This window comes from Bufo gargarizans, chromosome 8, assembly GCF_014858855.1.
Source record: "Bufo gargarizans isolate SCDJY-AF-19 chromosome 8, ASM1485885v1, whole genome shotgun sequence".
Classification (NCBI taxonomy): Eukaryota; Metazoa; Chordata; class Amphibia; order Anura; family Bufonidae; genus Bufo; species Bufo gargarizans.
This window is the reverse complement of record NC_058087.1, coordinates 119,242,349-119,314,437: the sequence shown is the minus strand read 5'-3', so window position 1 is coordinate 119,314,437 and position 72,089 is coordinate 119,242,349.

Sequence of the window (72,089 nt, the reverse complement as noted above, 5' to 3'; positions counted from 1 at the left end):
CTCTTTTGCTACGCTGTTGGCTCGGTCTCACCACTGCCTCTTCCTCCGAACTGTGAAAGTCAGTGGCACGACCTTCATTCCATGTGGGGTCTAGGACCTCATCGTCCCCTGCATCGTCTTCCACCCAGTCTTGATCCCTGACCTCCTGTTCAGTCTGCACACTGCAGAAAGACGCAGCAGTTGGCACCTGTGTTTCGTCATCATCAGAGACATGCTGAGGTGGTATTCCCATGTCCTCATCATCAGGAAACATAAGTGGTTGTGCGTCAGTGCATTCTATGTCTTTCACCGCTGGGGAAGGGCTAGGTGGATGCCCTTGGGAAACCCTGCCAGCGGAGTCTTCAAACAGCATAAGAGACTGCTGCATAACTTGAGGCTGAGACAGTTTCCCTGGTATGCATGGGGGTGATGTGACAGACTGATGGGGTTGGTTTTCAGGCGCCATCTGTGCGCTTTCTGCAGAAGACTGGGTGGGAGATAATGTGAACGTGCTGGATCCACTGTCGGCCACCCAATTGACTAATGCCTGTACCTGCTCAGGCCTTACCATCCTTAGAACGGCATTGGGCCCCACCATATATCGCTGTAAATTCTGGCGGCTACTGGGACCTGAGGTAGTTGGTACACTAGGACGTGTGGATGTGGCAGAACGGCCACGTCCTCTCCCAGCACCAGAGGGTCCACTAACACCACCACGACCATGTCCACGTCCGCGTCCCTTACTAGATGTTTTTCTCATTGTTATGGTTCACCACAACAACAAATATATTATTTGGCCCAATGTATTGTATTCAAATTCAGCGGGATATAAATTTGAGGCCTAGTATTTAGGCGCTGGGTGACCGGTATGGATTTAGTGACAGAATTAGACTTGGAAATGCACAGAAGCGTGTGTGTGAAGTTATTCTGAATGACCCAATGTGCACCTTGAATATTATATACCCTTTTTGGGATAGATTTCAAATAGCTCTGATATAGCAGGAACCACTAAATTATGAAATTGCTAAATTGGGAATTGTACTTCAACCCAGAACAAAAAATGTGCTTTGACGGGCACTAAATAACTTTCCCAGCTACAACAGTACAGCGGTAACGAGAGATTTAGAGGGATTTAAATTTGAGGCCTAGTATTTAGGCGCTGGGTGACAGGTATGGGTTTAGTGACAGAATTAGACTTGGAAATACACAGTAGCGGGTGTGTGTGAAGTTATTCTGAATGACCCAATGTGCACCTTCAATATTATATACCCTTTTTGGGATAGATTTCAAATAGCTCTGATATAGCAGGAACCACTAAATTATGAAATTGCTAAATTGGGAATTGTACTTCAACCCAGAACAAAAAATGTGCTTTGACGGACACTAAATATCTTGCCCAGCAACAACAGTACAGTGGTGGGTAACGAGAGATTTAGAGGGATTTAAATTTGAGGCCTAGTATTTAGGCGCTGGGTGACCGGTATGGATTTAGTGACAGAATTAGACTTGGAAATGCACAGAAGCGTGTGTGTGAAGTTATTCTGAATGACCCTATGTGCACCTTCAATATTATATACCCTTTTAGGGATAGATTTCAAATAGCTCTGATATAGCAGAAACCACTAAATTATGAAATTGCTAAATTGGGAATTGTACTTCAACCCAGAACAAAAAATGTGCTTTGACGGACACTAAATATCTTGCCCAGCAACAACAGTACAGCGGTGGGTAACGAGAGATTTAGAGGGATTTAAATTTGAGGCCTAGTATTTAGGCGCTGGGTCACCGGTATGGATTTAGTGACAGAATTAGACTTGGAAATGCACAGAAGCGTGTGTGTGAAGTTATTCTGAATGACCCTATGTGCACCTTCAATATTATATACCCTTTTAGGGATAGATTTCAAATAGCTCTGATATAGCAGAAACCACTAAATTATGAAATTGCTAAATTGGGAATTGTACTTCAACCCAGAACAAAAAATGTGCTTTGACGGACACTAAATATCTTGCCCAGCAACAACAGTACAGCGGTGGGTAACGAGAGATTTAGAGGGATTTAAATTTGAGGCCTAGTATTTAGGCGCTGGGTGACAGGTATGGGTTTAGTGACAGAATTAGACTTGGAAATACACAGTAGCGGGTGTGTGTGAAGTTATTCTGAATGACCCAATGTGCACCTTCAATATTATATACCCTTTTTGGGATAGATTTCAAATAGCTCTGATATAGCAGGAACCACTAAATTATGAAATTGCTAAATTGGGAATTGTACTTCAACCCAGAACAAAAAATGTGCTTTGACGGACACTAAATATCTTGCCCAGCAACAACAGTACAGCGGTGGGTAACGAGAGATTTAGAGGGATTTAAATTTGAGGCCTAGTATTTAGGCGCTGGGTCACCGGTATGGATTTAGTGACAGAATTAGACTTGGAAATGCACAGAAGCGTGTGTGTGAAGTTATTCTGAATGACCCTATGTGCACCTTCAATATTATATACCCTTTTAGGGATAGATTTCAAATAGCTCTGATATAGCAGAAACCACTAAATTATGAAATTGCTAAATTGGGAATTGTACTTCAACCCAGAACAAAAAATGTGCTTTGACGGACACTAAATATCTTGCCCAGCAACAACAGTACAGCGGTGGGTAACGAGAGATTTAGAGGGATTTAAATTTGAGGCCTAGTATTTAGGCGCTGGGTGACAGGTATGGGTTTAGTGACAGAATTAGACTTGGAAATACACAGTAGCGGGTGTGTGTGAAGTTATTCTGAATGACCCAATGTGCACCTTCAATATTATATACCCTTTTTGGGATAGATTTCAAATAGCTCTGATATAGCAGGAACCACTAAATTATGAAATTGCTAAATTGGGAATTGTACTTCAACCCAGAACAAAAAATGTGCTTTGACGGACACTAAATATCTTGCCCAGCAACAACAGTACAGCGGTGGGTAACGAGAGATTTAGAGGGATTTAAATTTGAGGCCTAGTATTTAGGCGCTGGGTCACCGGTATGGATTTAGTGACAGAATTAGACTTGGAAATGCACAGAAGCGTGTGTGTGAAGTTATTCTGAATGACCCTATGTGCACCTTCAATATTATATACCCTTTTAGGGATAGATTTCAAATAGCTCTGATATAGCAGAAACCACTAAATTATGAAATTGCTAAATTGGGAATTGTACTTCAACCCAGAACAAAAAATGTGCTTTGACGGACACTAAATATCTTGCCCAGCAACAACAGTACAGCGGTGGGTAACGAGAGATTTAGAGGGATTTAAATTTGAGGCCTAGTATTTAGGCGCTGGGTCACCGGTATGGATTTAGTGACAGAATTAGACTTGGAAATGCACAGAAGCGTGTGTGTGAAGTTATTCTGAATGACCCTATGTGCACCTTCAATATTATATACCCTTTTAGGGATAGATTTCAAATAGCTCTGATATAGCAGAAACCACTAAATTATGAAATTGCTAAATTGGGAATTGTACTTCAACCCAGAACAAAAAATGTGCTTTGACGGACACTAAATATCTTGCCCAGCAACAACAGTACAGTGGTGGGTAACGAGAGATTTAGAGGGATTTAAATTTGAGGCCTAGTATTTAGGCGCTGGGTCACCGGTATGGATTTAGTGACAGAATTAGACTTGGAAATGCACAGAAGCGTGTGTGTGAAGTTATTCTGAATGACCCTATGTGCACCTTCAATATTATATACCCTTTTAGGGATAGATTTCAAATAGCTCTGATATAGCAGAAACCACTAAATTATGAAATTGCTAAATTGGGAATTGTACTTCAACCCAGAACAAAAAATGTGCTTTGACGGACACTAAATATCTTGCCCAGCAACAACAGTACAGCGGTGGGTAACGAGAGATTTAGAGGGATTTAAATTTGAGGCCTAGTATTTAGGCGCTGGGTGACAGGTATGGGTTTAGTGACAGAATTAGACTTGGAAATACACAGTAGCGGGTGTGTGTGAAGTTATTCTGAATGACCCAATGTGCACCTTCAATATTATATACCCTTTTTGGGATAGATTTCAAATAGCTCTGATATAGCAGGAACCACTAAATTATGAAATTGCTAAATTGGGAATTGTATTTCAACCCAGAACAAGAAATGTGCTTGAACGGACACTAAATAACTCGCCCAGCTACAGCACTAGGGACAGATTTAGCTGGATATAAATTTGAGGCCTAGTATTTAGGCGCTGGGTGACCGGTATGGATTTAGTGACAGAATTAGACTGGGATATGGCCAAAAAATGAACAGACTATTGCTGGTTAAATGCACTTGGTGTGACAGCTTCACCCTGATGTAGGCTTTAGCCAAAAAACAACCACACCATTGAGGGTTAAATGCACTTGGTGACAGGCGCAGCTTGCCCCTGATTTTGTATATGGCCAAAAAATGAACAGACTATTGCTGGTTAAATGCACTTGGTGTGACAGCTTCACCCTGATGTAGGCTTTAGCCAAAAAACAACCACACCATTGAGGGTTAAATGCACTTGGTGACAGGCGCAGCTTGCCCCTGATTTTGTATATGGCCAAAAAATGAACAGACTATTGCTGGTTAAATGCACTTGGTGTGACAGCTTCACCCTGATGTAGGCTTTAGCCAAAAAACAACCACACCATTGAGGGTTAAATGCACTTGGTGACAGGCGCAGCTTGCCCCTGATTTTGTATATGGCCAAAAAATGAACAGACTATTGCTGGTTAAATGCACTTGGTGTGACAGCTTCACCCTGATGTAGGCTTTAGCCAAAAAACAACCACACCATTGAGGGTTAAATGCACTTGGTCGCAGCTTGTGCTGGCGCACCACAAGACACAAAATGGCCGCCGATCACCCCAGAAAAATGAGACTGACAAACGGTCTGTGCAGCCTAAAAACAGTGAGCAATTGAGGATCAGCAGCTCAATGATCCACAGCTGCAGATCGATCAGTTAATCAAGTCCTTTGGAGGAGTTAATCTGCCTAATCTCGCCCTACTGTCGCAGCCGCAACCTCTCCCTACGCTAATCAGAGCAGAGTGACGGGCGGCGCTATGTGACTCCAGCTTAAATAGAGGCTGGGTCACATGGTGCTCTGGCCAATCACAGCCATGCCAATAGTAGGCATGGCTGTGATGGCCTCTTGGGGCAAGTAGTATGACGCTTGTTGATTGGCTGCTTTGCAGCCTTTCAAAAAGCGCCAAGAAAGCGTCACAAAAGCGCGAAGAAAGCGACGAACACCGAACCCGAACCCGGACTTTTACGAAAATGTCCGGGTTCGGGTCCGTGTCACGGACACCCCAAAATTCGGTACGAACCCGAACTATACAGTTCGAGTTCGCTCATCCCTATCTGCAAGCTGTCGTGTGGTTTTGGCAGTGAAACCAAGTCAAATATGCCTGAAGATAGTGTATCAAGAAATGGTGGAGATCAGGAAGAGCTGCAACTGCTAGAGTGTCGAGTGTGCAAGAGAAGCAGCAGAGGTGAGTGCTGCAGTGCTCACCCACTTAGTATACTGCTCAGATATGCAAGGAGGCGCTGGCTCTGGATCTTGTAAGGACTTGCTGGCGCCCTCTTGTTGTCCTACTCTAAATGTTTTACGTCTGTTGCTTATGCAGTCACTCACTGTTTTCTTATGCAGTCACTCAAACACTTGGCGTCCTCAGGGGATTTGGGAAGTCAACTCGTGAAGGAGCGGAACCAGCTTTAAACAGTGAGTGACTGCATAAGCAACAGACATGCAGCCTAAATGAGGAACTAGGGAGCGATAGGAAGGAACTCACAGACTCAGAGGAGCAACGCACTGTGAGACAAACAGTGTGAGCCCACAACAGCATGGCAGATACCATGGGAAAACAGTAGATTCTGTTAGGTAGAAAGAAATGAGAGCCCCATAGGTAGCCCCATTGCAAAGAAACAAGGCATTAACAAGCTCGAATTGCAGACACAGCTGATCATTTTAAGATGTCAGTCATAGGTAGGGATATCTTATTGATAAAGAAATAAACATTATATTTTATATATAGGCATAAAGTAACACATGTAAACCTAGAGACAATCTGTGGTCCTAGTGACCAATTGTAAATAATCACTCTTGTTGTCCTGACTCAGTTGCTGGGAAGAACTTGGTTAGGCAAGGTTCACCTCACCACAGTTATTTTTTCGTTAGAGGAGCAAATCAGCAGAAATATCAGAAGTACCGGATAGGGCACACAATTGACCCTAATGGAGCTGAACAGACTTCACTGACTACAATGGAGCCTGTTTATTTTTTTTAATTTACACATTTATATAGTGCTAGGGGTTAATTGCTGTGGTTCGGCGGATTGCCCTGCCCTGTCATAGAGGCCAGGTATATGATACATTTGTATTTAGGGATAAATTATATTAATTGGTGACGCAGCGCTGCCATGGTAAGCTCCCTGCTGCCGTGTGCAAAAGCACAGGGCAGCAGGGACAATATGAAGTCCTATTCACCATAATAGATCTCTATTAGGGTGAAAAGGACAAGGGTTCCAGCCCCTAAGGCGGCTAAAGGGGAATATTAATCACAAATATTTATGCAAATATCAATAATTAATATTCATAAATAGGAGGAGCCTTCTATTGATGACTCCGCCTATTTATACCTTTATATAAATAACACAATACTTTCACTATACTTTGCCTTACGCTAATCACTAAACTAGCTGCATGCGCCTTACTAAACTATCGCTAATAACCACGCGTTACAGATATTTATTAATACCTACAGTACACTACGCACACAACACACTAACAATACAGTACTATAAATACAGCACTAAACTACACTACACGGTTCCCAAATTCCACCCACAAAGCTAATCTAATACAGTACACACACATATATATTAGCAGCCCACCCCACCTGGTTCTAATCCTATCCCTAAGGGAACAACAAGGGTTAACGGTGGCGCTGCAGGGGGGAATGCAGGCCACAGACACAGAAATACAGTCAGGGGTACAACAGGGCGGAGCAGGGGAACAGGGTTGGCAAGGTAGGGGTATATGCAGGAATGGGGAGGGTGATGCTGCTGGGCAGGGAAGGGGTAAATGTGGTTGGTACTGCAAGGGCAGAGATACAATGCCATGCCAGGGTATACTCAGCCATCTCCAGGGGCATATCAGCCTCTCTTCCTTCATGGAGCTTTTCCCCTGTGTCTCTGTGTGTAGTCCAGTCCCAACCGACCATCTTCCTAGCTTGGGGCTCCTATCTTAGCCTCAGAAACAGCCCACCTTTTCCCTCCTCAGGGATGCGACATCATAGTGTGACGGTGACGTATGCCTGCACTCAGGACAGCCAATTGGCTCCCTGAGGCTAGCAGCACCACACGCCCAGCCATGTCACAAACACAAGGTGGGGCAGAGCATAGTAACTAGGTTGATAAACTCAACAAAAGGCCTCAGATCTATTGATCCCTTAGCCTTTGAAGTCACCAGCCACCTGCAGACATATCCACCCGACTGCAGGAACTGGCATTTAGGAGGGGGTTGGTTAGGAAACAAAAACCGCCCCACCTCCTGGCTCTAAACACTGTCCCTATGGGGGGTATTTAAGTATATATATGTATATAGATACTTGGGGCGCATCTATATACACATATATACTCATTATAAACCTGGGACATACATGGGCAGTTATAGGCCTATATACATTACAGACCAAAAGTTTGGACACGCCTTCTCATTCAAAGAGTTTTCCTTATTTTCATGACTATGAAGGCATCAAAACTATGAATTAACACATGTGGAATTATATACATAACAAACAAGTGTGAAACAACTGAAAATATGTCATATTCTAGGTTCTTCAAAGTAGCCACCTTTTGCTTTGATTACTGCTTTGCACACTCTTGGCATTCTCTTGATGAGCTTCAAGAGGTAGTCACCTGAAATGGTCTTCCAACAGTCTTGAAGGAGTTCCCAGAGATGCTTAGCACTTGTTGGCCCTTTTGCTTTCACTCTGCGGTCCAGCTCACCCCAAACCATCTCGATTGGGTTCAGGTCCGGTGACTGTGGAGGCCAGGTCATCTGGTCAAATAGCCCTTACTTTCAAAGTTTTCCCAATTTTTCGGCTGACTGACTGACCTTCATTTCTTAAAGTAATGATGGCCACTCGTTTTTCTTTACTTAGCTGCTTTTTTCTTGCCATAATACAAATTCTAACAGTCCATTCAGTAGGACTATCAGCTGTGTATCCACCTGACTTCTCCTCAACGCAACTGAATGTCCCAACCCCATTTATAAGGCAAGACATACCACTTATTAAACCTGACAGGGGACACCTGTGAAGTGAAAACCATTTCAGATGACTACCTCTTGAAGCTCATCAAGAGAATGCCAAGAGTGTGTAAAGCAGTAATCAAAGCAAAAGGTGGCTACTTTGAAGAGCCTAGAATATGACATATTTTCAGTTGTTTCACACTTTTTTGTTATGTATATAATTCCACACATAGTAACATAGTACATAAGGCCGAAAAAAGACATTTGTCCATCCAGTTCGGCCTGTCATCCTGCAAGTTGATCCAGAGGAAGGCAAAAAACCCCTGTGAGGTAGAAGCCAATTTTCCTCACTTTAGGGGAATAAAAATTCCTTCCCGACTCCAATCAGGCAATCAGAATAAATCCCTGGATCAACGACCCCTCTCTAGTAGCTATAGCCTGTAATATTATTACGCTCCAGAAATACGTCCAGGCCCCTCTTGAATTCCTTTATTGTACTCACCATCACCACCTCCTCCGGCAGAGAGTTCTATAGTCTCACTGCTCTCACCGTAAAGAATCCTCTTCTATGTTTGTGTACAAACCTTCTTTCCTCCAAACGCAGAGGATGTCCCCTCGTCACATTCACCGTCCTGGGAATGAATAGATGATGGGATAGATCTCTGTACTGAACCCTGATATATTTATACATATTAATTAGATCTCCTCTCAGTCGTCTCTTTCAGGGTACTGTAGTTGCCCCATTCCAGTTATTACTTTAGTTGCCCTCCTCTGGACCCTCTCCAGCTCTGCTATGTCTGCTTTGTTCACTGGAGCCCAGAACTGTACACAGTACTCCATGTGTGGTCTGACTAATGATTTGTAAAGTGGTAGGACTATGTTCTCATCACGGGCATCTATGCCCCTTTTAATGCAACCCATTATGTTATTGGCCTTGGCAGCAGCTGCCTGACACTGGTTTTTGCAGCTTAGTTTGCTGTTTATTAAAATTCCTAGATCTTTTTCCATGTCAGTGTTACCGAGTGTTTTACCATTTAATAAGTACGGGTGACTTGCATTATTCCTTCCCATGTGCATAACTTTACATTTGTCAGTGTTAAACCTCATCTGCCACTTATCTGCCCAAGCCTCCAATCTATCCAGATCACTCTGTAGTAGTATACTGTCCTCTTCAGTGTTAATTACTTTACACAGTTTAGTGTCATCTGCGAAAATTGATATTTTACTATGCAAGCCTTCTACAAGATCATTAATAAATATATTGAAGAGAATAGGGCCTAATACTGATCCCTGAGGTACCCCACTAGTGACAGTGACCCAATCTGAGTATTTACCATTAATAACCACCCTCTGTTTTCTATCATTGAGCCAGTTACTTACCCACTTACAGACGTTTTCTCCCAGTCCGAGCATTCTCATTTTATATACTATTACTAACCTTTTATGTGGTACAGTGTCAAATGCTTTGGAGAAGTCCAGATATACGACATCCATTGATTCGCCGCTGTCAAGTCTAGAACTTACCTCCTCATAGAAACGGATTAAATTTGTTTGACATGATCGATCCCTCACAAAGCCATGCTGATATGGCGTTATTTGCTTATTTCCATTAAGATGCTCTAACATAGCATCTCTCAGAAAACCTTCAAACAGTTTACCCACAACAGATGTTAAACTTACCGGCCTATAGTTTCCAGGCTCTGTTTTTGGACCCTTTTTGAATATTGGCACCACATTTGCCATGCGCCAATCCTGTGGGACATTCCCTGTCAGTATAGAATCTGCAAATATCAGAAATAAGGGTCTGGCTATGACATTACTTAATTCCCTTAGGATACGGGGGTGTATGCCATCCGGTCCTGGCGATTTGTCTATTTTAATATTTTTAAGTCGCATCAAAACTATGAATTAACATGTGTTAATTCATAATTTTGATGCCTTCAGTGTGAATCTACAATTTTCATAGTCATGAAAATAAAGAAAACTCTTTGAATGAGAAGGTGTGTCCAAACTTTTTGTCTGTACTGTGTATATATATATATATATATATATATATATACACACACACCTGGGGGAGAGCCATGGCAGATACACATATACATATGTATGCACTGCATACACACATCCTTTCATATATATATATATATATATATATATATATATATATATATAAACTTTAGCAAAATGAAAATGCAGCACACTATGAAAAGCGGGTGCAGGTCAGGCCAGTGAGGACTGGCACCTGGGTCCAATGTAGTAGAGAAGAAAGAAGGCCAGCAGCACTCCAAAAGTATCAAAAAAGCGTATGGTTTATTCACCCAGTGTCAGCAGAGACATTTCAACAGCTTGTTGCTGTCTTTTTCAAGCCCAGTGCACATGTGTTACAAGCATACATTATAAAGGTACATCAATCAAACATATATTAAAATCAATTATTGCATACAACAGTCAAAATTCATAAATACAATAATCCATGTAAGAAAAAACTCATGTGTGATACCGCAGCAAATTGCCAAGTACAGTACATATAAATCATATATTATTAATTGAATAGCGTTTCAAACATGTGAAAAGTACTGTAACCACTACTAATAAGTGCAGGTGTATCCCCTAATTATTGTGAAATTAAAACTCACGGTCAGCTGGGAAACTGTATGGAGCCGGCATCACGGTCACCGCGGCGTTCCCATTCAGTAACTGCGCATGCGCGAGAGGATCAACGTGGCGCCCACTTATGCTAACATCTACATGGCCCACCTTCAGGAGTCGTCTATTTATGGCAGCCACCACTTGAGACAAGTTTTGGGGTGGTGGCGCTATATTGACGATATCTTCTTGGTGTGGATGGGCGACACGTTGGGCCTCCTCGCGTTCCACGCATTTCTCAATGAAATCGATCCGACAGTGAAATTCACTGTGCTCCATTCCACTGATAGATTGCAATTCCTCGACACGGAGGTCCGGATCGTGGGACGGGGTCTGAGTACTTATCTGTTTGTGAAGCCCACCGATAAAAACACTCTGTTGCGTTATGACAGCCATCATCCCCGCTCCATGATCCGGTCATTGCCCTTCAGCCAGTTCCTCCGTGTCCAGAGGATTGTGAAGGATGGACAAACGAGACATATGAGATTCAATGAAATGGGTCAAAAATTTGCCACTCGGGGGTATCCCAAGAAATTGGTCAGAGAAACCATCTCGCGAGTGGACAATAATTCCACTACTATTAGCCCCAAGGCTGCCCCCAAAAAAACACGTATTTCCTTCATCTCCCAGTTATCTACTGACAGCCCGCAAATAGCAGCTGTCATTAGGAAACACTGGAAGATGATAGGGAACAGTTTCCCTCAGGTTGAGGAATTCAATACACCTCCCTTATTCTCTTACCGTAGAGGGCGCAATTTGGGTGACAGACTGGTGAAATCTGATGTGGGTAGTGCCAAGACCAGCGTGAGGGCATTCTGTGGCTCCACTCGGACCGGCTGCTACTCTTGCTATCACTGTATAAATTGCAAGCTTATGATAAAAGGAGATACATTTCTCAATCCGGCCACTAACAAAATGATAAAAATTACCCAATATTTGACATGTGACTCATCCTACGTGGTCTACCAGCTGACATGTTCCTGTGGGAGGTGGTATGTTGGTGAGACCACGTGGGACGTGACGACACGGTTAAATCACCGTTACTCCATTAGGAAAGAGAAAATGGATTTGCCCGTGTCTAAACACTTCAAAGAGGCAGGACACACACAGAATGATTTGAAATTCCGCATATTGGAACAGATAGAATTAGGAAGGCGGGGGGGAGACAGACAAGCTCTCCTCAAGAAGCGTGATCTATTCTGGATCTATACTTTGAAAACGTTGAGACCCAACGGGTTAAATATTGATTTCAGGGTGGACTAGTGTTGTCTCACCCCAGGTACCGCTCGATCTGTATTCCCTACTGTAGGTTGAATGCACATGTATACACATTAATCAAGTGAATTAACCATTATCTCTGTATGAAAGGTTTTTCTTAAAACTTTTTTCTTTGTTTTTAGATTCACCAATCTGTCGGGGTCACGACTGAGGCGCTGTATGGTGTGAAGTACATCACTGATCCGGCTGGCTACCCATGTTTTTTTTGTACCTTAGCCACATACAGGATGACTCGACTGCTGTTTCAGCGTAGATGTGGAGTGTAATCCATGCTGGTTCAGGAGCCTACCCATACAGTTTTTCTATATATTTATTTTTCACCCTAATGAGTTTTGGTTATCAGTATTATTGCTAGACGTAGCTCTGGCATGGACACGTAGTGCACGGGTGGGAGTGTGAGGTGTTCTTGCGGGGGATGAATGGCGGTTCGCGGGGAGGCCCCGTGCGACGTCACTACCCTCCTAACTTGACATTGATGGGACCGCTAACGCGGCTCATCACTGTTGCGGGACACCTATCCTCCACTTTATGTGCATGTTAGGATGTTCCTTTATGGACAGCATATTGTGTTGATAAGACACTGACTCCAGGGAGCCCACATTTGTACACTGTGGGGATCCCAGGATTGCAGCTATCCAGATCCCTATATTAATATAAGATTCTCTAAAACCTACTTTTTGCATCCAATGTCATTTATTCACATGACAGCGATCATGTGATGACTGATGGGACAGCTTGGACATGCGCATACTAGCTGTTAGGTTGTCTCGGCCATCTTTAATGTGGTTACCAGTCAGTCTCCTGACGCTTGAGGTATCGCGTTACTCGATCCTCTCGTGCATGCGCAGTTACTGAATGGGAACACCGCGGTGACCGTGATGCCGGCTCCATACAGTTTCCCAGCTGAACGTGAGTTTTTATTTCACGATAATTAGGGGATACACCTGCACTTATTAGTAGTGGTTACAGTACTTTTCACATGTTTGAAACGCTATTCAATTAACAATATATGATTTATATGTACTGTACTTGGCAATTTGCTGCGGTATCACACATGAGTTTTTTCTTACATGGATTATTATATTTATGAATTTTGACTGTTGTATGCAATAATTGAAACGTTGCTGCTGACTCTGGGTGAATAAACCACACGCTTTTTTTGATACTTTTGGAGTGCTGCTGGCCTTCTTTCTTCTATATATATATATATATATATATATATACATGAGAGGGAACATAAGGGGGCACATATTAACATATATATATATATATATATATATATATATATAAAAGGGACATATAAGGGGGCACATATTCCCCACAGGGGCCACAATGAGCCCCTGTGGACCACTAGGAGCAGATGTGCGCAGATGCTGGGCACATCTGCGCACATCATCCTATAATCCCACCAAAATATTAAAAGTTTAAATCACCCCCTTTCCCAATTTTACATATAAAAAAATAAACATTATATATCACCACATCCAAAAAAGTCTGAACTATTAAAAAATATCTCCTACGCAGTTAACACTGTAACAGAAAAAAAATAGAAAATAGAAAAATAGATAGATAATAGATAGATAAATAGAAAAAAACACGCGATTTGCCATTTCTATTTACCTTGTCCCCCCCAAAAAATAGAATTGGAGTGTTATAGGCTGGATGTTCTATAAAATGCGGAATGCACGTGGCTTTTTTTTTCTTCGCGTGGTATCGAAATCAAATTGAATAACTTGTTAACACCTCTGTTAATACCTCTAAGGCCCCATGCAGACGAGCATGTCCGGATGCGTTGCGAAAGCGTTCAGTGAAAATGACTTTGCCTGCGATTGCATTCAGTTTTTATCGCGCGGGTGCAATGTGATTTAATGCGTTTTGCATGCACGTAATGCACGTAATAAAAAACTGAAGGTATACAACAACATCTTTTAGCAACCATCCATGAAAAACGTATCACATCCGCACTTCCTTGCAATCCTTGTTGGGTTCTCTTAATTTTGCTAGCAGAGTAATTCCAATAGGACAAGTTTTTTTTCCAAGAGGTTATATTTTTAAACAAGGTGTTTGAGGTCTCCTACCTCTTACATTAGATCGACTAAATGCTTGAAAGATGACATGGCAATATGGTTGGAATTTTTACAGAAATTCAATGGTTCGTCATGTTGTCAGAATGAATTTTTAGAAGCAGATGCCTTGGGTTTGTTTACAGATGCAACCGGCAACTGTGGCTATGGTGCGTTTTGGAACGGAAGATGGTCAGCTGAAAAATGGCTGCATTCTTGGATTAGTAGGGGTTTTACAAAAAATCTTGTTAGAGCTATTTTCGGCAGTGGTGGCAGTCGTTTTGTGGTGTTGTAATTTCCAGAACAAGAGAATATTGTTACATTCTGATAATAAAGGGATGTGTTTTGCAGTTAATACACTTTCATCTAAGTGTGACTCAGTGGTTAAGCTTTTGAGGCATTTAGTCCTTATTTGTATGTGGTTTAATATACGGATTAATGCAAAATACAGTGGGATGCGAAAGTTTGGGCAACCTTGTTAATCATCGTTATTTTCCTGTATAAATCGTTGGTTGTTACGATAAAAAATGTCAGTTAAATATATCATATATGAGACACACACAGTGATATTTGAGAAGTGAAATAAGGTTTATTGGATTTACAGAAAGTGTGCTATAATTGTTTAAACAAAATTAGGCAGGTGCATAAATTTGGGCACTGTTGTCATTTTATTGATTCCAAAACCTTTAGAACTAATTATTGGAACTGAAATTGGCTTGGTAAGCTCAGTGACCCCTGACCTACATACACAGGTGAATCCAATTATGAGAAAGAGTATTTAAGAGGGTGATTTGTAAGTTTCCCCCCTCTTTTAATTTTCTCTGAAGAGTAGCAACATGGAGGTCTTAAAACAACTCTCAAATGACCTGAAGACGCAGATTGTTCACCATCATGGTTTAGGAGAAGTATACAGAAAGCTGTCTCAGAGATTTCAGCTGTCTGTTTCCAAAGTTAGGAACATATTGAGGAAATGGAAGACCACAGGCTCACTTCAAGTTAAGGCTCGACGTGGCAGACCAAGAAAAATCTCGGATAGACAGAAGCGACGAATGGTGAGAACAGTCAGAGTCAACCCACAGACCAGCATCAAAGACCTACAACATCATCTTGCTGCAGATGGAGTCACTGTGCATCGTTCAACCATTCAGCGCACTTTACACAAGGAGATGCTGTATGCGAGAGCGATGGAGAGGAAGCCTTTTCTCCACCCACAGCACAAAAAGTGCCACTTGAGGTGGGCTAAAGCACATTTGGACAAGCCAGCTTCATTTTGGAATAAGGTGCTGTGGACTGATGAAACTAAAATTGAGTTATTTGGCCATAACAAGGGGCGTTATGCATGGAGGAAAAAGAACACAGCATTCCAAGAAAAACACCTGCTACCTACAGTAAAATATGGTGATGGTTCCATCATGCTGTGGGGCTGTGTGGCTAGTGCAGGGACTGGGAATATTGTCAAAGTTGAGGACGCATGGATTCCACTAAGTATCAGCAGATTCTGGAGACCAATGTCCAGGAATCAGTGACAAAGCTGAAGTTGCGCCGGGGCTGGATCTTTCAACAAGACAACGACCCTAAACACTGCTCAAAATCCACTAAGGCATATATGCAGAGGAACAAGTGCAACGTTCTGGAATGGCCATCTCAGTCCCCAGACCTGAATATCATTGAAAATCTGTGGTGTGACTGTCCATGCTCGGAAGCCATCAAACCTGAATGAACTAAAGATGTTTTGTAAAGAGGAATGGTCCAAAATACCTTCAACCAGAATCCAGACTCTCATTGGAATCTACAGGAAGCCTTTAGAGGCTGTAAATTCAGCAAAAGGAGGGTCTACTAAATATTGATTTAATTTCTTTTTTGTGGTGCCCAAATTTATGCACCTGCCTAATTTTGTTTAAACAATTATAGCACACTTTCTGTAAATCCAATAAACTTCATTTCACTTCTTAAATATCACTGTGTGTGTCTCCTATATGATATATTTAACTGACATTTTTTATCGTAACAACCGATTTATACAGGAAAATCACAACGATTAACAAGGTTGCCCAAACTTTTGCATCCCACTGTATGTTGCTGGTCCATCAAATGTTATCGCTGACTCACTGTCTTGTTTTCAGTTTTTTAGATTTCCGGAGCTAGCTCCAGAAGCAGACATGGATAGGATTCCGTGCCCTCGTCACCTTTGGGATCTTTTATGGGACTAATATCCCGTTCTATTAAGCAATCGTTGGCTCCAAGAACATGGGCGCTTATGCTGCTGCATGGCATGACTGGTTAAATTTAGTTAATTAATTTGCAGGGGTTATTAATGTTAATGAGTTAAATTTTGGTTTGCTGTTTGTCGCTAGTCTAATGGATAAGAATTTGTCTGCTTCATCGGTGTCTAGGATAGTGGCAGGCATATAGTTTTTTCAAAAGCTATATGGCAAACAGTCTATTTCTTCTCATTTTCAGTTAAGCAAATGTTGAAGGCTTACAGGAGAGGCCTGTAGAATGTAGATAATAGTAGGCCGATTTCTATTTCCTTGTTATTTGATTCATGCAATATTCTGCCTAAAGTTTGTTTTGATCAGTTTGAAGTGTTACTTTTTAAGACAGTGTTTGTTTTGGCGTTCTTTGCTGCTTTAAGGATCAACGGGTTGGTGGCGTCCAGTCGGGTTGTTTGTTCTGGGCTTGATCTTTCTAAAGGTTTCTCTGAGTGAGCAAGTGATTGAAATTTTTCTGAGAAGATCTAAGAAAGATCAGTATGGGGAGGTTTCATTAGGCTGAAGACTTGGTCAGGTTCTGATTTATGTCCAGTTGTTACAGTTAAACATTGGTCGGAAATTTGTTCAGTTCATAGTGGCCCCCTTTTAGATCATAGAGATTTTTCTACTCTTACCAAATTTCAATTCAACGCAGTGTTGAATAAATGTCTTGGATTGTTGGGTCTTTTAGGATATCATCCCATTCTTTCAGAATTGGTGCCGCCAGTGAGGCTGCAAGATATGGGTTGGATGATTCAGTTATCAGGAGGATAGGGCGATGGGATTTACATAGGGTTAATTTATATATTAGGCCAGATCTAATGTTGTCAGGCTAAATTCAATCTTATTTTTCAGGTAACCAGTTTATTGTTTGGATTATTGGCAACTCCTTTATATTCTGGACTCAGAAGCAAGCTGAAAAGAGAAGTTATTCTGAGAACCTATTTTTTAATACTGATGATCTCCATATCTTCTGGTGGGGAGTTAGAGGGTTAAATTGGAAAAGTTTATTAATTGAAATTTGGAAATTTTTAAGTAAATGGCCAGTGCCTAATCTTTTGGTCAATCATCTGGGAGGTAATGATTTAAGAAAAATGAAGACTTGCGAATTATGGGTCATGAAAAAAGATTTTACCCTCCTTCAGTGTATGTTGCCTCATACTACTTTGTTTTTTTCCGAAATAGTACCTTGTCTGTTATGGGCTGAGAAAGATTTTATGTTTTTGGAAATAATTTGCATACGAATTAATAGAGCAGTGGAAGAATGTATCACTTTATTAGGTGGGTATATTATAGGCCTGTTGATTTGGAGGGCTTTCTTGCTGTGCTCTACAGATCAGACAATGTGCATCTCTCTGAAGTGGGTTAAGACATCTTTAATTTAGGATTACAGAACATGATGGAAAAATGGCTGTGGTGCTTTGGGGGCCACGGCTTCGTAGGCGTAGCTTGTGGGGCTGTATCGCTCAGCTAATGCTGAGTGGATCTTGGTTCATATGGATGGTTTATAATTGGTCTATTTATTAATATGGTTTAACGGTTTAAATTTTTTTATTGATTCATTTGATTTATTTAATACAATGTTTTTATGCTTACCCATAATAAATAACTGCGGCCATTTTATTCGATAAAGTCGTTGTATGTGAGTTTTATTTATTATGAAAAATTTCAGCCCGCACAACCCCTAGCAGGTGCAGATTGCTATGGCGAAATAGAGATATAAATGTAAAAACACAAAATGCAATCGCACACTGCAACCAGCACTCTGCCCTACCTTTATGCTGGATGTTGAATAAGGCATTGGTGTACATTTTGGCCAAAGCGTAATAAGCCACTCACCGCGTCAAGGTTGCCTTCATGAGTGGTCCCTAACACTAGTTCCTACCTTTTATGGGCCATGACGGCCACATAAAGTCCAGGGAGCGCAGGTACAGCATGCATGCCTAGCACACTCTGCTTTTAACCCCGTCTGGTGCCATTACAGCTTTCATCGGATCCAGGGATGCAAGTACTCACATGCATGCTGAGCCCACTTTATACTTCTCCTGGAGCCTAATGGCTACTGGTAGGTGCTGTATAAGCAGACTCAGTTTTATACTGACTTTAAAACCAGCCTCCAGGGGGCAGATCAACTGGACAGGTGTGTACTTGCATCCCTGGATCCGATGAAAGCTGTAATGGCACCGGACGGGGTTAAAAGCAGAGTGTGCTTGGCATGCATGCTGTACCAGCGCTCCCTGGACTTTATGTGGCCGTCATGGCCCATAAAAGGTAGGAACTAGTGTTAGGGACCACTCATGAAGGCAACCTTGACACGGTGAGTGGCTTATTACGCTTTGGCCAAAATGTACACCAATGCCTTATTTATTATGAGTTAAGCTGTGGGTTTAATTAGTGTCATTTGCCTCCATGAATTTTGGAGCATTCCGTTCGGTTCAGTTACTTTTTGTCCCTAATGACAATGAATGGGGACAAAACGAAAACGCTTTTTTCCGGTATTGGGACCCTATGACGGATCTCAATACCGGAAAACATTAACGCTAGTGTGAAAGTAGCCTTACAAGAGGTTTTGTCGCAGATCTCACCCCTCCATTGAAAAGGGGGAAATCCACCGCTAAATCCACAGACATAATTGACATGCCATTAAATTTGAAATCAATTTCTGCCCAGAAAAGATTTATAAGGCCCCTTTCAAATGAGCGAGTATTCCGCGTGGGTGCAATGCGTGATGCGAACACATTGCGCCCGCACGGAATCCGGACCCATTCATTTCAATAGGGCTGTGTACATGTGTGTTAGTTTTCACGCATCATTTGTGCGTTGCGTGAAAATCGCAGCATGTTCTATATTCTGCGATTTTCATGGAACGCTGGCCCTATAGAAGTGAATGTAGCTTCGTGAAAATTGCATCGCATCCGCAAGCAAGTGCGGATGTGATGCGTTTTTCACGGATGGTTGCAAAGAGATGTTGTTTGTATACCTTCAGTTTTTTATTACGATGCGCGTGCAAAACACATTAAATCGCATTGCACCTGCGCGATAAAAACTGAATGCGATCGCAGGCAATACTGAATGACTTTGCCTGCGAAATCACTCATTTTTCACTGAACGCATTTGAGACGCATCCGGACCTAATGTGGACACGCTCGTCTGCAAGGGACCTAAAGTGTACATGATATTTGTGTAATTTCATACACTTTGCTGGTACTGTAATACGCTGCGTTTTTTTCTGTACGGGAATCCATGCTGAAAAATTGCACGTATTCTTGTGCAAGTGGCCTAAGGCTACCTGCACATGGGTGCAGATAAACGCACATAGAATCCACATGAATTTCTGTCTGTGCAACCATGAGCCGCCGCTCTGTGATCCTCAGTGCTGCATCATATCAAGAATTTCGGTGCGGCTCTCTGCACCACAATTCTGCTGTAAAAGCCATCGTATGAATGTCCCTTTAGGGTACGGCCACTCAGTCAGATTTCTACAAGTTGTTTTGGAAGTCAAAATCAGTAGTGAATTCAAAACAGAAAAGTCCTATTAGTCTTTCATACTTTCTTTCCTTTTATGATCCACGCCTGATTTTAGCTTCCACAACTGTATGCAGAAACCTGATATCTATATATGGTATCTCTAACAGGGTTTAGGCTATTTACACATTAGTGACAACCTTTTCCAGCAGGCTGTTCCAGCGGGGGAACAGCCTGCCAGATCCATGTTACCACAAGTCCACCGTGTTGCCAGAAGTCCGCTCCTGCCCCATTCACTATAATGGGGGCGGGCCACAGGTCCCACCACAGCATGGCAAACATGCCGAGAGGTGGCGGACAAAAATTACAGCACGCAGCAGGTTTTGTCCGGCCGCCTCTCGGCTTGTTTACTGTGCTGCAGCTGGACCTCGGGCCCGCCCCCATTATAGTGAATGGGGCAGGAGCAGACTTCCGGCGACACGGTGGACTTCCTCCGCCGGAACAGCCTGCTGGAAAAGGCTGACGCTAGTGTGAAAGTAGCCTTAGCCTTACATACCTCACAACTAGTCATGAGGGAAGAGAGCCTCAGATGCTACATCCAAAGTTGCTTCCTTCAAAACTTTGGATTAATACTGTACAGGGATCCATCTCTGTACAGTATTAAAATGTATTTGCTCAGATGAGTTGAAGTCAGTTATTTGCAAAGTTGCGAGAGACTTTGTTGAATAACTTTGGTAGTCTTGCTCGACTTCGCCTCATCGGAGCCGATACATTTTAATACTGTACAGAGACGGATCTCAATACAGTATTAATCCGAAGTTTTGAACGAAGTGACTTTGAATGTATCATCCAAAGCTCGCTTTGCTCATCTCTACTTTTTGGACAGAGGGACACCTATGGTTCATTGTGTAAAAGTTCATTTTTCCTCTATATTTATAAACTTTAATAGTTTTCTTACTACACAACAGTGCAAAAATTCTCTGAATCTAGATTTTTTTTTTAAACTAATTGCATCAAATAATTAACCTGTGGAGGACCAGATGTCCATGACTTAAGGACCAGCGCTTTACATGTACGGCGCAGTGATCGGGCGGGAGCAGGAGCTGCGCCCAACCGATCCGAGGCAGGGGCCTGGCAGTCATTGACAGCTGGACCCCTGCTGCATGCGCCGGCATCAGTGAAAACACAGATGAAGCCGCATTAACCCTTGATGTGCCGCGGTCCACACTGACCGCGGCACGTGTGCTGTCCATGCGGGGATCGGAGCTGCCATTGGGCCCACGCGCTGCTGTGACAGAGAGCAGGCTGTAAGTGTATTACACTGGTAATACACTTACAGCCAATGCTTTACAATACAGAAGTATTGTAAAGGGGATCAGACCCCCAAAAATTGAAGTCCCAGAGTGGGACAAAAAAAAGTTAAAAAATTTAAAGTTTCAAGTTAAAAAAAAGCGTCCTTTTCCCAAAATAAAGTAAAAAAAATTGTAAAAAATAGGGAAAAAAAGAAAAGTAGACATATTAGGTATCACCGCGTCCATATCGACAGGCTCTATAAAAATATCACTGACCTAATATCACAGTAAGTAAGATAAGGGAAGGAAACAGGATACGGCAAAGCAAACAAAACAACTGACTAGGCCCCAGAAGCTAGGAAACAAAGGGGTCACCTCCTAGCAATCCCTAAAAGACTTTCCCTACGCTGCTATGCCCATGTGCATATCTCGATGGTAGATATGCATATGCCCACGTACCTAAAGCTGTAACACACTGGACCAAACCCTCAGCGGTAGGGAAAAGAGGAAAGAGACTGTAACGGTCACATCCACACACACATAGGGGGAAGGATAGTGACCACTGCGCTCCACCCTCACCCCTGGCCCTGCCTACTTGCCTCACAAGTCCTGATGACAGGGGACAACTGGACGACAGTCCCTTACTTAGGATATGTGCAGGGAAGACAGACAAGACAAAATACGGAACGTGAACGGACCAGGTCAGAACCAAGAGAGCTACGCAGTACAAAGGGTTAAGCAAAGAATGGTCAGGAGAAGCCGGGGTCAAATACCAAGAGAGTAGAGAAGTACCAGAGGAGTCCGCAAAGAGTAGTCAGGTGGTAGCCGAGGTCACAATACTAGGACGGATGCGCAGTACAGGAGGAGCAGGCAAAGGATCATCAGTGAACAGGATCAGGTGAGTATTCAGTAGTCCAACAAATAGCCAGGAACCTAGAATTAACAGGCAACCTGTGGGCAGCAGGCTGCCTGTATTTATAGTGGGGAGTGGGGGTCATGTGACGTGACCAGTGTCACATGACCGACAGACCGACCAGTCGAGCACCGAGTGATCAGCTCTGCGGTCAAGGCAGACCTAGGAGCAGGGAGCCTCCCAGCTAGCAAAGCCGCCCTGGGAACAAGGTCAAACACAGATCCTCGCTCCCAAAGCTAAGCCGCAGGTCTGTGGCTGATGGGAGACCGAGTGCGCCTTCGGCACGCCGTTACAGAGACTACCAGCTCCTTCAACCACCAAATGAGCTAGTGCCACTCTAGGGGCCTAGTAAAAACAGACACAAAAGGAAAAAGGGAAAAGGACTTATGTATAGATGAGTAGAAGCAGACGATCCACCAAAACTTCCAGCGCTCAAACAAGGAAGAACTATAACCCCTAAAGGCTATAGGGAGAGGGAGGAATAAATAGCCTCCCCAATGACCAAACGAACCACACCTGTTAGGAGGTGGGATTCTGTTAAAACCCAAAACAAAACAAACTGTCAGATCGAGTCACGTGCAGCAACTCTGACAGATCATCTCAGAACACCCACAGGGCAGGGCGTGACAGTATGTCATGGTCTTACCTTCTTGCTGTTCTCCTTCGTTTGACATGTGCTGGCGGCCATCTTGGTTTCTGGGTTTCTTGTAGCCTCCCACCCTGCGGCTTCTCCTTCCCACTGGGAGGAGCTGGATGCCTAGCTCATATATATAGGAGGTCTGTGGCTTCAGTTCCTTGCTTGGTCCTCCTGTGTTCACATGCTTCTAAGACTGCTGCTGCTTCTGGTTCCTGATCCTGGCCTCGTCTGACTACCCCGCTGGTTCCTGATCCTGGCTTCGTCTGACTACCCCGCTGGTTCCTGATCCTGGCTTCGTCTGACTACCCTTCTGGTTCCTGACCTCTGGCTACGCAAGACCCTGCTTCGGTTAAGCCATCCGTTTGGACTTTTGCTTACAGCTTGATTTTCAATAAAGCCTTCTTATTCCCACTTATCTCTTGTTGTACGTCTGGTTCATGGTTCCATGACATTAGGACCAAGCCATGAATTCCGACGGTACAGGGCCATCCTCGCTACCTACGCTGATTGCCAGACTTGATCAGCAGGATCACCTGTTGGGTCGGTTCGCTGTGGTGTTGCAAACCCTGCTTGAACGCACGGCTCATTTCGCTTCCGTTGCCGATGGGTCGGTTGTCGCTCCTGGGCCCGCTCCTACTGCCGCTCCGGTTGTTGCGCCAGAGTCTACCCCGACACCTGTTGCTGCGCCTGCGGTGTCTCGGGGTATGACCGGTTCTGCCCCCCTTCCACAGCGCTTTGGGGGAGAGCCAACTCAGTGCCAAGGTTTCCTTAACCAGGTGGGCATTTATTTCGAGTTGCTGCCACATGCCTTTCCTACTGAGAGATCAAAGGTGGGCTTCTTGATCTCGCTGCTCTCGGACAAGGCCTTGGCCTGGGCCAGCCCTTTATGGGAGAACAACAATCCGGTGGTTGCCGAGTTTTCCGGTTTTGTTGCTTCTCTTCGGAAGGTATTCGATGTGCCGGCTCGTGCTGCCTCTGCTGCGAAGCTCCTTATGTCCATCAGACAGGGTTCACGATCCGTAGCTGAATACGCCATTGAGTTTCGTACCCTGGCAGCAGAGGTGGGCTGGAATAATGAGGCTCTGGTCGCTGCTTTCTCTCATGGTCTCTCGGATGCCTTGAAGGATGAGGTTGCAGCTAAGGACCTACCAGTGGAGCTCGAGTCTCTTATTTCTTTCCTGATTTTGATTGACACCAGACTCAGGGAGAGACCTTCCTTTAAGGAGAGCCTGCGGAGGCCTTCTAACAGATTGGCGCCTACGTTTGCTGTCCCACCCGTGCCTCCCTCTCCTCCCATGCCTCCTGGGGATGACTTGTCTGGGGGTGAACCCATGCAGCTGGGGTTTGCTCGCCTGTCCGAGGGGGAGAGGGTACTCCGGAGACGCGAGGGCCGATGCATGTACTGTGGTCTCGGTGGGCATTTTCAGTTGGCATGTCCGAACCGTCCGGGAAACGCTCGCACCTGAGATCCTGTCGGGGGCAGATCTTGGGTGGAGTCTCCTCGTCCCCGGTTTCCCGTGTTGACAAACCACTGATCACTGTTGTCCTCTCCTGGGTCGGGGGCTCGGTGACGACCCAGGCGTTGGTGGACTCTGGTGCTGGTGGTTTGTTCATTGATAGTGTGTTCGCTGCCGCCAATTCCATTCCTCTGCAGCCTCGAGGTTCCCCACTGGCTCTTGAGGCGATAGACGGCAGACCCCTTCTGCCGCCACACGTGACTCATGAGACCCTTCCAGTGGGGATAGCCATTGGTGCCGTTCACAGAGAGTCGGTCTGTCTCCAGGTGATTTCGTCTCCACACTACTCGGTGGTCTTGGGGTACCCCTGGCTCCAGAAGCATAATCCGACTTTCGATTGGAGATCGGCCGAGATCCTCTCGTGGTCACCGCAGTGTGGGGCTAGTTGCATCCATGGGCCTGTCAAGTTGCTGTGTACTTCCTCGGACTCTCTGTTGCCTCCTGAATACGAAGAGTACCGGGATGTATTCGATAAGGTGCGCGCGGTTGCCCTACCTCCGCACCGCCCATACGATTGTGCCATAGAGTTACAATCTGGTGCCGTTCCTCCTCGTGGCAAAGTCTATCCACTGTCGGTAGCGGAGAATGAGGCCATGGAGGAGTACGTGAGGGAGGCGCTTTCACGCGGACACATTCGCAAATCCTCGTCCCCGGCAGGGGCTGGATTTTTCTTTGTGAAAAAGAAGGGCGGTGAGTTGAGGCCTTGCATCGATTACAGGGGCCTCAATCGCATCACGATCAAGAACGCTTACCCGATACCCTTGATTTCCGAGCTGTTCGATCGCCTCAAAGGGGCCACGGTCTTTACCAAACTCGACCTGAGGGCGGCATATAACCTGGTAAGGATCAAGGCGGGCGATGAGTGGAAGACCGCGTTTAACACCAGGACCGGTCATTATGAATCCTTGGTTATGCCCTTTGGGTTGTGCAATGCGCCCGCAGTCTTCCAGGAATTCATCAACGATGTTTTCCGTGACCTGTTGCAGCAGTGTGTGGTGGTCTATTTGGATGACATCTTGGTATATTCTGAATCCATGGAGGCCCACATTATGGATGTCAGACGAGTGTTGCAACGGTTACGAGAGAACAGGCTGTTCGGTAAGCTTGAGAAATGCGAATTTCACCGATCCCAGGTAACCTTCTTAGGTTACATCATTTCCGCTGAGGGGTTCTCCATGGATCCTGAGGAGGTTTCGGCTGTCTTACAGTGGCCCCAGCCCAGTGGTCTCCGTGCCCTGCAGCGCTTTTTGGGCTTCGCCAATTATTATCGGAAGTTCATCAGGGACTTTTCTATGCTAGCCAAGCCTCTCACGGATCTGACCAGGAAGGGCAGTAATTTCCAGGTCTGGCCGCTCGAGGCCATCCGAGCTTTTGAGGCTCTAAAGTCCGCCTTTGTGTCGGCTCCGATTCTGTCGCATCCCAACCCTGGGTTGCCCTTTGTCCTCGAGGTGGACGCGTCTGAGACGGGAGTAGGCGCCCTTCTGTCTCAGCGTAGAACACCAGAGGGTCCTCTGCTTCCTTGTGGGTTTTACTCCCGGAAACTGTCTTCCGCGGAGTGCAACTATCAGATTGGTGACAGGGAGTTATTGGCCATCGTGCAGGCCCTTAAAGAATAGAGGCACTTGCTCGAGGGTTCGGTGGTTCCGGTTCTCATCCTGACGGACCACAAGAATCTGACCTACCTTTCTGAGGCCAAGAGATTGACACCACGTCAGGCCAGATGGGCTCTGTTCTTGTTACGTTTTAATTACGTGGTCTCCTACCTACCCGGTTCCAAGAACATCAGAGCGATGCCTTATCACAGCAGTACTCCGAGCTGTCCAGGGAGGAGTCGATTCCGACTTCGGTCATACCTCCGAATCAGATCCTGGCCGCCATTCGCACCAGTCTGACCTCTCCCCTGGGTGAGCAGATTTTGGCGGCTCAATCTGGTGCTCCCTCTGGGAGACCCAACGGCAGATGTTTTGTGCCTGAGGAGTTGCGCACTCGGTTGTTGCGAACCTACCATAACTCCAAGGCCGCGGGGCATCCCGGAAAGAATCAGCTGTCCTGGGCTGTTTCACGTCTGTTCTGGTGGCCTTCTCTACGTTCCGACATCGCCGCATATGTAGCGGCATGCTCCGTTTGTGCCCAGAGTAAGTCCCCTCGGCACCTTCCGTTGGGCCTTTTGCAACCCATAGCCACCGGGGAGCGCCCATGGTCACACCTGGGGATGGATTTCATTGTGGACCTCCCTGCATCCCGAGGCCATACGGTCATTCTCATGATTGTGGATCGGTTTTCCAAAATGTGCCACTGTGTTCCTCTCAAGAAGTTACCCTCTGCACAAGAGTTGGCCACGATTTTCGCCAGGGAGGTCTTCCGGTTGCACGGTTTGCCCAAGGAGATTGTGTCGGATCGGGGGAGTCAGTTTGTGTCCAGGTTCTGGCGCGCCTTTTGCTCCCAGTTGGGGATTCATCTCTCCTTCTCCTTGGCCTACCACCCTCAGTTCAATGGGGCCGCAGAACGATCCAATCAGGCCTTGGAGCAATTCCTTCGTTGCTATGTCTCCGATCACCAAGACAATTGGGTTGACCTCCTGCCTTGGGCTGAGTTTGCCAGGAACACGGCGGTGAACTCTTCCTCTGGGACGTCTCCCTTCATGGCCAATTATGGGTTCCAACCTGCCGTGTTACCGGAGGTATTCTCTCCCCAGGATATTCCGGCTGTGGAGGATCACCTTTCCGTCCTACGTGCTTCTTGGGTACAGATCCAGAGGTCCCTTGAGGTCTCTGCGCAGCGCCAGAGACTCCAGGCTGATCGCAGACGAGCGCCCGCTCCTTCCTACCAGGTCGGAGACCGTGTATGGTTGTCCACCCGCAACCTCAACCTTCGAGTGCCCACTCCCAAGCTGGCGCCTCGCTTTGTTGGTCCCTTCCGAGTGCTTCGCAGGGTAAACCCGGTAGCCTATGCCCTTGCGCTTCCTCCTGGCATGCGGATCTCCAACGTGTTTCATGTCTCCCTGTTGAAGCCACTGGTGTGTCGGTTCCTCGGCCCCGTCCGGTCCAAGTGGGCAATCGTGAGGAATATGAGGTGAGCAATATCCTGGACTCACGCCTGGTCCGCGGTCGGTTGCAGTTTTTGGTCCATTGGCGTGGTTATGGTCCAGAGGAGCGTTCCTGGGTTCCCTCCGCAGATGTCCATGCTCCTGCTTTGCTCCGAGCCTTCCACACACGCTTCCCTCAGAAACCGTTCCTTACTCCGCGGAGGAGGGGCCCTTGAGGGGGAGGTACTGTCATGGTCTTACCTTCTTGCTGTTCTCCTTCGTTTGACATGTGCTGGCGGCCATCTTGGTTTCTGGGTTTCTTGTAGCCTCCCACCCTGCGGCTTCTCCTTCCCACTGGGAGGAGCTGGATGCCTAGCTCATATATATAGGAGGTCTGTGGCTTCAGTTCCTTGCTTGGTCCTCCTGTGTTCACATGCTTCTAAGACTGCTGCTGCTTCTGGTTCCTGATCCTGGCCTCGTCTGACTACCCCGCTGGTTCCTGATCCTGGCTTCGTCTGACTACCCCGCTGGTTCCTGATCCTGGCTTCGTCTGACTACCCTTCTGGTTCCTGACCTCTGGCTACGCAAGACCCTGCTTCGGTTTAGCCATCCGTTTGGACTTTTGCTTACAGCTTGATTTTCAATAAAGCCTTCTTATTCCCACTTATCTCTTGTTGTACGTCTGGTTCATGGTTCCATGACACAGTACCCCCCTCCCCCCCTCTACGGGTGGCCTCTGGACACCTAGGCCCAACTTTATCCGGGTGTGCCCTGTGAAATACATTAACAAGGCGGCTAGCATTAACATCAGTAGCCGAACCCACATTCTTTCCTCGTAATCTTATCCCCTCTAATGCACCAGGTACTGAAGGGAACCCCGAAGAACACGTGAATTGAGAATTCTAGAGATCTGAAACTCCAGATTACCATCAAGCAAAACAGGAGGAGGAGGCAAAAGAGATGGTTCTGCAGGTTCCACATATTTCTTCAACAAGGACCTGTGAAACACATTATGGATCTTCCAGGCCTGCGGAAGTTCCAGACGAAACGCCACCGGCTTGACAATGGCCGAGATTTTGTAAGGGCCAATAAATCTTGGACCCAATTTCCAAGAGGGTAGCTTCTGCTTAATGTTTTTAGTGGACAACCACACCAAATCACCCACACACAGGTCCAGACCAGTCATACGTCTCTTGTCATCTTGCCATCCGTTTTTTATCTTTCATTCATTTTTTTTCAAATTAACTTGAATCTTCCAGCAGATAGCTGACAAAAAAGAAGAGAATCTCTCCTCTTCTGGTATTCCAGAAGATTCGGTTTCAGAAAAAGTACCAAACTGAGGGTGAAAACCATATGCGCCCAAAAATGGTGACGTATCAGTTGACTCCTGCCTACGTTTGTTCAAGGCAAACTGAGCTAAAGAAAAGAACGAGGACCACTCATCCTGATTCTCAGTGACAAAACACCTCAAATAGGTCTTCATGTTTTGGTTAGTGCGCTCAGTATGACCATTCGACTGAGGATGGAAAGCCGAAGAGAAAGACAACTGAATACCCAGACGAGAACAAAACGCCCTCCAAAACCTGGAAACAAATTGCGTCCCCCTGTCAGACACCACATCAGAGGGAATGCCATGTAATTTCACAATGTTGTCAATAAAAACCTGAGCAAAAGTTTTCACATTGGACAAACCTGATAATGGTACAAAGTGAGCCATCTTGCTGAAGCGGTCCACTACCACCAAAATCACAGTTTTCCCAGAGGAACTCGGTAAATCAGTAATAAAGTCCATGGACAAATGCGTCCAAGGACGAGATGGGATGGACAAAGGAAGATCTCTATCCTGATGGCCGAGAGTGCGACACCTTTGCGCGTGCACAGGTCTCACAAGCTGCTACATAACGCTCAATACTTTTAAGCAACCCAGGCCACCAGAATCTCCAGGAAATAAGATCTACAGTGGATCTACTTCCAGGATGTCCCGCAAGGACAGTATCATGATGTTCCTTGAACACTTTGTATCACAGTTCAGAAGGAACAAACAACTTGTCTGGAGGACAAGAATCAGGTGCCTCCTCTTGAGCACCCAACACTTCCATCTCCAGCTCTGGGTAAAAAGCGGAAACCACCACCCTATCAGCCAAAATTGGAGCAGGATCCTCTGAATCCCCCCCTCCCGGAAAGTTACGTGACAACGCATCCGCTTTGATAGGTGACCACAAAATTGAACCTGGTAAAAAAAAGCAACGACCATCTAGCCTGCCTCGGATTTAAACGCTTTGCAGATTGCAGGTCAGTAAATGCCATAATCGGATGGGTAGCCCCTTCCAACCAATGGCGCCACTCTTCAAAGGCCAATTTGATGGCCAACAACTCTCTATTCCCAACATCATAATTTCTCTCGACGGCCGAGAGTTTCTTGGAGAAAAAAAGCACGCGGACGCCATTTGCTAGGGGAGGGACCCTGCAACAAGACTGCTCCGACTCTCACTTCTGATCCGTCAACCTCCACAATAAAGGGTTGAGACACATCAGGTTGCATCAGAATGGGCGCAGAAGCAAAACATTTCTTAATAGCAGAAAAGCCTGTAATGCCTCATTCGACCAGACAGAGAAGTCAGTGCCCTTCCTAGTCATATCTGTCAAAGTGTCACCACCAGACATCTGAGAAGCTCTGACAGATGCCTTTCAGAACCTCCTCCTTGAGCTTCCTTTGTTTTGCTTTCCGTTCCTCATCTCGTTAGCCTCTCTCAGCTGTCATGTAGTTGTACTGATTGCATCCCTTTAAATTCCTCCCCATAGTGCATCAGTTTGCGGTTTATATTACTTCCTGGAGTGTGTGTGCATGCTGATCCTACTTCCCAGTCTTCTACAAGATAAGTGTTGTGCATTCATTTGTGTTTTTCTGTTTGCTGGATCCCAGGTGACCCTGACTCCCTCCGTATCTAGTGTAGGGAGCCGGTGGTCGTGTCCCCTTACTATTATAGGGTATTCGGGTGTTATACAGTCGAGGTACGAGGATATGCGATCATCTACCATTGATCGCATAGGCTGAGCAGTCAGGGAGAGTGCCAGGTCTGATGCAGGGGTCTCCCTTTTTGTTCCTTAGTTTTGGATCCAGTGAGTTGTATATTCATTTTGTGTTGTCTTGTTTCCTGTACACCATCCGTGACATTATAAACCGCCAAAACCGTCTCAAGCATGGATCCGGTTTCACTTTTGACTGAACGCTTCCAGGGTCTTTCATTGGAGGTAGCAGATCTCCGTAAGACTCTTTCTCAGTTTCAAGTGACCGGTTCAGCTTGCATTAATGGAGTTTGTTCTGAGCCTATGATCTCGCTCCCGGATACGTTCTCCGGGGGTAGTGAGAATTTTGTGCGTTTTAGAGAGGCTTGCAAACTCCATTTTCGCCTTCTTCCCCATTCCTCTGGTGATGAGGAACGGAGGGTGGGGATCATTATATCGCTGCTCAGGGGTAAAGCTCAGTCGTGGGCCTATTCGCTGCCGGTGGGGGCACGGCCCCTCAGTTCAGTGGATTAATTCTTTTTAGCCCATGGTCAGATATATGATGATCCGGATCATATTGCTTTGTTATGCCAGGGTAAACAATCCGCAGAGATATACTGCTCAGAATTTCGGAGATGGGCAGCTGATACTGGTTGGAATGATGCTGCACTCCGAAGTCAATTTTGCCATGGTCTTTCAGAGGGATTGAAAGATGCATTTGCCTTTCATGAGAGGCCTACCTCCTTGAACTCTGCCATGTCTCGGGCCGTTCGTATTGACAGTCGTCTTAGAGAGAGAGGAGAGATCACTCCTTCCTGTCATACTCAATCCCAGGACAGTGCAGTGGTCTCATTCAGTGCGCAGGGGTCTCAGTCGCTGTCAACCCCTTCTGAGCAGGAGCCCATGCAGCTGGGGTTGATTGCCTCTGACAATAGAAGATTCAGCCCGCATGGGAAGGTTTGTTTTTGTTGTGGAGGTATAAATCATTTGGCAAATGTTTGTCCCTCTAGGAGATTCAGACAGTCTTTTGGGAATAATAAAGAAACAAAAAGGAAAAAATCCTTTAAAGATGTTCCATCTGTTAACATTGGCAGGGTTGAGGCGGAAATTGAAGGTTTTCCGTTTGCTCATAGTTCCCGTTTTGTCCTGCCTGCTAGGGTGGCGCTAGAGAGCAAGAACATTTTTTGTGAGATTTTTGTAGATAGTGGAGCAGCTGTCTATCTCATTGATAATCAATTTGCGATAACTCATGGTTTCCAGGTATGCACTTTGGGAAAGGATATTCCTATTTTTGCTATTGATTCCGCTCCACTTTCTCAGAAATCATTAAAGGGCATAGTTCACAATATCCGTTTAATTGTCAGTGATGCTCATGTTGAGGATGTCTCATGTTTCGTCCTTAGCGGATTGCCTACTCCTCTAGTGTTGGGGCTACCCTGGCTCACTAAACATAACCCCACCATTGATTGGCAAGCGAGGCAAATAAATGGTTGGAGGGATTTTTGCCAAGAGAATTGCCTCACGACATCTGTTTCTGAGGTTTCTACTAAGACTGTACCATCTTTTCTCTCTGAATTTTCGAATGTCTTCTCTGAGAGCGGAGTTCAGGATTTGCCCCCGCACAGGGAGTACGATTGCCCTATTAATCTCATCCCAGGCGCCAAGCTGCCTAAATCTCGTTTAAACAATCTCTCCCAACCTGAAAGCATCGCTATGCATGCTTATATCTCTGAGAGTCTGAGAAAAGGACACATACGACCCTCGAAGTCACCTGTTGCCGCTGGTTTTTATTTTGTTAACAAAAAAAGATGGTTCTCTAAAACCTTGTCTGGATTTCAGGGAGCTGAACAGTATCACAATTTGTGACCCTTATCTGCTTCCTCTGATCCCGGACCTGTTTAACCAGATTGTTGGGGCTAAATATTTTCCAAATTAGATCTAAGAGGGGCATACAACCTGGTCAGGGTCAGAGAAGGAGATGAATGGAAGACGGCCTTCAATACCCCTGAGGGCCATTTTGAGAATTTGGTTATGCCTTTTGGTTTGATGAATGCTCCAGCCGTTTTTCAGCTTTTTGTGAACAGCATTTTTTATCATTTAATGGGGAAATTTGTATTAGTGTATTTGGATGACATTTAGATTTTTTTCTCCTGAATTCAAAACTCATAAGGAACACTTACGTCAGGTCTTGCTCATCCTGCGGGAGAATAAATTGTACGCAAAACTGGAAAAATGTATGTTTGCGGTTCCAGAAATTCAATTTCTGGGGTTTCTTCTCTCTGCTTCTGGTTTTCGCATGGACCCTGAGAAGGTCCGCGCTGTGCTTGAGTGGGAGCTTCCTGAAAATCAGAGGGTGCTGATGCATTTTTTGGGCTTTGCCAATTATTACAGGAAGTTTATTTTGAATTATTCCTCTGTTGTTAAACCACTCACTGATATGACTAGAAAGGGGGTAGATTTTTCGTCCTGGTCGGTAGAGGCGCGTAAGGCCTTTTCTGATATCAAGGAGAGTTTTGCTTCCGCTCCCATCTTGGTACAACCTGATATTTCTCTACCCTTCATAGTTGAGGTTGATGCTTCTAAGGTGGGTGTGGGTGCGGTCTTGTCTCAAGGTTCCTCTCCTGCCAAATGGCGACCGTGTGCCTTTTTCTCGAAGAAACTTTCCTCCGCAGAGAGAAATTACGATGTGGGAGATAGGGAGTTGTTGGCCATCAAGTTGGCTTTTGAGGTATGGCGCCATTGGCTAAAGGGAGCCAGACACCCTATTACCGTGTTTACTGACCATAAAAATCTAGCCTACTTGGAGTCAGCCAAGCGTCTGAACCCGAGACAGGCCAGATGGTCTTTGTTCTTTTCAAGGTTTAATTTTGTTGTCATGTTCCGCCCTGGGGTTAAGAATGTGAAGGCAGATGCCCTGTCACGTTGTTTTCCGGGAGGTGGGAATTTTGAAGACCCGGGTCCCATTTTGGCTGAAGGTGTGGTGGTCTCTGCTCTTTTTCCTGAATTGGAGGCAGAGGTGCAGGCAGCCCAGTCAGAGGCCCCTGATCTTTGTCCTGCTGGGAGGTTGTTTGTGCCTCTCGCTTTAAGACACAAGATTTTTAAGGAACACCACGAGACGGTCCTTGCTGGGCACCCGGGGGCAAGAGCCACAGTGGATCTCATCGCTCGGAGATTCTGGTGGCCAGCGCTTCATAAGTCGGTCGAGGGTTTTGTGGCAGCCTGCAAGACCTGCGGTTGTGCCAAAGTCCCTCATTCACGGCCATCAGGTCCTCTCCTTCCCTTACCCATTCCTTCCCGTCCTTGGACCCATCTGTCCATGGACTTCATTACGGACCTGCCTCATTCCTCGGGGAAGACTGTGATTCTGATGGTGGTGGACCGTTTTAGCAAAATGGTGCATTTCATCCCTTTTCCTGGCTTGCCCCATGCTAAGACGCTGGCGCAGGCATTTATTGATCACATTGTCAAATTTCATGGTATTCCTTCAGACATAGTCTCTGATAGGGGCACGCAGTTTGTTTCCAGATTCTGGAAGGCTTTCTGTTCTCGCTTGGGGGTTCGGTTGTCATTCTCTTCTGCTTTCCACCCGCAGTCGAATGGCCAGACAGAGCGCGTCAATCAGAATCTGGAGACATATCTGCACTGTTTTATGGCGGAGAATCAGGAGGAATGGTGTTATTTTTTGTCCCTTGCTGAGTTTGCTTTAAATAACAGTCATCAGGAGTCCTCTGATAAGTCACTATTTTTTTATTCATATGGGTTTCATCCGCAGTTTGGGACATTCTCGGGAGAGGGGTCTTCTGGTTTACCTGATGAGGACAGATTCTCCTCGTCTTTGTCATCTATTTGGCAAAAGATTCAGGATAATCTAAAGAGCATGAGTGAGAGATATAAGCGTGTGGCAGATAAGAGACGTGTGCCTGGTCCGGACCTGAATGTTGGTGATCTGGTGTGGTTGTCTACCAAGAATATCAAATTGAAGGTTCCCTCCTGGAAGTTGGGTCCTAAGTTTATTGGGCCTTACAAAATCTTGTCTGTCATCAATCCTGTTGCCTACCGTCTTGATCTTCCTCAGACTTGGAAGATCCATAATGTTTTTCATAAGTCCTTATTAAAACCTTATGTCCAACCCATTGTACCCTCGTCTTTGCCTCCTCCTCTGATTATGGTTGATGGTAATCTTGAATTTCAGGTCTCTAGGATTGTGGATTCTCGTGTTGTCCGCGGTTCTCTCCAGTACCTCGTTCATTGGGAGGGTTATGGTCCTGAGGATAGGATGTGGGTCCCAGTGACGGACATTAAGGCCACTCGTCTCATCAGGGCTTTCCATAGGTCCCATCCTGAGAAGGTGGGCTCTGAGTGTCCGGAGTCCACTCGTAGAGGGAGGGGTACTGTCACCACCAGACATCTGAGAAGTTCTGACAGATGCCTTTCAGAACCTCCTCCTTGAGCTTCCTTTGTTTTTCTTTCCGTTCCTCATCTTGTTAGCCTCTCTCAGCTGTCATGTAGTTGTACTGATTGCATCCCTTTAAATTCCTCCCCATAGTGCATCAGTTTGCAGTTTATATTACTTCCTGGAGTGTGTGTGCATGCTGATCCTACTTCCCAGTCTTCTACAAGATAAGTGTTGTGCATTCATTTGTGTTTTTCTGTTTGCTGGATCCCAGGTCACCCTGACTCCCTCCGTATCTAGTGTAGGGAGCCGGTGGTCGTGTCCCCTCACTATTATAGGGTGTTCAGGTGTTATACGGTCGAGGTACGAGGATATACGATCATCTACCATTGGGATTTTCGCATAGGCTGAGCAGTCAGGGAGAGTACCAGGTCTCCCTTTTTGTTCCTTAGTTTTGGATCCAGTGAGTCGTATATTCATTTTGTGTTGTCTTGTTTCCTGTACACCATCCATGACACAAAGGTTTGACAATGGTGGAATAATTCAGGATGAATTTTCTGTAGTAATTAGTAAATCCTAAAAACCACATCAGAGCTTTCTGATTCTCTGGCCGATTCCATTCCAGTACCGCACGGACCTTTTCGGAATCCATACAAAAACCGTAGGCAGAAAGCAAGTACCCAGAAACGGCGGCTCCTGAACAGCAAACACACATTTTTCCAACTTAGCATACTATTTATTCTCCCGAAGGACCAATAACACTTGTCTCAAATGATCCTGATGAGTCTTCATATCGGGAGAGTAAATTAGTATGTCATCGAGGTAAATAATCACGAACCTCCCCACCAAATGATGAAAAATGTTGTTGATAAAGCGCTGAAAGACTGCTGGAGCATTAGTTAAACCAAAGGGCATGACTAGGTTCTCAAAGTGACCTTTGGAGGTTTTGAAGGTCGTTTTCCACTCATCTCCTTCCCTGATTCTGATCAGATTATAAGCTTTTCTTAAATACAACTTAAAAAACACCTTAGCACCAACAATCTGATAAAAAAGATCCAGAATCAAGGGAAGGGGATAAGGATCACGGACTGTAATGAGATTCAGTTCCCGGAAATCTAGGCACGGTCTAAGGGATCCGTCCATCTTTACGAAAAAGAAGCCAGCTGCCATAGGAGACTTAGATGGTCTAATATGTCCCTTTGCCAAACGCTCGGCAATGTACTCCCACATATCTACTCTTTAGGGTTGAGAAAGATTATATATTTGTCCGGGGATAAGATTGACCGGACAATCATACTCCCGGTGAGGGGGCAACTCCTGAGAATACGTCCGAAAAATCGGAAAGAAACTGAGGCAACGACTTAGTGACCACCCCCGAAATAGAAGCACTAAGACAGTTATCCAGACACAATTCACTCCAATTCCTGATTTGTCTTGTTTGCCAGTCAATTGTAGGGTTATGTTTTATCAACCATGGTAAACCCAGAACCATTGGAGCAGGCAAACCTTTCATAACAAAACAAAAAATGAACTCAACATGAGAATCGCCCACCCTTAAATGAATATACTGAAGAACATGAGCTAGACATCTTAGCGACAGGGGGGCGGAATCTATAGCAAACAGAGGTATCTCTTTGCTTAATGCGGTAGTTTTAAAGCCATGACTCTGAACAAACTGAAAATCAATAAGATTAACCCCCTGCGCCACTGTCAACAAATACCCTCAACTCAAAATTTCCAGAGTCTAGCGCCACCATGGCTGGCAGGAGGAATCGGGCACTGTAGGTAGGATACAAATATGCCTGCTCTGACTCCCCATTCACAAGAGTAAGGGAGCATTTTTTTTCCTTTGAAGGGATCCCCTATTTGTTTTTCATTACCACTTCGAGGTTTAATAAAAGGGCACACATTAACGAAATCACCTTCTTTACTACAGAAGTAACACAGTCTATTCAGCTTCCTAAAAGTCCTATTACCAGAGCAAGAAGTAACCTGACCCAATTGCATAGGCTCCTCTCCAGCCCGTAATTTAGGTATCAGAGTACCCCGAGGGACAGGAGGGACTGATTCCCCACCTGATAGTACCCCCTGCACGAAGGGAACCTTACATCTCTCCCTAAGACATCTATCAATCCGTACGGCCAAAGACATGGCCGCCTCCAAGGAATCAGGTTTTTCATGAAATGCAAGGTCATCTTTTAATCTCTCAGATAGCCCCTGACAGAACTGACTACAGAGTGCTGGATTATTCCACTCCGAGTCAGTCGCCCATCTTCTAAATTCAGCACAATATGACTCAGCAGTACGTTCTCCATGGCACAAGCTGCGCATCAGGGAGAGCGACCTTAGGTTCCAGGCAGACCTGGTTTCCCCCAGCAGCACTAGATGCCAAAGTACCCTGACACTGTGCAACCGAATTACGGAGGTCAGCTACCTCCAAAGACAATCGCTGCAGGCGATCAACCAAAGCATTAATTGTCTCCATTTTGCAAAAAATGACAGTACGGCGGGTTATAATGTCACGGTGAAAAGATAAGGAAAGGAAACAGGATACGGCAAAGCAAACAAAACAACTGACTAGACCCCAAAAGCTAGGGAACAAAGGGGTCACCTCCTAGCAATCCCTAAAAGACTCACCCTATGCTGCTATGCCCATGTGCATATCTCGATGGTAGATATGCACATGCCCATGTACCTAAAGATGTAACATACTGGACCAAATCCTCAGCAGTAGAAAAAAGGGAAAGAGACTACCAGCTCCTTCAACCACCGAAGGAGCTTGCATCACTGTAGGGGCCTAGTAAAAACAGACAGAAAAGGAAAAAGGGAAAAGGACTCATCTATAGATGAGTACCAGCAGACGATCCACCAAAACTTCCAGCGCTCAAACAAGGAAGAACTATAGCCCACAAAGGCTATAGGGTAGAGGGAGGAATAAATAGCCTCCCTAATTTACGGACCGTAGACTGTCAATCTGTTCCGAACAGCTTGAATGAAAGTGGCGTCTTCATCGATTTCTATATTGGTTTTGGTCATCACTGCTGCATGATCCATTTCGATCAGCTTGGCTATCAGTTACCGTCATGGGCGATTGCTAGCTGACCTTCCCTGGCTCTCGAGTAGATCCTTCAGTGTCAGCCTTTTCAACTTGTCATACTGACTCTCCATCAGGGTAGCACTCTCTCTGGGTAGAAAGGACCATCCCATTGCTTGACACCAATTGTAGCGATACCCCTTTATAGCTGAAGGGTTTCACCGCCAGAGACGTCTTTTTCCCAATGGTGAGAGGTGCTTCAGGAACTCCAGGGTCATCTGTGAGGGAAGCAGGAACAGCTCTTACAAGAGCTAATGAACTGTGATATAGCGTTTTCCCCAATAAGAGACAGAACTGCCTTTATTGGTGCCACACTTGGCCTTATATGCAAGTCCCCATGCAAGAGGACCTCCCATCTGGACCTGATGGGCAACTGTTTGACAAACACACAGACCAATGGAAACAGGACACAGAATCCCTCCCCTCTGCCTGGGAGATAATTAGGTCAGGGAGATAATTAGGTCAGATACAATTACCAAACACAATTAACAAAACACAATAGGCTCTGCCTGTGATACAATTACCAAACATAATGGGCTAACTTAATCACTCACAGGCAGAAAAAAAGGTTTTAAAGCCAAATACATTACAGGGGCCCTATAGAAAAGGGAACAGTGGGCATCCAATGAATAACCAGGTGGGCAAATGAATAGTGGTGAAATCCAAAAAGGAGAGAGTCTGTCACAATAAAGCCAAATATATTACAGGGGCCATATAGAAAAGGGAACAGTCGGCATCCAATGAATAACCAGGTGGGCAAATGAATAGTGGTGAAATCCACGTAACCTTTGCTTTGTAACAGGAAAAAATGGATTAAAGTAAAAACTCTGCCAAAAAAGTGAAATTTCATCTCCATTTTCCATTAATTCTTGTTGAACACCTAAAGGGTTAACAAAGTTTGTAAAAACAGTTTTGAATACCTTAAGGGGTGTAGTTTGTAAAAATGGGGTAATTTTGGGGTGGTTTCTATTATGTAAGTGCCACAAACTGATTTCATACGTGAACCGATCCTTAGAAAGTGGGTTTTGGAAATTTTCAGAAAAATTTCAAGATTTGCTTTTATACTTCTAAGCCTTCTAACGTCCCAAAAAAATAAAATGGCATTCACAAAATGATCCAAACATGAAGTAGACATATGGGAAATGTAAAATAATAACTATTTTGGGAGGTATTACTATCTATTATAAAAGTAGAGAAATTGGAATTTTGAAATTTGCTAATTTTTAGAAATTTTGGTAAATTTGGTATTTTTTTATAAATAAAAATGATATTTTTTTTACTCAATTTTACCACTGTCATGAAATACAATATGTGACGAGAAAACATTCTCAGAATGGCCTGGATAAGCAAAAGCGTTTTAAAGTTATTACCACAAAAAATGGCCTGGTCCTTAAAGGGAACCTGTCACCGGGATTTTGGGTATAGAGCTGAGGACATAGGTTTCTAGATGGCCGCTAGCACATCCGCAATACCCAGTCCCCATAGCTCTGTGTGCCTTTATTGTGTCAAAAAAGCAATTTGATACATATGCAAATTAACCTGAGATGAGTCCTGTTCCTGACTCATCTCATGGACAGGACTCATCTCAGGTTAATTTGCATATGTATCAAATCGCTTTTTTGACACAATAAAAGCACAGAGAGCTATAGGGACTGGGTATTGCGGATGTGCTAGCGGCCATCTAGCAACCCATGTCCACAGCTCTGTACACAAAATCCTGGTGACAGGTTCCCTTTAAGGTGAAATATGGCAGGGTCCTGAATAGAGATGGCCTTGCGGTTCGCTCGGCGGTCGTTTTGCGGCAAACTTTGTTTGTTCACGATTTGCCAAACATGCGAACATATGGCGATATTCGCACGCATCATATTTCTTTGCATGGGAAACACAAAAGGGGTTGGTCAGCACATCCCAATGCACAGGTGCACACTATCACTGAAAACACAAAACAACACAACATATAATGCAACAGCTCTCTGCGAACCAAATAAAGTACAAAAATATATTGTAATGCTAATGTTATGCTAATAAATTAGAGATGCTTGGCAAATACATTTTTTACTAAATAATTTGAGCCCATCTGGCGCACGCCAAGGCGATCTCTATAAGACGGGAACCTAACACTAAGTTCTACCTGTTAAGTACCATGACAGCGACCATGAAAATCAGGGGGTGTAGGTTCCAATTTCATGGTCGCTGTCATGGAACTTAACAGGTAGAACGTGTGGCAGATGGGCTCAAATAATTTTCTACAAAATGTATTTGCCAAGCAACTCTACTTTATTAGCATAGCATTAGCATTACAATATGTTTTTGTACTTTATTTGGTTCGCAGAGAGCTGTTGAATTATATCTTGTGTTGTTTTGGGTTTTCAGTCATAGCAGCATGCATCTGCGCATTGGGATGTGCTGACCAACCGCTTTTGTGTTTCCCTTATATTTTGCACTGGAGGTGTGACTGACTCCAGTCGGTCGTGCACTCCTGACCAGCCTGTCTGCCGCATAGGCTGATTTTAATTAGCATGAGTATAAAGCTTAGCCTGCTCCTCCCCACTCACTGGAAGCCACTTACACTAGGAGAGGTATGGAGTGGGTAGTGGACTTGGCATGCATGTTGGTACTTGCATCCCATGTATTCAATGGAGGCCATTTTGGCACCAAAAATGATAAAAACCAAAGGGGACCCAGCATGCATGTGGAACCTACACCCCCTGAATTTCAAGGTCGCTGTCATGGCACTTAACAGGTAGAACTTAGTGTTAGGTTCCCGTCTTACAGAGATCGCCTTGCCGTTCTGCAGACGGGCTCAAATAATTTTGTACAAAATGTATTTGCCAAGCATCGCTACTTTATTAGCATAGCATTAACATTACAATATGTTTTTGTACTTTTTTGGTTTGCAGAGAGCTGTTGCCTTATATGTTGTCATATTTTTTCGCATAGTGTCGAACTTTGACCCATGAAACATTTATCAGTTGGGACAGGACATCCAATTAGAACGTTTCAGTACATGGACACACCCCCAACCCTATAACAGAACCCTATCTGGCAGCCATTTTACATTATGTGTTTTGCAGGGAGAGGTTGCATTTTTGAGCAGGGACAGTTAGGGAAACCAAATGCTAGCTAATAGGGCCACAAAAGTCATTTTAAGGACTGGTATAGGTATGCTATCGATAGGTGTGATATAGAGGGGTGTGATATACTTACAATAAACTTTCTAACATAGAGATTATATTATAGTGTATTTGTATTGTGCAGCAGTTGTGTGCGGTTCTGCTGTTATACTGCAGCTAGATAGAGGGACAAACGCTATTGGAGTAACTAATTGGAGGCCATTTTGACACCAAAAATGATAAAAGCCAAAGGGGCCCAGAATGCATGCGGAACCTACACCCCCTGAACTTCATGGTCGCTGTCATGGCACATAACAGGTTGAACTGAGTGTTAGATTCCTGTCTTATAGAGATCGCCTGTCACGCCAGATCTCTGAGAAGCTCTGATAGACGTTCTTCAGTATCTCCTGCATGATCTTCTTTTGTTTTGCTTTCGCTTTGACATCTCTCCTCCCTCTCCCAGGTGTTATCTATTAGCAGTGATTGCCTCCCTATATATCTCCTTCCATACTGCCTCACTTTGCGGTTTATATTACTTCCTGGATTGTGTTCTCTGCTTGAAGTTGCTACAGCTGGTTCTTCAGTTAAGTCTATTTCTGTATTTGTTGTTTTCCTGTTGGCTTGATTCTAGGTGACCCTGACTCCCTCCGTATTAAGTGCAGGGAGCAGGTGGTCGTGTCCCCTCACTATTCTAGGGTTTGCAGGTGTCACTCAGTCTAGGTAGGTGGACATGCAACTTTCTATCACTGAGATCTTTGCATGGGCTGAGAAGACAGGGAGAGCTTCAGGGCTTTAATAGGGCTCACCCTTTTGGTCCTTAGTTTTGGATCAAGCCAGTCGGATCCTTATTTGTAACTTCTTGTTTTCTGCTACACCATCCGTGACATCGCCTTGATGTGTGGAGACGGGCTCAAATAATTTTGTACAAAATGCCAAGCATCTCTAATTTAAGCATAGCATTAGCAATATAATACATTTTTGTACTTTATTTGGTTTGCAGAGTGCTGTTGCATTGTATGTTTTGTTCTATATTGGAGTAACAAATTGCAATGGGTGGGATATACCTGTTGCCCCAAAAATAACAGCTTGAAGGCTGCAATATACCTTCTTCCACAAAATACTGATTGAGGGGTGCTATATACCCGTTTCCACCAAATACTGATTGGGGGTGCCATATATCTTCTTCCACTAAATACTGATTGAGGGGTGCTATTGCTACATACCTTCTTACACCAAATACTGATTAGGGGTGCCATATACCTTCTTCCACAAAATACTGATTGAGGGGTGCCATATACCTGTTTATGCCAGGGGAGTGGCCTGGCTATGGAGGAGTAAGGACGCATCTCACCTCGGCTCCTGCCTCTGGTTCATTGGAGAGACCTTTACGTGTATTCTTGACATCGCTACACTCCTCAAAATGGTGGTATGAAAGAAGAAAAATACACAGGCGACCCTTAATCAGCCGGAGCTCACTCAACCACACGGCATTGAAAGAGTTCTCAGCATGGGATCGCAACACTCATCTCCTGCACCATCTTCCTGTGAGTCCCTTTCAGTTGAACTTGCAGAAACCATCAGGCCTGATGCTCACACAGAAACAAAAGTGGACAGTCAGGAATCTGATGATCAAAACAGGGAGGTAGAGGTATCATGCTCCGCAGAGCTGACAGAGAAGGTAACAGGGAGGAAGCCGGTACACATGTAGTATCGCCAGGTAGTTCGTCACAGGAAGCGTGGGAAACCGCCATTATGTCATCAGCGCCAGACAAGCAGAGTGGGGAGGAGTGGGAGAACTCTCCACTATATGAGCCTCATATTTACAACTCTGACAAATAGGGCTTCCCCTGCATCTCTGGAGAACGGAACAAAAGATATCTCCCATATTACTCCTCAACATTGTGCAAATTTTATTAGGATGTGTATTTAATATATTGTGTATTGTCATCATGTCTCTCAGTGTCAGGGTAAACCATTGGAGTGGATATCTTCCCGTGTATGTCCTGTCACAGCTGCGTGGCGCAGAGGTTCCGTCGGCGAATGGTCCATGTGCTAAGCACTGGGCTGTGGGCCGGGGGAGACTGATGTGTTCAGCAGAGCAGTGTTTTGTTGGCTGATGTATGGACGCCGGCTAGGGCCTCCGCGCAAGATGCAGATTTATTGGCTTGGCGTGAATGCATTTGTTAAGAGAACAATATATGAAAGGAACGTGCGTTTGTTGTCTCTAGTGCGCCTGATCAGCCGCTGGAGATAATGACGTTGTCCTGTAAATAAACATGCATGAGGATCATAGTAATTTTATCTGGCATTGATCACTGACAAAGGCTGGATAAAATTAGCTCCAGTGGTAATAATAGGTTATAGTATACATGCGTTTGTTAGCTGGCTAGGTTATTCTTGTCTTCCTATGTCATCCGTTCCTGTATGTCATCACTTCCTGTATCCTTGTCTTGGGCCAGCCCCTTTTACACCTTTTGTGAGTAAATAAAAGAGACAGACTGGGCAGGGAGGGGAGGAGTTGCTCAGCAAGAATTCAATATGGTAACACGTGGGTCTGGCTCTGACTGCGGCTAAGGGAAAGGGGGCTTACATTTCTTTACACAAAGATATTGGAGAGCAGATTACAACTATTAATATTTCTACAACAACATGAAGAGGGGAAATTTACACCCATAGAATTAAAGGGCTTCTGTCACCCCACTAAAGTGATTTTTTTTTTTTGGGCTAGTGAAATTAGTTATATTGCGATATATGACAATATAATTGTGTTACTTACTTTGATCCAGCAGTTTCTGCAAAAAACGAAGTTTTAATATATGTAAATTCGGTCTCTATCAGCAAGTAGGGCGGCTACTTGCTGGTAGCTGCTGCAGAAATCCGCCCCCTCGTCGTGTTGATTGACAGGGCCAGCCGGGATCTCCTCCTCCGGCCAGCCCTGTCGGCATTTCAAAAATCGCGCGCCTGTGTTGATTCGGCGCAGGCGCTCTGAGATGAGGAGGCTCGTCTCCTCAGAACTCCCTCAGTGCGCCTGCGCCGATGACATCACTGAAATAGAAGACGTCATCGTCGCAGGCGCACTGAGGGAGTGCTGAGGAGACGAGCCTCCTCATCTCAGAGCGCCTGCGCCGAATCAACACAGGCGCGCGATTTTTGAAATGCCGACAGGGCTGGCCGGAGGAGGAGATCCCGGCTGGCCCTGTCAATCAACACGACGAGGGGGCGGATTTCTGCAGCAGCTACCAGCAAGTAGCCTCCCTACTTGCTGGTAGAGACCGAATTTACATATATTAAAACTTCGTTTTTTGCAGAAACTGCTGGACCAAAGTAAGTAACACAATTATATTGTCATATATCGCAATATAACTAATTTCACTAGCCCAAAAAAAAAATATCACTTTAGTGGGGTGACAGAAGCCCTTTAAGGGCTGTTTATGCTCAGATCTCTTCTATACCTACTAAAGAAGATATAGAATCGTATATATCCAGATTGGAGAAAGTATACCGGGCAGAAGTTAATAACATTAAATCAGAAATGCTTTCTCTGGGAGGAAAGTGTCAGAGATAAAGCAATCAGTCGAGGCTATGGCTGCTACACAAAAACACAAGACTCTGTTTCAGAATCTCATACATTTCAGATTCAATATCTCGCTGACAAGATAGACGATATGGAAAATAGAGGAAGGCGGAATAATATTGGTGAAAGAGGTCTTCCTGAAAATGTGGCACTCTGCATTCCATCTTTAATACTCTCCTGGGAGTCCCCCAAGATACACCTTTAGAGATAGATAAGGCACATCACAGATTGGGCCTAAAGCCTACCGGCCTGGATAAAGCAAGGGATGTCATATGCCGGTTGCACCACTACAAAAAGAAAGCAACCATTATGCAAAAGGCTAGGGTGGCTGGCCAAGGGCACTTTGAAGGCACTCCTATATAAATCCTATCAGACCGATCACGCTTAACATTACTAAAAAGAAAAGCCTTATGCCCTCTCCTGTGGGTGCTGCAACAGCACAAAATTGATTATACATGAGGATTTTCCTTTTACCTACAAGTACGCCTAAATAGTCGAACAGCAACGCTGTGTCATCCTAGAGAATTACCAACCTTCTCGGCAGCTATAGGTATCCCATCAGTGAAAATATCAGCGTGGCTGCCTCTTCCAGATGGCACCAAGATGGATACTATCCCGTTACCACAAAGGGGGCCAGAACACCTTGCCATAAGATCCAGTGTATCACCAGAGGTCAAGGTCCAGTGGGAGAAACAGCTGAAATTCCTTCGGAGTAGAGTGATCAGGTCCCAGACGTGGACTTTCTCCAAAACCTACCCAACAAACTCCATTCTGAAGCTGTCTTAGGACTCTAAGCATGATTGTTTTCTCTTTCAGCCAATTCAGACGGTTTGGGATGTAGAGGAAGTGGCTTAGAGCTGGCGGTCAAATGTTGATAGTCTGCACCAAATATATAGCTATACAACTTAGAAATATTAGTTCTTAGGTTAAATGTAGCTATTAGTTCTTTAACTAGTGATGTTGTTAAGATTGTTTATCTGAATATCTTATATGGTCTCTCTTTGTCCAGGGGGGGTAGCTCCTTCCGTAAAGGGACCCACATCTCCCTTGATGTGGGATAAGTTTTTTCCCTCTTCTAATTGTGCCTCTTAATGCTGATATTGATTGTGTAGTGCATTTCCATAAGTGTACAGTATTATCTGATGATATTATAGTCAAAATGATTGCCCATTGCCTTTAAGAGTGAAATCAGCTTGAACCAAAGTTCTGTTAAGTGGCTGAAGAGGCCAAGATAAGTTTATGGCAAGTTCAGTTTATATAAGAGTTATAGTGAATATAAAGGACATTGTATTTTAAAAGTTATTGCTAAAAGATGTGGGTTTAGCTATAGGGAGTATACTGGCTTCTCTAGACATGTCTGTCTGTAGGGAACAATGTTTGTTTCATGGCTAAGCCATGACAAGATAACAATTTATATCCTTAAGACACATCTGGTGTGTGATGTCTATTCATATATTCATAAGTATTATATATATTCATAAGTATTATATCTATTCATGTGTGCATTTATTTAGCTTTTTAGTATGAACATATCAATAATGCTGTGTGTATCTCACTGGGTAGATATAGTCTTAGAAGGTATAGAAAGCACTAAGGTTTTCTGCTAATGTAAGTTTTTCAGAAAAGCTAAGGCGTCGCTACTCAATAGCTTTAGATAGTTAAATATACAAACCCACGGTGCAAGTGTAAGACCCATTGTATTTCTTATCAAACCCATAAATTGAAGAGTCTGGGAAAATCATAATGGTACCAGTAACTCTGGAAAAATTACTTCAGAGTGTCAGAGAAGTAGCCCTCCTCTTTGAAAGGTTAATAGGTACACATATAAAATAAAGCCATATTACTTAAAAGTCTGATGTTACAACATTGCCATCTGGAGGCAGATAGACAATATTATATTATTTTACAAGTTTTTTTATAACATGTCAAGGGTCAATATGACATCATTGTGTTATTAGCATATGAATACACCCACCTTACCTGATTGGAAATCCCTAATCCAGAAGGGGATGATTCTTAGATAAGGTGGGGAATAAGTACGTGTGTGCAGAGCATCAGAGGGCTATCTGACCTAAAGAAAAATATTTCTCTCGGTATATAGCCAAAACTCCCCATACTGTGGGAATATATAGTGTTAGGCGCCTCCATAATGCTGATTATTCTCTTAGCAAAGATGCATATTGCTAATGGAAGATCTGGCATTATTTGAAAAGAGGACTAAACCCTTGGGAAGTTATATTCCGTAGTCTGATTGCAAAGCTGGATATTTTGTCATATTAATATCATATATTTTTGATTGGTCATAGGGAAACAGAGTCAAGGGATAACGTTTATTTTTCTTGTGTTTATTTTTATGTGTTTTGTTATAGCCTGTTTGGTAAACAGAAGATCCTAAGTTTCTCCTGGTATATAAATTATTGGTCTGTTTGTTAAAAGTATAGCATTTTGTCATAAGTAACTTTAAGTTGTACTGTGCTGGTGAGATAGGGGTGTGTTAGCACCACCGTGTGGCATATTTTGAGTATTATTTTACAGCTTCATTGTTTGTGTTTGCAATTATATTGATTTTATATTCCTGGTTTGTATTGTGTATTATAAATTACATATATATTTTTACATAGACAATTGTCCCTTTGTTTCACTGCTTGCACAAATCAAATTAAGATACTCGATAAAAGAACTTAGAGGCGATTATGTCTGCTTGAAGGATCATATATATCATTTTTTATCCTCTCTTTTATATGAAGATTCTTTTTTATATAGTGTAGGGATTTGCTCTGGTAGTCAGGGTAAGTGGTCGCAGTACAGAGGCAAGAACACGGTAGTAAAGCAAAAAGTTCAGTGTTTATTCACACCAAAGGAAAAAAGTTACACAAACGCTCAAAGTCCACAGAACACAGATTTGTCCACGGCAGTCACCAGCCGTCCACAGCAGGCTTTACGCTGGGTTAACACCTGAGCGTTCGCGATGGAGCGTTCTGTATGTGCGATTGTACGGGCGTTTGCAATCGCGCATACAGAGACAAGCAAACGCCCATTGTCGCGCGTTCCCGAAAGTCTATGTATGGGAACGCGCGACAAGACGCCCCGAAGAAGCTCATGTACTTCTTGGGGCGTCGGGCGTTTTACAGCGCGATCATAAAACGCCCAGGTGAGAACCATGCCGATAGGGAAGCATTGGTTTCTCCTTGTTGAGCGTTTTACAGCGCGTAGGAACGCGTTGTAAAACGCTCAGGTGTGAACCCAGCCTTAGGGCGCCTGATTCCCAGCAGTGTCACTCCAGCATGGTACCAAATGTTTAGGTCCCAAAGCATAGCCTGACAGAACTCCACTGTCAGATGGAGGATCAATTTCACCCAGCTGAGACTGTTGGCTGGGTTTTTAAACCCAGCCCAAAACCTGGCCTGGACAAGGGGAAAAGCCACCCACCCTGCTCTTTGGCTGCTCCCAATAAGAACCGGCCCGGATTGGCTTTACAGCCACACACAAGTAAAACAGTGTCAGCAAGCACTAGCTGCCGCTGACACACAAAATTACCGATTCTTATCTTACCGAGGCCAGGAACCTTGGTGGCACATACCTTTCGTCAATGACGGACCATTGCGCCTTCCTACAATAGAAGATATTCGACAATTTTAGAACAGACACGGAGGCGAGTATTGCTTTTCTCTTTCTTTACTAAATATAGCAGCAAGCACACAGGAAGAGAAAAAAGAGCCTCTGTAACCTAGGCAACCAGCCACTCCCCCGGACTAGCCGGTATAAGAGTCAGCCCCAACCCATAGTCCTCCTCTTTCTTGCTGCTCACAGGAAGATAAGTACCTGATATGTGTGCTGTTGTTTTCTGATGTATACATGTAAAGAATTTTTTCCCACAGGAATCGCGGTTTAATTCCCTCACTTGTCGGCGTCCCCCTGTGCGTTGTTTTGCCAGGGGGATCCCTTATTTGCCTTCTTTAGCCACCTTATCGCTGCGGTAATCGCTCTCCTACTGCGGCCGCTTTCCCTGCCCCATCTTGTGCCTCGCGGCGGCTCTGGCAGTTGCGCCGGAAGTCTCGCGAGATTTCGGCCGTACGCGCCTCCCGCTGCCCCGTTCTCTCGCGTGACTTCGGCGGCCATTAGCTTCAGTCTTCAGTCGCCTGCGACCTGCTGTGCCCTGCGGACCCTGCTCCTTGCTGTATTCAGGTTTTGTCTTAGTGAAGTGGCCACATTAGGACCCCCTTAATATGTCTTCCCCGGCGATTAACCCCCCTTCTCCTGGGGACACCGATCCTCCTGCTGCCCAGCTCATTCCACCTTCTGAGGTGCCTACCGCATCTCCCCCCCACATGGATCCGGCCACTGATGCCGCATCTTTGCTCCAGAAAGCAGTAGCGGAGGCCATTGCCTCGGCTATGGGCTCTATGTCGGCCACCATCTCCCACACTTTATCCCAGGCGCTCCGGACCCACTCCGGTGATGCGCACGTCGCACAACTTGTGACGACCCCTGACCCCTCCCCGTCCACCTCCAGGTGCGAAGCCCAACAAGATACTCAGGCCTCCAGAACCCCTTTGACTGGTGACTCGTCTCACCCACAGGATAGCGTGCCACAGACACGCAAAAGAGCCTTACCACGCCAGGTGGAACGGGCGTGGCAGTGGAAATGCGCCAGAGCGCAATTTGAGAGCGACTCCGACTCAGAAATCGGGTCTAGTGAGGAGGCTGAGGATGAGTACGTTCTTGACTCCGGGGACGCCACAGACACTGAGGGCCCGGGTCCGTCGGATCCTTCGCCCCTAACCGCACGACCTTCTGGCGCTTCATCCACCCTTCCGGTTGCTCAGGAAGGTGCGCTTCTAGACCCTTATGGGGACCCGCTTTTTGACCCTGACACTTTACACCACCCCAGGTCGGCGGAATGGCTCCCTGCAGACCACGTTTCCAGTTACCTGGAAAATTGGGTCCGTCGCCCGCTTAGCAAAGCGGCGCGTAATAAACTAAAAGCTGAATGCCCCAGGCCCATCATCCCTAATAAGGTGTGTGACACCCCCACCGTTGACCCCAAGATGACGCAGTTCCTTGCGAAACTTGGCTGGAATTCGCGTAAAGGGCTGGATTCTGCGTTGAAAGCCTGTCAGGACAAGCTGCTTGACGTCTTTGGACCCCTGGCTAAGTTATTTGACTTGGCTGAGTCCGCGCGGGCCGAGAATAGGCAGGTGGACCCGGAAGACCTCCGAGGTTGGGTGCAGCGGGCGATATGTATTGCGGGTAGCGTTAATACCTCGCTCTCCATAGAGAGGCGCAAGGCCATACTCTTTAAAATTGAGCCCAAGTTGGCGAATCTCGCCCTTACTGAACCGGGCAAAGACGCCCAGGGCCTCTTATTTGGAGACTCTTTTATAAAAGACCTGGGTCGCTATGTGGGTGCCTTCACAGCCTTGGATAAGGCGCAGTCCTCTATGAGGAAGGTGTTTCAGGGACGGGTCTCTTCCAGGGCCGGCAGTGTCAGGGGCCGCCTGTCCGGCCGTTCGTCCTATCAGGCCCGTACAGGGGGCCGAGGCTCCTTCTCCCAGCCAACGGGTTACCAAGGTCCTTCCTACCAGGACTCGCGCCAACCAACCCCGTTCTTCCCCTCCCGTGGAAGACCTTGGCGATCCAGAAGTTTCAGAGGCACTCCCGGATCAAGACGTCCGTATGGTAAGACTGCCACTTCCTCGTGTTTCTTTCAATCCACCTGTAGGGGGCAGACTCCATCATTTTTTCCCTGCTTGGCAAGCCATTACATCGGACAGCTGGGTCCTGTCAACAGTCTTAGGCTTCCAAATAGAATTGATCTCCTCACCGGACTGCATCCCGCGCCCCCATCCGCCAGTTCTCTCCGCGACGGACCGCGCCTTGGTCCAAGAAGAGCTCTCTACCCTTTCAATGAAAGGAGCCGTGGAACCTGCGCTCGCCTCCTCCCCAGGAATGGTAAGCAATATCTTTCTGGTCGAGAAAAAGGGAGGTCAGATGCGTCCGGTTATCAACCTCCGAACCCTGAACACTCTTGTGCGCTACAGGCACTTCAAAATGGAGGGCATCCACCTCCTGAGGGACCTTCTTTTGCCGGGGGATTGGATGGTCAAGCTGGACCTCCAAGACGCGTATCTTACGGTCCCGGTTGCGCCCCTCTCCCGAGACCTTCTCAGGTTTCTCTGGAACGGGGAGACCTGGCGCTTTACTTGTCTGCCCTTTGGTCTCTCCTCCGCCCCTTGGGGCTTTACCAAACTCCTGCGACCGGTTGTGGCCTGGCTTCGGGCCAGGGGTGTCCGTCTCATTGTGTATTTGGACGACTTCCTGCTAATGGCCCGGAGCAGGAGCCTTCTCCTGTCTCACCTTCGTTGGGCGACAGATCTTCTTTCACAACTGGGGTTTCTGATCAATTGGGAGAAGTCTTGCCTGGTACCGTCCAGACGCATGGAGTTCCTGGGTTTCCTGGTGGATTCGGAGTCCGAATCTCTCAGCCTCCCGGTCCAGAAGGTGCGCGCCATTCGCAGGGAGTTGCAATGTACCTTGCGGCGCCCTCAGGTTTCCCTGCGGCAGTTAGCCCGCATAATCGGTCTCCTTTCTGCATCCATACAGGCGGTTTTTCCTGCACCCCTCCACTATCGGGCTCTTCAACGCTTGAAAATCGCCCACCTCCGGGGGGGTGCCTCCTATGCGGATGTCGTCTCGTTGGATGCCGAGACTCGAGACGAGCTTTCCTGGTGGATCCACAACCTGTCGGCCTGGAACGGCAGGGCCATTTTCGGGTCTCGCCCGGAGTTCACGGTGGACTCCGATGCCAGCCTTCTCGGTTGGGGTGCCCACTGCGAGGGGGTGTCCACGGGGGGTCTTTGGTCCCCGGAGGAATCCAGCCTCCATATCAATGCCCTGGAATTGCTAGCCGGGTCCTTTGCGATCCGGAGTTTCACGTGCAACAAAGTGAATGTTTGCATTCGCCTGCGGATGGACAACGTGTCCGCCGTGAGGTATGTCAATCACCTGGGCGGCACTCGTTCCGCTTTGCTAGCGCGATTGGCGAAAGATTTTTGGAACTACTGTTTCTCCAAGAATCTGGTGGTCCGGGCGGACTACCTTCCGGGCCTCCACAACTCCGAGGCAGATTGGAGCTCTCGTCATTGGGCGGACTCCAGCGATTGGAAGCTCAACGTGGAGGTTTTCTGCGGTATCTGCTCTCTCTGGGGTTCCCCGTCAATCGACCTTTTTGCGTCTCGGCTCAATGCCCAGCTCCCGCGTTTCTTCAGCTGGAGGCCGGATCCCGCGGCGGAGGCCGTAGATCTCCGGTGAACTCCAGGGTCTTCCGGGCTCAACTAGACGCCTACTGGCCAACGCTTGGGCCCCTGGCACTAGACGTGCATATAGTTCCGCCTGGAAGTCTTGGGCTGGTTGGTGCATGGGAAGGGACTTGGATCCCATATCAGCACCTCTGTCAGCCGTCCTTAATTTCTTGACGGCCTTGTTTGAGGAGGGCCGGGCTTATCGGACCATCAACGTTTATCGGTCTGCCATTTCCTCTTCCCACCTGGGGATCGGGGGTCGCCCGGTCGGGCAACATCCTCTTGTGTGCCGGCTTTTGAAGGGCGCTCGACTATCTCGTCCCCCTAAGCCGAAGTATTCTTCTACCTGGGACGTGTCATTGGTTTTGTCACTTTTCTCGTCCTGGCCTTCCAACTCGGAGCTTTCCTTGCGCCACCTTTCGGCCAAACTGGTCTCCCTGCTGTGCTTGGTGTCTTGCAGACGGGTTTCCGACGTTCAGGCTCTGGATTTTTCGGCTAGGTCCTTTACGCCCGAGGGGGTGTCCTTTTCGGTTTCTAGGCGCACAAAATCCTCCTCTCGTACTATCTCTTACCCGGCGTTTGCGGCCCGGCCTGACTTGTGTCCGGTCGCTTGTCTCTGCGAGTATGAGGTTAGAACTCGAGCCCATCGCTCTTCTGCCTATCCGAATCTTTTTCTGGCCTGTCGCGCCCCCTTTGCCCCTGTTTCTTCCACCACTTTGGCTCGTTGGGTCAAATGGGTGCTTTCGCTTGCGGGGGTGGACACTTCCACCTTCTCGGCTCATTCCACGCGCAGCGCTTCGGCCACGGCCATGTTAACCTCTGGGGCTAGGTTGCAGGATATCCTTAGGGCGGCTGATTGGTCGCGGGAATCTACTTTCCGGGACTTCTATTTCCGCCCGTCTCCTCATGCCTTTTCTGCGGTGGTCATGCAGCTTTGAACTTGCAATACGAAGCCTCCGTGTCTGTTCTAAAATTGTGGGATTTTACTAGTTATACGACGTAAAGTCGTGATTTTAGTAAGACACGGAGGCGAGTATTGCCCTCCCTATATATTTTTTCGGCTCCCACCCTTTTTGGGTCTTGGGTATGGTAAGTACGCCTATGTTTGTGATATATGGTTATTGCTGTCATTGTCTGTATGCCGATTACATGCCTGGTGTTTTCTTCCTTCCATAGCTGGACGGTGATGTAATTCTTATGCTCTACCGATTGCATGCCTCAGACATTCCTTCATTGGTAGGATGGTGTCAAGTCACCGTGTTTGTGTCGTTTGCCTTAGGTTGATTCACCCGGAAGTTGCAGTTCCAGACGTACCTCCAGGATTTACAGCTCCAGTTGTTCCTTCGGTTTCGCTGTCTGGCGGTTGGTTCCTTGTTGACAAGACGCTCCAGGACTGTTCGTGTTCTAGTTGAGGCGGTCCAGGATCGGGCACGATGAGTAGAGTTCCGATGTTCCGGATGGTTGGTTCTTCCTGTTCGTTGGGAGAAGTTACAAGAAAGAGGAGGACTATGGGTTGGGGCTGACTCTTATACCGGCTAGTCCGGGGGAGTGGCTGGTTGCCTAGGTTACAGAGGCACTTTTTTCTCTTCTTGTGTGCTTGCTGCTATATTTAGTAAAGAAAGAGAAAAGCAATACTCGCCTCCGTGTCTTACTAAAATCACGACTTTACGTCGTATAACTAGTAAAATCCCACAATTGTAATCTAAAATTACTATTACTCATTTTCTATTTACTTATCCTTATCAGCAATATCTATTTACTGATATTTGCCTTCATTCCTTCTTTCTCTTACTTTATTCACCTTGTACATTTTCTCCCATAATGCCAGATTATCCGATCCTCTCTTCCCCTCCTTATTTGTTTAGTGTCTGGCAGGGATGACTGAAGATCGGATCCCTAAATGTCCGTGGATTTAGCACACCACAAAAGAGGTCACAGATTCTTTATCACATGTATAAACAGAAAGTAAAAATGTTACTCCTACAAGAAACTCGCCAATGTGTGCCAATGTTGCGGGATAGGTATTTCTCGCAATGGTACCATAATCCGAGTCCAGACTCACGTTCTAAGGGATTTTCAGTGGCCCTGCACAGTTCCTAGCAAGGGACGGTGGTGGATGTAAAAATGTATGGGGAGGGGCGCTATATTATTCTGAAGCTGAGGGTTTACTCCAATTTATTCACAGTGGTTATTTGGTACTTACCTAATCAGAGACAGCTTTCTACTTGCAGGTTATATCTAAACCAAATATCAGATTTCAAGGAGGGTCAGGAGATTTCAACTTTACCTTGGATCCAACTTTAGACTCTACTGCGGGCCGGAACGCTGCTCCTCATCGGCAATTAAGACCGCTACTCTCTTATCTTCATTCTCTTCAGCTTGTAGACGTGTGGCAGGTTCTTCATCCACAAGGTAAAGACTATAAAAAAAAATCCTCTCCACACCAATCATTTAGTTGTATAGATCTTTTCTTAGCCATCATACATTGGCGTGGAAACCATAAGCCTCTATTGGGGATATCTTGCTATCAGATCACGCTCCAATTTACTTCGCCATAGGCTGAACGACAATCTCCTCAAGGATTTAGCCTGTTCAGCCGACATCCAGGACACAATCAGAGATTGTGCGTTCTTAGAGGAACCTTTATAAAACATGACTCACGTTTAAAAAAAGAAAGAACACTTAAACTTATCAACCTCCTTTCAGAAGCCCATGATTTAGAAATGTTACATACATAAACAAACACTTTCTCCAGCCACCCATATAGAGTTACTCAAGGTTAGGGACTCCATCTAAGCCTCACTTGACCAACAATTTAAAAGACACCGAGATCGGGGACGTTGTTTTTTCTAAGAATATTCTAATAAATGCGGTAGGCCACTAGGATGCCTAATACATCCCAGATCGTCACAAACATTTATACCCCATATTAAGAAAGGTAACAGGGAAAGCACACACAATCCTATGGAGATTTTGGAAGTCTTTAGGGAATATTACTCTCAGTTATATAATATTAACCTGTCCCGGACATAGGGCGTACCAGTAGGCCCTGATGACCCGGTACTTAAGGACACAGGGCGTACTGGTACGTCCTATATATTTCCGATCACCGCCGCAGGCACCTGGGGACAATTGGCCGGGGGGTCCTGTAACCCCCCGTGTAGGTGATGGGAGCAAACCGCAGGTCAATTCAGACCTGCGGCTTGCTGCGTTTCCAGGTTATTCGGGTCTCTGGGGACCCGATAACCTGAAACAGGATAGTGATCGGTAGTGTGATAATACACCACAAATCACCATCATGCAATCCTGAAAGGTGATGTGACATCACCTCTCAGGATCACTCTTATTGGTCGGCTGGGTGGGCGAGCATTTCAAATTGCATCAGCGCTCCTCTCTCCTCGGCTCCCGGACTGAAAAGGAGGAGGATAGGAGTGCTGATGCAATTTGAAATGCCCGCCCACCCAGCTGACCAATGTCGGATCTCCATCCAGCACCCCCATCTGAAAAAAGCTCAGGATCGTCAGCCAGCACCCCCATCTGTGCCCCAGGACCCCCAGCACCACCAGGTTTTTTAGGGAAAGGCTAGGGACAGGTTAGATTAGGAAGGGATATTTAGGGAAAGATAGTGAAAGAAAAGAAAAAAAAAACTTTACTGATTGCATCACCCTAAATCAGGTGTCTGGGGTCCACAGCACAGCTGTGTGACCCAAGACTCCCAGGGGTGCTGCAGCTTGCCCCCCCCTGTTCCTCCCACCCCCACCACAACTTTTTTTGGGTGCAAGCAGTTTTTACTTTTGTGCGTACGCTGACTGTGGCCGACACTCTTAGTGTCCGGCCACTGTTAGCGCATTGCACACCCCACCGCTGATCAACTTCGGATGGTTGATCAGCGATTTTGAATACATTTTTAGTTATTTTTTTTACTAATAACTACCCCTACACACACACGCACACTGAATAAAGATTTACACGCACTAACACACACACACACTCCCCTATGGCCCGCAGGATGTTCTCGGCCGAGGAGGCATACGCCCAGCTTGCCTCCGACTCTGAGAGTTCCAGTGAGGACGATGATGATCCCACTTTCCTTTGATGATGAGCCCCCAAGGCGGCAGAGACGCCGCCAGGCGGAGCAAGGGGACTGCCATGCTAGGGACCCTGTGGCCCACCCTAGTACGAGCAGCTCTGTGGCTCGTACTAGTTTTCCGGCCCACCAGTTAAGTCCACCGGAGCACCCTGCCGGTGAACTTGTCTGGTATACCCCAGAGCGATTTGAGCCTGTGATTCCTGATTTTGTAGGCCAACCAGGAATCCAGGTTTCCACAGTGGGCTTCACTGAATATGACTATTTTAGTCTTTTTTTCAGTGACCACTTTGTAAATCTGATGGAGACGAACCTGTACGCCCAACAGTTTTTTGCTCAACACCCGGGCTCCTTTTTGGCTAGGCCCGGTGGCTGGGCCCCGGTCAGTGCAGCCGAGATGAAAACATTTTGGGGCCTCGTGCTGCACATGGGCCTAGTCAAGAAACCTAGTGTCAGGCATTACTTGAGTGGGGACGTCCTCTACTAGACCCCACTTTACAGTACGGTGACGACACGCTCCCGGTTTGAGGCCATCCGGAAATGCCTGCATTATTCAGAAAATGCAGCATGTCCCCCAAAAGGTGATCCTGCCTATGACCGCCTGTACAAAATTAGGCCAGTCATCGATCACTTTGGGGCCAAATTTTTACAGGTCTATGTACCTGGAAGGGACGTCACGGTTGATGAGTCTCTCATTGCTTTCAAGGGGAGACTCATTTTCCGCCAGCATGTTCCCTCAAAGCGGGTGAGGTATGGCGTGAAGCTGTACACTTACAAGTTTTGTGTGTACAAGGGGCGAGATTACCGTATTCAACCCCCAGAATGTCCCCCCACTCTGGGTATTAGCGGGAAACTTGTGTGGGACTTTATGTACCCACTTCTAGATAAGGGTTACCACCTGTACGTGGATAACTTTTATACTAATATGCCTTTGTTCCAGTCCCTCGCCGCGGCCTCCCTACCTACCCCCTCCAGGTACCTATCCCCAGGGGTGCGACCCGTGCCCTTACCAGTGGAAACCTGTTGCTGGTCAGATATAAGGACAAGAGGGATATCCTTGTACTGTCCACAATTCATGATAACGGCATCACCCGTGTCCCTGTGCGAGGTACCACGGCAACGGTCCTCAAGCCTGATTGTATAGTCGACTACAATCGGTATATGGGAGGAGTTGATCTCTCTGATCAAGTCCTCAAGCCATATAACGCCATGCGCAAAACCCAGGCATGGTACAAAAAAGTTGCGTTCTACTTGGTACAGGTTGCCTTGAAGGACATTCCTTCAGTTCTATGAGGCAGTCCTCAAGGCCCTGATCTTTTCTAACTGGAGGTGCCCGAATCGTCCCTAGCCAACAATTTTCAGGTGTGGTCCCCCATACTGGAAAGAAGGGACGGACCCCAAAAAAGTGCAGAGTGTGTCACAGGAGGGGGATACGGAAGGACACCACTACTCATTGTGACACGTGCCCCGATCATCTGGGCCTCTGCATTATTGGTTGCTTCAGGGAGTACCACACTTCCATGGAGTACTAAATTTATATCCCAATTTAGCCACTAACAATCGGATAGTAAAACTAAAATAAATAAAAAAAAGTCATATTAGGTATCGCAGCGTCCGTAAGAATCTGCTCTAGAAACATACCCCCCAACCCCTCAGATGAACACTGTAAAAAGATTAAATAAAAAAGTATTTTTTTGTCACCTTACATCACAAAAATTGTAATAGCAAGCAATCAAAAAGGTATATGCCCCCCAAAATAGTGCCAATAAAACCGTCCTCTCATCCCGCAAAAAATGAGCCCCTACCTAAGATGGAGATAGTAAAATGTTTATAAAAAGATAATCTAGTGTAGACATATTAGTTATCGCCGCGTCCGTAAGAATCTGTTCTATAAAAATACCCCCCCAACCCCTCAGATGAACACGGTCAAAAAAATAAAATAAAAACGGTGTCAAAAAAGCAATTTTTTGGCAAATCTATCATTTTAATCCGTTTTTCCCCAGTAACAAAGCAAGGATTAACAGCCTAACAAAACTTAATATTTATTACCCTGATTCTGAAGTTTACAGAAACACCCCATATGTGGTCATAAACTGCTGTATGACCAAAGGCTTGATGGCCTTTTTTTTTTTGGCACCATGTCCCATTTCAAGCGCCGCTGATGCACCCCTAGAGTAGAAACTCCATAAAAGTGACCCGGCTATGAAACTACACCCCTCAAGGTATTCAAAACTGATTTTACAAACTTTATTAACCCTTTAGGTGTTCCTCAACAGTTTATGGCAAATGGAGATGAAATCTCAGAATTACTATTTTTGGTAACCTTGCATCACAAAAATGTAATATAGTGTGGTAAGGTGAACAGAAAAGTGTATGGTAAAGTCCTGGAAGGGGTGTGTATCCCTCCCAGCTTCCTCAACTGGGTGAGGTAAATAAAATCCAGGGCAGGTTTTCCCCTAGCCTGAGAGATCCCAGCTGAAGCCAGCTGGGATCATCAAGAGGAAATAAAGCACAGTCCATGCTGTCAGTCTGAGGAGATGAATGCCTGGGGAAAGCCTGGGAAACTGGCTGCCCTGCTGGCTAGAGAAGCCGAGTTCTCTGTGTGACCTGTGTTTAATAGGTGAGCTAGGATCTTCACTGTATTAGCCAGGGCCCAGACAGGCAGGTGTTTATTTCAGTTTGATTTATGTTTTGTGGTGCTGGACCTTCACCATACCCAGTGAATTATAACTGGGGGTTGCCTGTATTGCCGGAGTGTGATAAATAAAGCAGCATTTGGACTTTAACCCTGGGGTCTGCAAGAGAATCTGTTATCGCCGCCCAGCCTGTGAGTGTAACCCCTTACAATTGGTGTCGGGTGCGGGCAAGCGTTCCTGCTGAAAATGGCAACGGTGTGACAGTAAATGATTTATTGTCCTGAGTGAAAGCTGCTGCAGCTTTGCAAATTTCACCCAATACCATGGAGGAAATGATGAAGCAGCTGGTTCAGGCTAACCTAAGGCAACAACAGGCCATGGAGCAACAGCAGAGGTTGCATGCAGAGGATAAAAAGAGACACGAAGAAGCCTTACGTGTCCAACAACAGGCTAATGCACAGCAGCAGGAAACTAATCGTTTGTTGATGGAGCATATTTCTGCAATAAGAGAGACTGCTGTAACTCCAGCCCCACAAGTGGAGGTAAGCCCCCTAGAGACTTTGAATGTGAGGAGGGTTGTGCAGCAGGCCTTGCAAAAACTGACACTTGATGATGATATCGAGGCCTACCTGACCGTATTTGAGAGGGTGGCGGAAAGAGAGAGGCTGCCAATAGCAGAGTGGGCAGAGGTCCTTGCGCCCTTTTTGTCCGGCGAACCACAAAAGGCCTACTATGACCTCAGGGAGCAGGATGCACGGGAGTATGTCAAATTAAAAATGGAAATCTTGGCTCGTTTGGGCGTTACACCAGCGGTTCGTGCCCGGAAGGTCCACACGTGGAGCTACACCATGGACAAGCCTGCCCGATCTCAGATGTTTGACCTTCTCCATCCTGTATAGAAGTGGCTGGAACCTGAGACTTCTACACCAGACCAGATTGTGGAGAAAGTAATGGTGGATCACTACTTTAGAGCCCTCCCAGCGGAGCTGCAACGGTGGGTCGGACATGGAGACCCCAAAACTGCGGATCAGCTCGTAAACCTGGTGGAAAGGTTCCTGTCGACTGAGGACTACCTTCCAATACCAATACCTCCCCGGAGTGCCCGACCTGCGTCATCTGTGGGTAAGAGAGTTCCGGTTGTTGGGGGTGCGTGGAAGTGTGCAAGAGGGAATAAGGCTCTAGAGGTTGGGCGTGGGCATAAGACGTAGTCTCCTGGGCAGTCCGGACCCGGAGAGGTTTTCTCACCTGGGGCAACCCAGTGCTGGAGGTGCCGTGAGTGGGGACACATTGCTGCCTATTGCCCTCTGACCTCAGAGTCCATGTAGTGTGCCGGGAGCCGGAGACAGTCGCTGTATGCGGTGCCAGTATGTGCGGCCTCCCCAGGACTAGAGACTGAGCCGCAGATGTGTACCCTGGTGATAAATGACTGCTCCGTCAGAGCTCTGTTGGATTCCGGTAGTCTGGTCACATTAGTGCATGCCAGCTTCGTGGCTGGTAATTATGTGCCGGACAAAAGAGTAAGTGTGCTTTGCATCCATGGGGATGCAAAATCATACCCGGTGGCTTACGTTAAGCTGGAGACTCCGGCTGGGACTGTATCCTATGATGTCGGGGTCGTAAAAAGACTTATGCATGATATGATATTGGGCCAGGACTTCCCCTTGTTTTGGAAGTTGTGGGAGAAGAGAAACATTCCTGCAGAATCTGTGCCGTCTCCTTTAAATAATCATTGCTATGAGGGGCCCATTGAATCCAATGGTTTAAAGGAAAAGACCATTGAAAACAATGGTGCTGATAAGGTGCAAAATGAACATGTCATGGTAACTGAAATGTCTGATGAAAATGCGGGGTTATGTGATGTACCTGATAATGACACTTTTCCATTGCAGGTGTTAGCTGGTGAAGATGAAACTGGGGAAAATGTGTTGGACTTAGGTGTGTCTCGGGGTAACTTTGGTACAGAGCAGTTTAGAGACCCCACTCTCATGAGTGCTCACAAAAATGTTGCTGTGATAGATGGTGTACCACAGGTACCAGAAGCTGACCAAAAATTTCAGCATTTTGCCATGAATGGAAACCTGCTGCATCGAGTTAATAAATGCAACAATGAAATTGTGGAGCAGCTTCTGGTGCCAAAACCCTATAGACGTATGGTACTAGATCTTGCACATAACCACGTACTTGGGGGTCATTTGGGTGTTAGCAAAACACAGGAGAGGGTACTACAAAGATATTTCTGGCCTGGAGTATACAAGGAAGTGGAAATATACTGTGATTCCTGCCCAACCTGCCAGATAAGTGCCCCGACCTCACATTTCCGGAGTCCCTTGGTGCCTCTTCCCATCATTGAGGTACCTTTTGAAAGAATTGCCATGGACTTGGTGGGTCCCATTGTTAAGTCAGCTAGGGGGCACCAGTATATCTATGCCACACGATACCCAGAAGCGGTACCCTTGCGAAACATGGCGTCCAAAAATATACGAGGTTGTGGAAAAAGTGGGCGAGGTGAACTTTAAGGTGCACCAACCAGGAAGGAGAAAACCCTACCAGATTTACCACGTAAATCTGATTAAGCCATGGAAAGATCGGGAGTCATTGGTGGCTGCACAGACCATGAGTAAGGAGGTGTCGCCACCAATTCCTCCGGCAAAAATTAGTGCAGCATTGTCAGTACCCCAGAAACAAGAAGTAAAGGTGTTTCTACTGAAAAATAGAGGAAGGTTTTCTGACCTACCAGGCCGTACCCACCTGATAGAACATTCTGTGAGAACTGAACCCCACAGTAAGTTGAATCTAAAGCCCTACAGGATACCAGAAGCACGCAAAAAAAGCGGTATCCTCTGAGGTCAGGCACATGCTTGAGTTAGGGGTCATTGAGGAATCTACCAGTTAGTGGTCAAGCCCTATTGTCTTAATCCCAAAGCCTAATGGGACTTGGAGATTTTGTAATGATTTCCGGAAGCTAAATGAGGTATCAAAGTTCGATGCGTACCCCATGCCCAGAGTAGACAAACTAATTGAGAGTCTTGGGAAAGCAAGGTACATCACGACCCTTGACCTTACAAAAGGGTATTGGCAGATACCATTATCAGATGATGCAAAAGAAAATACGGCATTCTCCACTTCAGAGAGGCTGTTCCAGTACACAGTGATGTCGTTCGGGTTACATGGAGCCCCTGCTCCATGTAAGATGTAGGTTGATAGACCTGATCTTAAAGCCACATCGTGACTATGCTGCCGCTTACCTTGATGATGTGGTCATTTTTTCATCTGATTGGAGAAGTCACCTCTGGAAGGTACAGGCCGTTATAGACTCCATTAGTGATGCTGACCTAACCATAAACCCTGAGAAGTGTGCAGTGGGTCTAGAGGAAGCAAAATATCTGGGCTACATTATTGGTAAAGGGTTGGTTAAACCCCAGATCAATAAAGTAGAGGCGATGCAAGACTGGCCTAGGCCCTTAACGAAGAAACAAGTCAGGGCCTTCCTTGGCATGACAGGGTACTACCACCGTTTCGTACCAAATTTTGCCTCGATGGCAACACCATTGACTGACTTAATGAAAGGCCCTAAGTCAGTAATGGTGAAGTGGATCCCAGAGGCAGAAAAGCCTAAAGTGCGTCAACAGCCGGTGCTCATTTCCCTGGATTTCAGAAAAGAGTTTCTGGTCCAGACTGATGCATCTGAGACAGGCTTGGGAGCGGTCCTGTCACAAGTGATAAATAGGGAGGAGCACCGAGTGATGTACCTAAGTAGGAAGTTGACCCCAGCAGAGAAAAATTATGCCATAGTGGAACGAGAGTGTCTAGCCATTAAATGGGCTCTGGAGTCACTTAAATATCACCTGCTGGGTAGGAAATTTCTGTTGGTAACAGATCACGCTCCTTTAACTTGGATGAAACAAAACAGGGAGAAAAACGCAAGAGTGACCAGGTGGTTTCTCTCCCTGCAAAATTGTAATTTCAAGGTTGAACATAGGCCGGGGAAATTACAGGGGAACTCAGATGCTTTGTCCAGAATACATTGCTTGTTGGCTCAAAATATCCAGAGGAGAAGAGGGAGGGGGGGGGGGGATGTGGTAAGGTGAACAGAAAAGTGTATGGTAAAGTCCTGGAAGGGGTGTATATCCGACCCAGCTTCCTCAACTGGGTGAGGCAAATAAAATCCAGGACAGGTTTTCCCCTAGCCTGAGGGATGCCAGCTGGGATCATCAAGGGGAAATAAAGCACAGTCCATGCTGTTAGTCTGAGGAGAGGAATGCCTGGAGAAAGCCTGGGAAGCTGGCTGCCCTGCTGGCTAGAGAAGCCGAGTGCTCTGTGTGACCTGTGTTTAATAGGTGAGCTAGGATCTTCACTGTATTAGCCGGGACCCAGACGGGCAGGTGTTTATTTCAATTTGATTTATGTTTTGTGGTGCTGGACCTTCACCTTACCCAGTGATTTATAACTGGGGGTTGCTTGTATTGCCGGAGTGTGATAAATAAAGCAGCATTTGGACTTTAACCCTGTGGTCTGCAAGAGAATCTGTCATCGCCGCCCAGCCTGTGAGTGTAACCCCTTACAATAGATAAAACAAAAATCATATGTACCCTAAAAATAGTCCCAACAAAACTGCCACCTTATCCCATAGTTTCCAAAATGGGGTCACTTTTATGGAGTTTCTACTCTAGGGGTGCATCAGGGGGGCTTCAAATTGGACATGGTGTAAATCAACCAGTCCAGCAAAATCTGCCTTCCAAAAACCACACGGCTTACCTTTCCCTCTACGCCCTACTGCGTGCCCATACAGTCATTTACGGCCACATATGGGTGTTTCTGCAAACTACAGAATCGGGGCAATAAATATAGCATTTTGTTTGGCTGTTAACCCTTGTTTTCTTACTGGACAAAAATTGATTAAAGTGAAATTTGAGAATTTACATTTTTTTGCAAATTTTCCATCTCTATTTGCCAATAACTCTTGTGCAACACTTAAAGGGTTAACAAAGTTTGTCAAATCAGTTTTTAATACCTTGAGGGATGTAGTTTCTTAGATGGGGTTTAACTTTTATGGAGTTTTTACTCTATGGGTGCATCAGGGGGGCTTCAAAAGCGACATGATGTAAATAAACCAGTCCAGCAAAATCTGCCTTCCAAAAACCATACGGCGCACCTTTCCCTCTACGCCCTACTGTGTGGCCGTACAGTAGTTTACAGACACATATAGGGTGTTTCTGCAAACTACAGAATCGGGGCAATAAATATAGCATTTTGTTTAGCTGTTAACCCTTGCTTTGTTACTGGACAAAATGGATTAAAATTGAAAATTTGCCTCTTGTGGAACACTTAAAGGGTTAACGAAGTTTGTAAAATCAGTTTTAAATACCTAGAGGTATGTGTCATGTGTATTAGATGTAGCAGAGCTGGGTGTGCTGGGGCAGCTATCATATATAGAGATATAGCGGTGCTGGGTGTGTTGGGGCAGCTGTCATGTGTATAGATGTACACTGGCTATAACAGAGTCTACAGTAGAAGTCTCATTTTTTTTTTTTCTTCAGTCAGTGGCTATGAAGCTCTTATAGCTGTGTGGGTAAGTGTTTTGCCTCTGATACAGAAGGTTGTGAGTTTGAATCCCAGCAGACACATCTCTCCCTCTCCTGAGGACTGCAATACAGTGGCTATGCATGGGATTCATCGGCTTGGAATCTCATAAATGAGAAGTGTGCAAGTTGTGACACAGGCAGGGTGTCTATAAAGTAGTAAGGGCGCTGTCGGGAGGTGAGAGAAGGCTGCCTCTGTCCTGCATGTCATTACAGTGTGTTTGTGGCAGTCGCTACACCGACCAAGGAGCCTCCTCGCTGACAGCGCCCCGGGCGGCCGCCCGGTCCAATAAAAGGCCCTGCACGGCATCATCACTCCTCAGACTATTGGACTGCAATATAATCGGATAACAAAACAATGGGTGGGTTTCGAACAGACTTTATATTCTCTGCCACTTAAATACATACCTTGGATCGCACCTGAAGCTCGTCTACACATAAGCAGACTCTTTGCTCCGACAGAAAATTATAGGATTCCCTAATTCCGTAACTCTCAAGGGTATTTGTGGAAGATTCAGTCCACTTACCACAATCTTTTATAATCCAGCATTTCCCGCTAGCACTGGAAGGGACTCTTTCTTAGGCATGCATGCCTCAGAGGATCCCAGTCTACATCATCTTTTGGTGGGGAATCTCCTACCAGCTCTCTCTGCATTATCATTATTTCCTAAATTTCCTAATATACGAATCTCCTGGCTGAAATATGAACAACTGAAGTCATACATCTCATCCGGGGGAGCAGTGTTCCTTTGGATCCCCTTTAACAGAGACCGGAAAATTGTTTACCCAGTCCTCTCCGCTGACACACCTGATCTCCCAACTTTACCAGAACTTACTGACAGACCTCTATAAAGAAACTCCTAACTTTGTTAAGGGTTGGGAGAAAGAACTTTATACCGAAATAGAACGTGCTAAGCTACAAAAAGCTGTCTTATTTTTTCCATGGCATGCTCTGCTCAGGAAAAGAATTATAAGATCATGTCATGTTGGTACAGATACCCAGTCAGACTACATTTTTCCTACTGTCTCAGAATCCTGCTGGCTTTGTGGCAAAGATAGAGGCACTATGTTACATATTTGGTGGGGGTGTGAAAGGATAAAACTATGCATATAGCGCTCCTCTCCATCCTACCGGGATCCATTGCCTCTCAAAAGAGAAGTATATTGCGATTTTGCATTACAGCAGCTAGATCGATTATTCCCCGACACAAAACATATACCAACTATGAGGGAATGGTTTCAGGAAATACTATGCGTTGCAAGAATGGAGGAGATCTCTTCAGAGGCATTGGACCAGTCCGATAATATTTAAAGACATGGGCATGTTGGATAGATTCACAGGATTCCCCAGAGTTTCTTTCTCTGCTGGCCAGCTGATTTGATGACCTTTGTGGGATAAGTCATGATTTTGCGGAGTCACTCCTGCCTACTCCAAGATCTCTAATGTCAGTGGTGGTGAAGGTGACAATGATGACGTGTCAATGGACATCATGTGGGTGCCCACAAGACAGGAAGAGGAGGGGAGTTCAGAGGGAGAGACAAAGCCGCAGATAGGGAGGAGGAGGAGAAGCAGGCAGAACTACTAGTGCACAGGAGGCAAAAAGCAGACTGCAAATGTATCTGGAGCGAGCCATCCAACATGCACGGTCACATCTTGTGCTCCCAGGATGCCGGCACATGGCTCAGCAGTGTGGGCATTTTTTTACGTGTCAACTGCTGATAATGGTGTTGCCATCTGCAGCCTGTGCTTTCAACACATAAGTCGCAGTAAGCCCGACACTCACCTAGGGACAACTGCCTTGAGAAGGCACCTGGCCTCCCATCACGAGCCCAGTGGGAGCAACACTGTCAGAACCCACAAAGCCACACTCCTGGTGTTTCATGTCCTGCCTCTTCTCCTTCTTCTCTCATTTGTCCTCCACTCCACCTTCCACCGTGCCGTTGTCGTGTTCATCTGGCACAAGGCAGGCTTCCGTGGCCCAAATGTTTGAGCGTAAAAAAATGATGACGCTGGATAATCAATCCACTTGCCCAACGGCTGACCCCTGGCTTGTCAGAACTGCTAGCCTGCCAACTACTGCCATATAAACTGGTGGACTCGGAGGCCTTTAGAAAATGTGTGGCCATTGGCACACCGCAATGAAAAGTCCCGGGAAGGAAATATTTGTCCCAGAAGGGCATCCCTAAACTCAGGCTCGGACTGGCCCACAGGGGTACAGGGGAATCCCCCGGTGGGCCCCTGAGCAAGGTGGGCCCCTAGTCTCCCACCCCCTGCACAAGTGGCACATAACACAGTAGACTTACTGCACTACATACATATATTCAGTGTACAGGACCTCCACCAGCCAATGTTAATATAAAAACGTGTTAGATTATTTATTATATTGGAATGTATCCGTACGGTGGGCCCCAAAATAAATTTTACTGGTGGGCCCTAGGTACCCCAGTCCGACACTGCCTAAACTATATGGCCACGTTGATCGGCAAGTGACTATATCTCTGGCACACAGTGTCGGTGCCAAGATACATCTGACCACAGACACGTGGTCTAGCAAACATGGGCAGGAAAGGTACATAACTTTTACTGCCCACTGGGTGAAACTTCTGACGGCTGTCAAGCATGTAACCCATGGCACCCGTGTGGATTTGGTGTTACCGCTTAGATTGCATGCAGGCCTGCCTCTTCTTCTCCTACTCCATCCTCCGTCTCCTCCTCGGCTGACTCTTCCTTTTCCACTGCTAATGCCTCTTCCGCTGCACCCCCCAAGCTCCCCAGAACCTATTCGATGTGCCAGGTGAGACGTTGCCATGCTGTGCTGCGGCTGTTGCGCCTGGAAGCTGTATGGCATTACTTTCCTTCTGCGCCCTGCCGTGTGCCCGTACAGCAGTTTACAACCACATATGGGGTGTTTCTGTAAACTACAGAATCAGGGCCATAAATTTAGAGTTTTGTTTGGCTATTAACCCTTGCTTTGTAACTGGGATGAGGTGTTTCTGTAAACTACAGAATCAGGGCCATTAATTTAGAGTTTTGTTTGGCTATTAACCCTTGCTTTGTAACTGGAAAAAAAATATTAAAATCTGCCTAAAGGGTTAACAACGTTTGTAAAATCAGTTTTGAATACCTTAAGGTGTGTAGTTTCTTATATGGGGTCACTTTTATGGAGTTTCTACTCTAGGGGTGCATCACGGGGGCTTAAAAAAAAAAAAACAGTCCTGCAAAATTTGCCTTCCAAAAACCATATGGCATTACTTTCCTTCTGCGACCTGCCATGTGCCCGTACAGCAGTTTATGACCATATGGTGTGTTTCTGTAAACACTTGCTTTGTAACTGGGAAAAAATAAATATTCAAATGGAAATCTGCCAAAAAAGTGAAATTACGAAATTATATCTCTATTTTCCATTAACAAACTACGTTTGTAAAATCAGTTTTGAATACCTTGAGGGGTTTAGTATCTAGAATGGGGTCATTTTTGAGTGGTTTCTATTATGTAAGCCTCACAAAGTGACTTCAGACCTGAACTGGTCGTTAAAAATTGGGTTTTTGAACATTTCTGAAAAATTTTAATATTTGCTTCTAAACTTCTAAGCCTTCTAACATCCCCAAAAATAAAATAACATTCCCAAAATGATCCAAACATGAAGTAGACATATGGGGAATGTAAAGTAATAACAATTTTTTGAGGTATTACTATGAATTATAGAAGTAGAGAAATTGAAACTTAAAGGGATTCTGTGATCAGATTTAACCCCTCTAACCTAAACATATGATCATGTCCAGACTAATAAGAAGAATCCTAAGCTGGCCTTATTAACCAGTACAGCAATTGCGGACAAGAATAGGACATGTTCTGTAGGCTCTACAAAAAACGCAGTGTTTGCCCGATCAGGCCTGATCTTGTGTGCACACTTGCGTTCAGTCAGCCCCACCGCAGTGACAGAAATATTTTTTTTTCTGATCACTGCAAAAACACCGTAAAATCGCTGCGGCGCTATAAAAAGATCACTTTTGAGGGGCATGGCGAGTTCATAGAATTTGTTTTGTTTTTTTGGCCCAAGTTAGCGGAAATTGTTTTTTTTTTTTTTCTTACAAAGTCTCATTTTCCACTAACTTGTAACAAAAAGTAAAATCTCACATGAACTGACCATACCCCTCACGGAATCCAAATGCGTAAATTTTTTTGACCATTTATATTTCAGACATGTGACCCCATTTCGGAAAGACACCCCAAGGTATTCCGTGAGGAGCATATTGAGTCCATGAAAGATTGAAATTTTTGTCCCAAGTTAGCGGAAAGGGAGACTTTGTGAGAAAAAACAAAACAATTTCCGCTAACTTGTGCCAAAAAAATAAAAAATCTCTATGAACTCGCCATGCCCCTCATTGAATACCTTGGGGTGTCTTCTTTCCAAAATGTGGTCACATGTGGGGTATTTATACTGCCCTGGCATTTTAGGGGCCCGAAAGCGTGAGAAGAAGTCTGGGATCCAAATGTCTAAAAATCCCCTCCTAAAAGGAATTTGGGCCCCTTTGCACACCTAGGCTGCAAAAAAGTGTCACACATGTGGTATCACCGTACTCAGGAGAAGTTGGGCAATGTGTTTTGGGGTGTCATTTTACATATACACATAAAAAATTGGAATAGTTGTATTTTGCCAAGATATTTCTCTCACCCAGTGTCATGGAACCATGAACCAGACGTACAACAAGAGATAAGTGGAAATAAAAAGGCTTTATTGAAAGTCAAGCTGTAAGGCAAAAGTCCAAACGGATGGCTAAACCGAAGCAGGGTCTTGCGAAGCCAGAGGTCAGGAACCAGAAGGGTAGTCAGACGAAGCCTGGATCAGGAACCAGCAGGGTAGTCAGACGAAGCCTGGATCAGGAACCAGCAGGGTAGTCAGACGAAGCCTGGATCAGGAACCAGCAGGGTAGTCAGACGAAGCCAGGATCAGGAACCAGAAGCAGCAGCAGTCTTAGAAGCATGTGAACACAGGAGGACCAAGCAAGGAACTGAAGCCACAGACCTCCTATATATATGAGCTAGGCATCCAGCTCCTCCCAGTGGGAAGGAGAAGCCGCAGGGTGGGAGGCTACAAGAAACCCAGAAACCAAGATGGCCGCCAGCACATGTCAAACGAAGGAGAACAGCAAGAAGGTAAGACCATGACAGTACCTCCCCCTCAAGGGCCCCTCCTCCGCAGAGTAAAGAACGGTTTCTGAGGGAAGCGTGCGTGGAAGGCTCGGAGCAAGGCAGGAGCATGGACATCTGCGGAGGGAACCCAGGAACGCTCCTCTGGACCATAACCACGCCAATGGACCAAAAACTGCACCCGACTGCGGACCAGGCGTGAGTCCAGGATATTGCTCACCTCATACTCCTCACGATTGCCCACTTGGACCGGACGAGGCCGAGGAACCGAGGAAGTGAAACGATTACACACCAGTGGCTTCAACAGGGAGACATGAAACACGTTGGAGATCCGCATGCCAGGAGGAAGCGCAAGGGCATAGGCTACCGGGTTTACCCTGCGAAGCACTCGGAAGGGACCAACAAAGCGAGGCGCCAGCTTGGGAGTGGGCACTCGAAGGTTGAGGTTGTGGGTGGACAACCATACGCGGTCTCCGACCTGGTAGGAAGGAGCGGGCGCTCGTCTGCGATCAGCCTGGAGTCTCTGGCGCTGCGCAGAGACCTCAAGGGACCTCTGGATCTGTACCCAAGAAGCACGTAGGACGGAAAGGTGATCCTCCACAGCCGGAATATCCTGGGGAGAGAATACCTCCGGTAACACGGCAGGTTGGAACCCATAATTGGCCATGAAGGGAGACGTCCCAGAGGAAGAGTTCACCGCCGTGTTCCTGGCAAACTCAGCCCAAGGCAGGAGGTCAACCCAATTGTCTTGGTGATCGGAAACATAGCAACGAAGGAATTGCTCCAAGGCCTGATTGGATCGTTCTGCGGCCCCATTGGACTGAGGGTGGTAGGCCGAGGAGAAAGAGAGATGAATCCCCAACTGGGAGCAAAAGGAGCGCCAGAACCTGGACACAAACTGACTCCCCCGATCCGACACAATCTCCTTGGGCAAACCGTGCAACCGGAAGACCTCCCTGGCAAAAATCGTGGCCAACTCTTGTGCAGAGGGTAACTTCTTGAGAGGAACACAGTGGCACATTTTGGAAAACCGATCCACAATCATGAGAATGACCGTATGGCCTCGGGATGCAGGGAGGTCCACAATGAAATCCATCCCCAGGTGTGACCATGGACGCTCCCCGGTGGCTATGGGTTGCAAAAGGCCCAACGGACGGTGCCGAGGGGACTTACTCTGGGCACAAACGGAGCATGCCGCTACATATGCGGCGATGTCGGAACGTAGAGAAGGCCACCAGAACAGACGTGAAACAGCCCAGGACAGCTGATTCTTTCCAGGATGCCCCGCGGCCTTGGAGTTATGGTAGGTTCGCAACAACCGAGTGCGCAACTCCTCAGGCACAAAACATCTGCCGTTGGGTCTCCCAGAGGGAGCACCAGATTGAGCCGCCAAAATCTGCTCACCCAGGGGAGAGGTCAGACTGGTGCGAATGGCGGCCAGGATCTGATTCGGAGGTATGACCGAAGTCGGAATCGACTCCTCCCCGGACAGCTCGGAGTACTGCCGTGATAAGGCATCCGCTCTGATGTTCTTGGAACCGGGTAGGTAGGAGACCACGTAATTAAAACGTGACAAGAACAGAGCCCATCTGGCCTGACGTGGTGTCAATCTCTTGGCCTCAGAGAGGTAGGTCAGATTCTTGTGGTCCGTCAGGATGAGAACCGGAACCACCGAGCCCTCGAGCAAGTGCCTCCATTCTTTAAGGGCCTGCACGATGGCCAATAACTCCCTGTCACCAATCTGATAGTTGCACTCCGCGGAAGACAGTTTCCGGGAGTAAAACCCACAAGGAAGCAGAGGACCCTCTGGTGTTCTACGCTGAGACAGAAGGGCGCCTACTCCCGTCTCAGACGCGTCCACCTCGAAGACAAAAGGCAACCCAGGGTTGGGATGCGACAGAATCGGAGCCGACACAAAGGCGGACTTTAGAGCCTCAAAAGCTCGGATGGCCTCGAGCGGCCAGACCTGGGGATTACTGCCCTTCCTGGTCAGATCCGTGAGAGGCTTGGCTAGCATGGAAAAGTCCCTGATGAACTTCCGATAATAATTGGCGAAGCCCAAAAAGCGCTGCAGGGCACGAAGACCACTGGGCTGGGGCCACTGTAAGACAGCCGAAACCTTCTCAGGATCCATGGAGAACCCCTCAGCGGAAATTATGTAACCTAAGAAGGTTACCTGGGATCGGTGAAATTCGCATTTCTCAAGCTTACCGAACAGCTTGTTCTCTCGTAACCGTTGCAACACTCGTCTGACATCCAGAATGTGGGCCTCCATGGATTCAGAATATACCAAGATGTCATCCAAATAGACCACCACACACTGCTGTAACAGGTCACGGAAAACATCGTTGATGAATTCCTGGAAGACTGCGGGCGCATTGCACAACCCAAAGGGCATAACCAAGGATTCATAATGACCGGTCCTGGTGTTAAACGCGGTCTTCCACTCATCGCCCGCCTTGATCCTTACCAGGTTATATGCCGCCCTCAGGTCGAGTTTGGTAAGGACCGTGGCCCCTTTGAGGCGATCGAACAGCTCGGAAATCAAGGGTATCGGGTAAGCGTTCTTGATCGTGATGCGATTGAGAGCCCTGTAATCGATGCAAGGCCTCAACTCACCGCCCTTCTTTTTCACAAAGAAAAATCCAGCCCCTGCCGGGGACGAGGATTTGCGAATGTGTCCGCGTGAAAGCGCCTCCCTCACGTACTCCTCCATGGCCTCATTCTCCGCTACCGACAGTGGATAGACTTTGCCACGAGGAGGAACGGCACCAGATTGTAACTCTATGGCACAATCGTATGGGCGGTGCGGAGGTAGG